Source organism: Poecilia mexicana, unplaced genomic scaffold (assembly GCF_051168715.1).
Source record: "Poecilia mexicana isolate PSO_F unplaced genomic scaffold, ASM5116871v1 scaffold_7, whole genome shotgun sequence".
NCBI classification, from domain to species: domain Eukaryota; kingdom Metazoa; phylum Chordata; class Actinopteri; order Cyprinodontiformes; family Poeciliidae; genus Poecilia; species Poecilia mexicana.
Genome location: NW_028263376.1, coordinates 5922633 through 5980260, shown reverse-complemented (window position 1 = coordinate 5980260; position 57628 = coordinate 5922633). Strand labels below are relative to the sequence as shown.

The 57628-nt window shown below is 38.6% G+C and overlaps 2 protein-coding genes across 3 annotated transcripts; both read left to right on the top strand.

Moving 5' to 3' along the window:
- The first annotated feature begins 16313 nt into the window (after positions 1 to 16313).
- Positions 16314 to 40534, top strand: LOC106919833 (neurotensin receptor 1 (high affinity)). Its single transcript, XM_088007491.1, has 4 exons — positions 16314 to 17059; positions 23043 to 23323; positions 39934 to 40135; positions 40527 to 40534. The coding sequence occupies exons 1-4, from the start codon at positions 16378 to 16380 to the stop codon at positions 40532 to 40534; spliced, it is 1173 nt and encodes a 390-aa protein (XP_087863617.1). The 5' UTR covers positions 16314 to 16377.
- Positions 40535 to 50347: 9813 nt separating this feature from the next.
- Positions 50348 to 56608, top strand: LOC148158263 (neurotensin receptor type 1-like). 2 transcript variants are annotated; one of them, XM_088006923.1, is made up of 2 exons: positions 50348 to 50765; positions 55607 to 56608. In XM_088006923.1, exons 1-2 carry the CDS (start codon positions 50737 to 50739, stop codon positions 55860 to 55862), a joined length of 285 nt encoding a protein of 94 aa, XP_087863049.1. In that variant the 5' UTR covers positions 50348 to 50736; the 3' UTR covers positions 55863 to 56608. The 2 variants fall into 2 exon arrangements, with proteins under 2 accessions (XP_087863049.1, XP_087863050.1); XM_088006924.1 differs by lacking the exon at positions 50348 to 50765 and adding an exon at positions 51566 to 51852.
- The last annotated feature ends 1020 nt before the right edge of the window (positions 56609 to 57628 follow it).

Genomic DNA, 57628 nt, shown 5'->3' with positions numbered 1-57628 from the left:
TCAGAACTTTCATAGTGGAGCACATACAAAAATTAAAACCAAATTACACAGACAGGAACAAATTTAATCTTAACCGAAACCAAAGCTGTATCAGATGACAACAGTGACAGGTCCTCTGAAGGGACAGTTATACTCTCTAAATTATTCATGCTAACCTGTAGCATCTAGGCTTGGTTGAAAGGTGCTGTGCGATGTGATGTTGCAGTGACACTTTCCTACTAGTGCTGATATTATTACAAGACTTTCACTCATCTTTACCAAAGGTACTAATAAGGGTGGAAGATATCAACTTGTTTTGATACAGAATATTCGTGCATCCATAGTTATCTTTCCAAGGTATGGAAGGAAATGTTTCCTATGTCCTGCGAGTGACAGCCTGGGAAATTCTCTTCTCTATTTCAAATCTCAGAACGTAACCAGCTCTCATTTCATTCTTCTATATTTTTAGGGGGTGTTAAGGAAGAAATTCTAAATAAGTTAACTTTGGAAAAAAGTTTGGCTCTCTCTTCCTCTGGATCCCAGGTCCTCTCGGCGAGCCACGTGTAGCCACAAGGAAAACAACAATGTGTGTTGACGTCACAGAATTACAGAGTTTAATCCAATATAAACTTACACCAGAAACTGCAGAACAACGGAGACATACATTCATTTACCTCACAGACTTGGAAAAGAAGGAAAGAAAGAAAAGCAAAACTTCTGTGTAGAACGTCTTATCCTCTTGTATTTAATTTATTCAAATAAGGCGTATCTTTCCTCATCCAACCAGGAGCTATCTCTGACCCTCTATCTGAAGCCAGAAACCCCTGCCATGTTTACAGCCTTTCATAGATGAGTGTGAAAAGCTACAACTTCCACTGTATTGTTTTCCCACACAGACAAAAGGCAGTTCAAACGATCCTAACAAACCATCCGCTGTAACTACAGGTAAAATAAAGGTCAAAAAGTCAGAATACATTACTGATTTTAAAACCACAATTGGGCCATTTGAATCTAGACATGTTAAGTTTCAAAACTAGCTCATTTTAAATTTATTTTCTCAACAGGGGTTAATGCCCCTAAAATACTTTTTGTCTGTGGAATTAATTAGTTTTTGGTGGAAACAAAGCACAAGTCACATGAACAATAATTCTGACCCTTTAAAACTTCAGAGAAAAGTCAGATTCATGACATTTCAGATTTTATGTGCTCCCCTTTCATTCCTTTCCCACTAACTTTAACAGTAGCTATGTCTCCATTGACTGTAAAATTGTCTGCTATGAATTAAGAAAATAAATTTGCTTAAAGCCAATTTAGAAAAAAACTTGTGGTCTGCAGTAGGATGAGGTGGGTTTTTTGGCTGTATCAGCATAATGTATTTCACAAAACTGCAATGGGAACATTTTTTTTTCTATATTACTACTGGTGAAAACCATCGAGAAGATGAGAGGAAGATAACTGTTTTTAAATGACTTACCTCATTTTCTTTCTTATTTAATGGAAATGCCACAATTGCAAAATAGTTTTTTCAACATTAGGGGACTATCATCAAAGTTTTATAATGGAAACTCAGCTAACAACTACAGAAAGACTGAGAATTCAGATAGACAGTGCAAGATGAAGTGAATAAATACCTTTAGGACAAGGAGAAAATTGCTTAATTCGTCCCTACAAAGCAAACTTAGGGACGAAGATTGATCTGTTTTAAAACAGATGGCAACAAAATCAAGATGATATTCAAACAACAGAGATTCAAGATTATTAGATGGTTGGAAGACAGTGCCTTTTTTGTAAACAGAAAAAAGATAGCCTGTTAGGATGTTTTCTCCACAGCACAAAATTTACGCGAAGCCGTTAATAGTGAGGCATTGAAAATCTTTTTCCTCTGTGTTTTATTAGTTGATACAGTGAAAAACTCACCACTAAAACAGTTGACGTGTTTCTTAGGCAGTAAAATTTTTGTGCTGTTTTGTGCATGAAAATTAATTTCAAAGTATTTCAGTGTTTCAGTCACATTAAAATTGTTTTAAAATCAGCAAAATTGTTGCAGTTGCGGTTTAGAGACGCAGTTTGTCGTCACACTTTGTAGTCCGGTAGACTTGGTTCAATTGGCTGCCAAAATTGCAACATTTGCTACACATAAAACAAACCAAACCTTTTGAAAAACCCTTGAAACAATTCGAAAACCTATGAAAAAGACATGAGAGCAACTTCCTCCTTTGCTAAATGTAAACGGAAATAGAGTTTGCTTCAACAGAACCGAGACTGAGGTTTGTAGGCGGACCTGGTTTTGCTTCTTTGGTTTGTATTTGAGTTGGTTGTAATCAACAAATTACAAAAGAAACAAAATATAAATAGCAAGAACAATACATGAAGTGCAACTCAGAGCAGATGTCTGCATTTTGCAGCAAATCCACCCTTGATTTTCCCCTTCTGCCAACCATCTAATTCACTAGATTTGCATTGTAATCTTGCTGTACACTTACCATTCTTTTCAACATAAAAATCTCATTTCAAACCAGACCATCTGGGTGCTTAAGCTCCATCTTGTGTTACAAACGACGTCCTGATAAGTAAATTTAAACAAGCCTGATGTAACAATGGCCTCAACAAGCACTGGGCAAGATATTTTTGGGTGTATTGTAGCAGTGGCTCTCAGTAGGTCCAGGTTTACAGTCCATCAAGCAAATTATCAGGAGTGCAGAAGAAAAAAAAAATCACTATATTCTGAATACCTACTGGACACCACGGCTCGTGACCTTTAAAATATCCTGTCTACATCATCCAGTTCCCACTGGATCACCCATCCTTAGTCACTGCTGCAGCTCAATAAGCTTCTTCCCAAAAACAAGCTTTTATGAGGAGAAAGTCAATCGCTTTAGCTGAATACCCCAGCAGAATCAAGTTTTATCCGCTGATTGGCTTTTGTGTCTTAATAATGGAAAGTTTTCATCCGACAGACATTGTCTTCATATGGCTCGATCCTGTGCAGACACAAATAGGTTTTCAAATAAAAATACAAACGTTAATATTGCTAAATAAAATAATGTAAAAAAAGTCTGATACAAGGCAGTGATGGGAAGTTTGGCTTAGATCCCACATTTTATGACCTTCTTTTGCCTCATATTTTCACTCAACTTGGTGAATATGAATGTTTTGTATGATAATAAAGCTGTTATATATATATATATATATATATATATATATATATATATATATATATATATATATATATATATGAATGTTTAGGTCCTTCAAGGAATGTCAATATTGCCCACGTCAATAGCAACTGCCCACGTCCTGCCCTGATTTTTAATAAGGTGCAGCCTTACTAAAAATTAGGAGGAATGCGACAGATGTAACTTGCTGTCAGTCAAGACAACAAAGGGTTATCTAGGGTTTGATAGCCAGGTCTCTTCTTTGAGCAATTGACCGCAGCCGGGGAAGTTTGCTCTTTTGGATGATTGACCAAATTGTCCCCAAGGACAGGTCTCTCTTGGGTCCGGTCAACCTTGCTGCCACAGGTCATGTGGGCTTCAAAGTAATGATTTTTAGTAAAGCCTTACTAAAAATCAGGAGGAGCGCAACAGATGCAACATGCTGTCAGTCAAGATAACCGACAGCAGGGTGCTGTGGTGGCCCAGGGGCAAAGCACAACCCACATATTGAGGCCTTGGTCCTCATAGCAGTGGTCGCAGGTTTGATTCCCAGCCTGGTGGCATTTGCTGCATGTCTTCCCCCTCCTTCCTGTTGAACTACTTTCAAATAAAGGCCACTAGAGCCAACAAAACCTTGAAAGAAAACAAAAAAAAAAGATAACCAATAGCAAGTGTATTTAGCGGGATGTTTTCGCTGATATTTTTTCTTTTCAGCGCAAGCTCTGCTGGCGATGACTTCTACGAATTCTTTATTGGTAGGTCTTCGAACACCGCAGATATTTTCTTCTCTTGCTCTTTTCTGCAACACACTAGTAAGGGTTTGGTAGTCAGGTCTCTTCTTCTCAGAGCAAACGACCTCAGCCGGGGAAGTTTGCTTTTTTGGACGATTGACTAAGTCGTCCCCAATGACAGATCTCTTTTAGGTCCGGACTTCCCATGCCACTTTTGTCAGCGCAGAAGTTGAGCTTATAGACTCAGCGGTCTGTTTTTCATGAGTTCGACATGTATTTGATCATTGATGTTCATTTCATTTGCATTTGGTGGAGGTAAAAACAGATAGGGCACCCCACGCCTCCATGGCGTTGGATTGAAATCACAATGTTTCTGTAATGAAGGTCTTCATTACTTGGCGGCACAACACTTAAAATGTGTTAAATGATAAAAGAAATGCATGATGAATGAAATGAAACGGATACAAACAGATTGAAATGTTTTATTGATTGTGTGTTTTATTCAGTTGCATCTCAGCTGGAACTGATGGTGTCCTGTTAAAATACAAACAAAAGGATAAAATAAGTATTGTGATTGTTTGAAGGCTTTGTGTGGGTGTGGCTTACCTCTCTCTTCCTCTGCAGGGTGTTCAGGCTAAAAGATTCCCTGGGGGCCTGAGCACCTTTTAAAGGTTCCAGAAGAGACCAAAGCAGATGAAAGAGAGCTAGGCATTTTATAAATTTAATGTTGGATTTATATTTATATTGATAAAAATGTATTTTCGAGATGCTTAAAATTAATAGTATTTGGCAATATATATTATTCTGAGGATTTAGTTAGTTTGTCAAACTTGGTGTGTATGTATTTTGTTTTACCCTGTTTCTTGGTGGGTTTGTGAATTGGAACAGCCAGCGACTATAAAAGGCTGCATGTTGGCCACAGTGTGTGTTGCTGCTCAGACCCTAGGCCACTGTAAGCAGGGTTGTTTGTCTGTTAAAAGTTGGTGAATAAACACCCAGTGGGTTTGCACAGTTTCTCTACCTCAAGTCTCCTACTTCCTCCAGCCGCTAAGGGGCATCCTAACAGTTTCCTTTACAATTCTAATGAAGAATATGTAAAGAAATAAAATGTTAAAAGATGTTAAAATGTTAAAGAAGAAAATATGTGAAAGTTAATAAACCATAAAATGTTAAGATAATATTTAAAAGTTAATAAACCATAGAAAGGATGCATTGTTAACAAATGAAATGAAATGTTAAGAAAATCTTAGAGGTAATGAGTAGCATAATATAAAACGAATACAATGATGTGGATGAAAGAACATTCATGGGACTGAAGTGCAGTGCAGTTCTTGAAGGTCAACTTAAAGAAGACAAATTATGGACCACAGGCCTTTTTTTCTTTCTTTTTTTCTTGAATCTATACATTGGCCTGTCTGAAGTACTGTTGTTTATAGGATATCAATCAATCAAAAGTGCTTTACATCATTAAAAACAAAAACACAGAGTCATGTGACATTGAATGAACAATCAAAATAATAAATAAATACAAAATAAAAATAAATAAATAAATAAATAAATAAATAAATAAAAAACATTAAAACCCGCACCCCTTTTTAGAACTTTAGTTAAAACGCCGTTTAAATGGGACTCTAACCCTCAGGACTTTATAGTAACAATCCTCTAAAGATACTAACAAAAAACTGAGCCCTGACAGTCAGGGAGAGCATTTGGGATTTCAGTGGTTCCAGTTGGCAAGGGCAAGATTTGGTTTAATTATTAGCAGATAAGATTGACGTTTATGTGCATATAAAAAGGCATTGGTGAAACAACTGTCCTCGCTTCTTCATTCAGCAATGTACTGTTCTTTGATTTAAAAAAAGGGGCCACCAGTACCTTTGCAAACAGAGTTCGTCTGCACTGCATGTTACCTGCAGTGAAGGAGAGAAAGAAGATATGGAGGACATTGTTGCTCTTATATGGACAGAATTAGTGCAAGAAAAGGAAAAATGTGCACAATCCACACATTGACACATGCACACACACACACATTCATAATTTGCTGAGGCAACCTTTCAAGTGACGTTTTGGCGAATCAAAAAGAAATTACTGTTTTTATTATTTTTTTATTTTTTATTTCTTGGCTACATCAGGTGACTTGACTTTAAGTAGTATGTCTGGAGGTTTAGCAAGACTTTCAGAGCATCTTTGAAGGTCATGGTGGGGAGTTCTGTAGGGAGTCAGTGTTACCACTTGAGTGTGATAAAATGAAACAAAATAGCATCTGAGACACTCATGGAGCATAACATCAAAGGAACACAATATTGGTTTCTGTCAAAATAATTGAATTGAGAGGAGGAGGTCATTACCATAGTGGGTTGGGTGGAGGACGTGTGGAGATGGAGGAACAGCTCTGAACCTAAGTTAGCAAAGTCTGACAGATGTTCCTCAATAAAATGTATTTTACAAACTCAATCTTGATGTTTTTGCAGTTTTATCATTACATATTTCATACATTTTTGAAGCATATTCAGTCTATATATGGACACAGATTTTAGTCATATAAATTGTGGTGCTTGTAAATCAGACTGTATAGTTGTAAATAAAGCTTTGTAAAATAAAATGGCTGAGGATTTCTGCTTCGTGCATGTGTGGATGGGATGAGTGTAAATGTAAATAAAAAAATGTAAAAATCCATGAAATATAAATATGCTCATAAATCACAATGTGCAGTTGTGAGTTGAGTTTTTTAATATTGTAAAAATGAAATGGCTGACATTTTCATGTTTGTGTATTCATAAATGAGGGTGCATGTGTATAGGAAGATTTGCATGTGTAAAATCTTAATTAAAGAAGTTACAACATATTTTTAAGATTTGTTTCTTGATACAAAGCAAGAAGCTCTGGACACAACTGTGCTTTCAAGCAATGTTAAAAGGCAGCATAAGCATTTAACAAATCTACCACTCTTACAGAGTAAGAATGATTGGCTGTTATCCCTAGTGGGACCAACAGGGGTGCAGGAGCCTTTCTCCAACGATCAACAGGCGAGATACAACCTGGGACAGGGCAACGCAGAGACAGACAGGACAAACAATCATGCACACACAGAGCAGTGCGCCAACTGTGATTTTGGCAAACTGCCAGACAAAAAGAGAAAAATATATATATTTTACATTACCAAGATAAGCTCAGGAGTCTCCAGGTTTCTGAGTTTCCAAGCTCAAAGAGCAGCCCTCCCCTGCAACTCCTCACTCGGCTCCTTCAGACTAACCAGCAGCAATAAGCAAACACCTGGTAGAACTATGCATCTGCTGAGCTCATTAAAGGGACTACTTCTCAGTGCAACGCTGGTAAAAATGTTAGAGAAGAGATGTGATGACTTCCTGAAGGCTGAGTGTCAGAAAGAGCAGAGAAAGACCCAATTTCAAGGCATGACATTACAAAGTCAAATTTCTTTTAAGTAATATTTGATATATATGTCATTTGTGTAGCAGCTGAAGGTCACGTAGTTACTTGGTTGATGTTACAGTGCCACTTTGCTTCCATGTAATCACTGGAAGTGACCGTTCCACTTTGTACATAGTAAAAAAAAAAGAGCATGTGTACCTAATAAAGAGGCTGGTGAGTCCATATGAGTAAATTAAACTGGGAGATAATAAAAGCTAAGACAGAGACCAAAATGAAACACACTGACCTTGGCATCTACCAACAGGTAGATGCCAAGGTCAAGGCTATTGCTTTGGCTATTCTAGCTTTGCAGAGTTTTCTCTGAATTCGCTTAATTCTGCAATACTACATTCATTTTCTGATTTCTTTAAAGCCTAATTTTGGCTTTTTTAATTTTATTTTTTTACTTCTACCCATTAACCACTTGCTGCTAATCTGGAGTTCCAAGTACTTTTACTCAGCAGAGCAAAGGCAGCTGTGTCTGAGAGGTTTATTTCGGTCTTCTGGTCATACTTCATCAGAGCCGAGAGCAGGGGGGGAGCTGGGTGAGGGAGACTTAGGCTCCTGATTTTTCCTAAAGTAAGCGAGTGAGTCTAAAAAAAATTGAAATGAGGAAAAAAACAAAATGAGAGCGACGAGGATGGGGGCTTGGAACAGGCAGAAATGTAAAAATAATAATCTCTTTGAGAGCCCATAGTTTATTGAGTGCAGTGAAGTGTGTCGTTTCAGCTTTAAGTCATTACTGGGAAATGGTAATGAGTGAAAGTAGACAGATCCACAACATGTGGATGAGCTAAATATTAATGTTGAATAATAATAATAATAATAATAATAATAATAATAATAATAATAATAATAATAATAATAATAATAATAATAATAATTATTATTATTATTATTATTAATAATAATAATAATAATAATAGTTATTATTATTCGTCTAATGTTTCAGGTGCCTTAAGTTTTTATATTCTGCCTTTCATCAAGTTACATGAAAAATGTTCTAGGTGTGCAGAGTTTTGAAAATGTATTAGTATTCTGGTTCATACAAGCTCTGCATCTAAACCTTCCTTCAAGTGTTTGCAGAATAAATGTCACAGATTAACATTCCCCGTGTTTAACAGAGATTAAACATTGGCACAAAGGTTTCAGTCGTTTCACAGTGTTAGTATTTGTTTTCTCAGAGTTTCACTTTTTCCCTCATATTGACTTAAAATTGTTCATATATGCGTGCACACATCTGGTGAACACCTTTCATGTTTGTCCAGATCATTAACAGTCTTCATTTATTTTTGCTGAGATTTAAGGAGCTGGCTGTTGGTGAGGACTTTTTATGATGCGACACCAGGAAGTGGAGGAATCCCAGAATCCCTTGCTAGAACCAAGAAACTTTTCTCTGGAGTAGCTAAACATACTAATAATTTGAAACATTGCAGTGTAATAATGTTTTAGCGTCCACATTTGTGTAGTAGTTATAATTTGTTGCCTTGAATTAGTTCCCTAGGTTTATTCATTGTTTGTATTAGTCTTTGCTTACATGAGTGCAGGAAAATACAAACTCCATGCAGAAAGACCCCAGATGGGATTCAAACTCCGGATGTTCTAGCTGCAAAGCAGCAGTCGCTGTATTACCTTTTCCATTAACCATCAATGTACACGTGCGCAGACTGAAATTATTAAATCAAATTTGCTTAATGGAAACAAGCCAGTTTTGAAGAAAACTCAAGTTTTTCAATAAGTGTTTTTAGGACGTTTTTTTTTTTTATTTTTTTGGCCTCATCAAACTAGATGTATTTCGCAAAACTGCAATGGGAACAGTGTTTTCACATCACACAAGTCACAAGATCAACAGGTGGATGTTACTACTGGCAAAAACCACAAAAAAGATGACAGGAAGTGGTATGAGGATGACGGCTTGTTTTTGTTATTTTCAACGTGCAGCTGGCTCCACCAGCGCTCTCAAAGCATCACACAGTTCATTGAAAGTTGTGTGTCATTCGAATCCATAGCTCTTCTGCAAAATCACAACAATTTCTGTAAAACGCAGCTCATGTATACATCACTGCCATGATTTTTAGTGACTCATGGTGTGAACAAGCTTATTCATGTGTGATTTCAATTTAATGTCTTATTTATTGGAAACACCACAATTGTGAAATTGTGTTTTTTTTTTCAGCTTTAGTGGAAAATAGATTTGTGTATATTAGTGATGAAAATGCAACTAGTGCCACCAACTGCACCACTTTGAAACCTATCATAAGCATTGATTGTAAAAATTATTACTCTGCTTCCCCTTTTACTTTTTTGCTGAATAATAAATGAAGACTTCACTTTAAAGTCTATAATATCATGGAATTTATTAATGTGGATGTGCCAATGTTTGCATCCACATGTAAACATGGGTACAAGTTAAATTAGCTCTACCAAGCTAATTTAGCTCCTCTACCAAAATCAGTTTATAAAACCTTTCCAATGATGTTAACAGTTAACCTCTCTGTCTGTCAACTCAAATTAGTTTATGTTGTGTTCCCTTTTCTCCAACCAAGCCGGTTCAATCGAGATCCTAAGCTGGTACTACCCATATATTCATCAGCTGTGCCAGCGGGAACAGCTACACCAGGCAGATTCAAGGTGGCAATAGCTTTGTTTACATACCTTTAAACTCCAAACTCTAGATGAAGGTGTAATTGTGAACATGTAGCAGGTAACACTGGAGGTATCATGAAATATTTTCCCCAAAAAGTATTTAGGTTTCATGTTAAGCTGGACTTTCGCAGCACAACAGACACGACAACACGATTTTGTTGACTAAGTATCTTTCTGAGAACAGAGACATCATGCGCAGGCTTCAGTAAACAACAGGAAGGAGCTCTTCACATGCTCTCAGCAGAGAAGTCTTAATCTAAGAGTGAAAACTTCAAAGAATAGAAAGACTTCAAAGTAAGATATGTGATTTGTTTTCTGCTGCAGATGTCCAGCCAGCAGAGCAATCTTTTAACGTTGACGGAAAAGATGAATCTCCCTGATATGTGGGGGATACTTTACTTCTTGGCATGAGACACACAAGTTATCAGCTGCAGCAATACTGAAATCATTCGCAATAAATGCATTTCATAAACTCCACCACAAACAAGCGACAGAAAGCAGGGATGTTGGTGACAGATGAAAGAGAGAGAAAGCCAACGGTTCCTATGTAGTAGCTTAGGTGTTAAATGGCACAAATGAACCTGGGTGGGCAAAAATAATGCATTTTTTTATATACAACATTGGGATTATATGCTTGTTTAGAAAACTGTCTTATTCTGCTGTTCTGTACTGCTGAATTTCTCCAATTTGATAGAAATGACGAGGGTGAAACAGAGGACAAAACAGGACAGACAAACTCTGGAAATCCAGTTTCTGCATTTCAGCTGTGCAGCGTTATGCTACAACTGCAACACTATTTTGAGTGTCATTGCCAATTTTTGATGTGATATTCCTATAACATTCCTATAACATGCTATCAAGTAGATGGCATGTTGCCATCTACTATCAAGCAGATAACATGTAGTGACAGCAACTGCATCAGAGTTTGAATACGCATTCACATCTCCTCAAACGAACTGGACTTTCTAGACAAATGTCCTAGAGTTCAATTAAAGCAGACTAAACAGGGCCTGATGTGGATGCACACTAAGGCTTGGTTCAGATGAAGTGAACTTTGTTGTGGTTTGAATGCATATGAGGATGCCAAGTGGAACGGAGACCGCTCCAAAATCAGGAAGCAGGCCAAAGGGCCCAGCATGTTCAGTCCACGTCTTTGGACATTTGCCCCTCAAAACTATTGTTCCTGCTCTGACTGAAAAACCAGATTCTGATTCTGAGAATCAATTTCGACAGTTTGGCTTGACTATGCAGAGCTGTTCAAGTGCAGGGCATTCTGGGAAAATACAACCAAAACAAACACGTTTGTCTACCACTAGTTGGAGAAATGACTCGTTCTGAGCCCGTTGTTGAAGAGTGTTTGGCACATTTGCCAAAGACAAAAGAGAAATTCTACAACCACTAAAGTCTGATGTCACTGTGAAGAAGGAAGTTGTGCTCAAAAATGTTCCTGTTGTTTCCTTCAGTGGCTCTTGGTGCAGCGCCACCACAGGAGAGGAGGTAAATAGGTTGCTCAGAGGGTTTGGTTTGTTTGACACATTTCAGTGTAAAAGCGAACTTCAGCAGCTGAAACTGTAGCAAACGTTGCAATTTTGGTCCCAGACCGAACCGAGTCTATCAAACTGAGGTTTGAAAAAGCCCTAACTTAGATTACAATTATAGCAAACATTAGCTGAGAGATTATTTCAGGTACTTACCTCGGTTTACTAGACTAATTTTAGCCCTTCTTATAAAAATCAAAGTGATATTTTGTTCTCTTTGGCTTCATAGCAGCAGCTCTATCTGCAGTACAACTGGTACTCTGAGCTTCCTGATTTCCTCCAAACAGTCTCATCCCTTTGTTAGTCTCAGTCACATGGTTTTGGTGTCTCACGAAGCTTCACAATATTTTCCTCTGTATGTCTGAACCCAGGGGCGTGCAAAGAGAACAGGAGGTGCCCAGTCCTGAGGGGATTCTGTGTTCAGCCTTAGACAACAACTGTGATGGAAACGTGTGTTAGTGAGGAAGATCAACATGTAGTTGCGCAGTGTGGTACAAAAGCAGAAGCCCAGTGAGATCAGCTTGCCAATCAGTATCCTGGGGGAGATAGTATTGAATCCTGAGCTGAAACCTACAAACCATATTTTGATCTCACACTTGTTTTTTTTTTGTTTTTTTTTGTTTGTTTTGTTTTTTTACTTGATCGGCAACAGCAAAGCAGAAAGCAAAGCAACGGTTTCCAGCCTCTACCACCCTTTTCTTCTGTTACTATTCAAATGCAACTCAACTGTCTGGATTAGGACTTCAACACTTCGGCAGATCAGATTGTCATTCACCAATTGCTGGTGTCCATCCTGTTTGAGGGCAATCAAAGTGGAAGTAGTTTTCTCAAATGAAATAGAATTTTTCTTGCCTACAGATGGCTACAAATCATATTAGTGGGCCATGTTTGACAGTAACTGCCAATAAAGCATTTCAATATTTCCCCACAGAAACACACAAGGACTGTTACTTATTTATTCCAGCCAATTTCAGCTTTATGCGTCATGACGGCTTAAGCCGTTTTAGCCTCTCCTATAGCAATTTTGTGGAGATGCGAAGCAAGATAAAAAAAGAAATTTGTAAATCTAAAGTTGCTCAATTTTTACATTACTTACTGGTTTTTCAAACTAAATGTGTCATGAATAATTATATAGTTATGACTAGATGCCCTCAGTCATGACTCACTGAGGGTGTCTCAGTTATGAGCCTGTCTAAATCAGGCTCATGGGCAGAACTACCCATAATGCTCTTTGGTGATTATTGGATTCTGACAGAACATCCAAAAGCAGCAGTGTATCAGTGTTTTATCTTCCTCTCTGAATCATCAAAAATATTAGTTCTTGTGCCAATTTCCCCAACATTTGCATAAGGCAGAGGTCACCAGGCTTTAGACTAGCTCACCGTTGCTTCCTGCTGTTCTGTGCATAATGAATACCAACAGATATCATTTCCTCTGATTCAATTATAAACATTTCCATTTAAAAAGCAACAGAGTCAATGCTGGCAATTAAACCAATTTAGGATCTGATAAGAGTTTGCCTCTTTAAATGCCACAGTTGCATGACTTTTTTTTTTTTTTTCCATCTACTCTTGATTAGAAATACTCCCAGTGGTGCACAACGTTACATTCTGAGATGAAATTTGCCTCATTTTTGTGTAAAACGCTAAGCCTGGTATTTCGGTAAGTTCAATCAAGAGTAGTTCCTATGCATAGATGTTTTGTTTCGGATGTAAGTTGTGGGCAGCATAATTGTTTTTGCACAAAGGTATGCAATTATATATGCATACTTAAAAACCTAAGTCCGTTCCATTGTCTAGCGCATGCTGTGTAATTGACGTCCCCAGAGCTCATACACAACAGGCAGCTTTGGTCCCCACATCTTTTTTAAATGCCACAGTTTGTTGTTTCTAAAGAGAGATGCATACAAAAATTTCCTGTAGCAGTAGTTGAGTGCTTCCTTTTGTTTTTATTCTCAATCAATGCTGAAACACAAAATATTACTAAGTCTCCAGCATAACAGAGGAAAGTTGCTTGATATATATATATATATATATATATATATATATATATATATATATATATATATATATATATATATATATATATATATATATATATATATATATATATATATACACTGCTCAAAATATAAAGGGAACACTCAAATAACACATCCTAGATCTGAATGAATGAAATATTCTCATTGAATACTTTGTTCTGTACAAAGTTGAATGTGCTGACAACAAAATCACACAAAAATCATCAGTGGAAATCAAATTTATTAACCAATGGAGGCCTGGATTTGGAGCCACACACAAAATTAAAGTGAAATGTTCCCTTTATTTTTTGATACATATATATATACATATATATATATATATATATATATATATATATATATATATATATATATATATATATATATATATATATATATATATATATATATATATATCTTAAGTCTTTAGAGGTGTCTTGAAAAATCACAAAATATAACAATAAAGTTTATAAGTGCCTTTTTCCTCCAGCCGCGCTTAGCCCTCCCGCTCATTCCCAAACTCGGCCGTGCCTCTCCACCTCTTGATTCCACCCAGTTTGTTGGAAATTTTCAAAATTTGGGTTTACGCGTTCACAGGGGGATAAGTTTAGACAATACAGAAACTGTCTGCTCTGATGACTATTCCCTCAGTTGAGCAGGTTAAACGCTCGGAGATGCTCCAGCAGCAGCACAGCCTGACCTATACTTTCTGATTATCATTTTCAGCCGACTTCATATTCAACTCATACGTATTTGATCATAAAGGGCATCTGTAGTCTGAGGTTACAACAAAAACTTTCTCTTGTCCTGATGCAGCAGCAGATTGTCCACATTACACCCTTCATCCCAGTAAACACACATTAAAATGGGAGTGTAATACAAGTAAAACAAACACATCACACGCTCGAAAAGACTTTATGCTTCATTAAATGTGATTTATTGTGTGTGTATTACCACCCACACCATCATACACTGCGAGGCAAGGAATAGCCTTGAAGGAATAGCCTTCTCCCCAGCAGCCTCAGAAAAAAATTAGATGTACATAAAATTTAAATTTGATATAAAGTAATAATTTTTCACTTTGCATTTGCAGTGTTTCCTCATAGACAGTTATATAAATAAAAATTAAAACAGAATTCCTCAACTCAATTAAATTAAAAAAAAAAAAAAAAAAAACTTTCATCTCATATCATACCCCAGCAGTCATTCTTTAAAATCCACATTGTTTTTAACCTTGCACTGAAATGGTGCCTTAACACATTGAGCAGAGCAACCTTTTGTAAGCTTTTAAATTTCATTTCCGACCAAACATACTTTATTTTTTTCTTCTGCTGGAATAATTTTCATTTAGGGAGAATGAAAGGACCTTGAACGACTGTGAAGATGTGAGACAAAAATGTCTACTAATCTTCAACCACAAAATGTCCCAGTTTGTTTTACAGCATTATGTGTATTTGTGTTTCCCAGTGACAAACAGAAGCTCTCATAGACAGACTTCTTATGTATCAGTTTGAAAAATATCAGCGGCCGTGAATCCCTCGAAAGACGTTACCTGCAGCACCTAAACAGGTGCCTTACCGTGGCTGAGAACCATTTGTGTGTGGATGCAATAAACGTGATTAAGTGTGTGCTCAGAGGCGAGGGTCCTGCCCAGTAAAAGAAATGTAGTTATCCACGATATGGGAAGAGCTGTAGACACACCGCCGGCTGCTAAAGAGTGGGGAAGAAACAACCTGTTTTCTGTTAGGTTTGTTGGCAGTAAAGAGGCAGAGCTGCTTTGCAACACTGGTTTGAACGGTGCCAGCTTTTGCCAAGTAACCATTAGAAAAACATTTCCTCTTTTCCCGTCCAGCGATAATATCTCTGCACGCTGTGAGTGGATCATTAGCAAAGGAGTTCCAGCCATGAATGAAGTCCTGAGCGCATTGTGATGCATTGAGGTGAGCTCTACGGTTGTCATCTGACATTATTTCTCTGCATTTCTGTGACAGAGGAAAAGAGGAATACCCTGCAAAAACCCTTCTTAATTAAAATGCTTCTGCATTATTAAATTAAATCCTTTTGGATGAGAAGAGAAAGATCTTAAAGGGGAAATTTCTTCAAATGCATGGGTTTGTTCTCTGCTTCTTCATAATCTAATGCTGGGTTGAAAAGAAAACTGAATCGTGTTTTTTTTTTGTTTTTTTTTGTAGTGGTGGGACTATTTAATCAAGTTAATTGCAGGGACTGTAATTAATTAACTGAAATCACATTTTTAATCAAAAGCCATTGATGAATGAATGAGGAGACATTTTCATTTCCAAAATCCCTTTGCTGCTAAATGAGCTCAACTAAGACATGTGTTGTTTTTAATCTGTCATCTAGATTACTCAAATAATGGTGTTCATATTTTGAATCTATGTAATTAATTAATTCAAAGTAGGGCATCAAAGACCCTGAGTGATTTTTTTTTAATCCTGTTGTCCCACATCTTAAAAATTAACAATAAAAAATTGCAGCATCCACTTTAAAGCTCAATATTTATTTCTTTACTTACCAGCATAAAGAATCTGAATATTTTCTTCATTAGTATTTAGCCCCAACCACCCCCCCAAAAAAGTCACCCCCTTTGGCCACCTCTTGCTAAAAAGTCTAGTTCCGCCACTGTGAGCAACTTTCCAAAAGGTATTGATAATCTGCCCATTCACAGATGAAACTCTCACTAACTGTCCACGCGTCATCAAAGCAGCGCCAATAGCGAGCGCGCCTCCCTGCTGTGCCAAATATAAAAGCAGCTGCGCTCCGACTTCCACGCATCGGTTTGGCTTTCCTCAAGCAACGGCAGCTCACGGATCAGCGCACAGATCGTGATCCTTGCATGCTTCATATTTAAAAGCAGAATGGATTTAAACTTCACGCTCTCGGAGCGCAACCTGGCCGGCTTTGGCGCGCTGGCGCAGCGGCTGTTTGGGAACAAGTCGCTGTCTCCCGTTGGGAACGACACGGGCGCTCCCAGACCGGAGGAAGAAGACCTCGAGGTGAACACCGACATCTACTCCAAGGTGATAGTCACCATCATCTACGTGGCTCTGTTCGCCGTCGGCTCTCTGGGGAACTCCATCACCCTGTACACCCTGCTGACCAAAAAGAGCCTGCAGAACCTCCAGAGCACCGTACACTACCACCTGGCCAGCCTGGCCGTGTCGGACCTGCTCATCCTCGTCCTCTCTATGCCCATCGAGCTCTACAATTTCATCTGGTTCCACCACCCGTGGGTGTTCGGGGACGCCGTGTGCAGGGGCTACTACTTCCTGCGGGACAGCTGCTCCTACGCCACCGCGCTCAACATCGCCAGCCTGAGCGTGGAGCGCTACATGGCCATCTGCCACCCGTTCAAAGCGAAGAGCATCATGTCCCGGAGCCGCACTAAGAAGCTTATCAGCGCCATGTGGATCGCGTCCTTCGCGCTCGCCACTCCGATGCTCTTCATCATGGGCCAAATGACCCGCAACGGGGAGAAGATCTGCACCACCATCGTCTCCGCTGTCACCATGAAGACCGTGCTGCAGGTGGGTGGAGATGGTGTGTGTGTGTGCGCGCCTGTGTGTGTGTGCTTCCAGCTGCTGGGTGAGAGGGGCTTTTGCGCTTCCGTCTCAGCTTCTGGTCTTTGCGCAGCGAGAAGTATGGAGCCTGAGATATTCACTGCAAATATTTACACATCAGAACTTATAGAATAACCAGCGGTGAAAGGACGGAGTGTGTGTTGTGAGAGACGGAGGAATGCGATGATGAAATTTGTGGTTAAACTGTGGAGTGAAGGCTTTACGCACGGCTGTGTCCGATTCCAGTTTGCGATCTGATGTGTGCGGACACAAGACTGCACAGGAATTTACAATGTTATGTAATAGGGTCTATTTTGTTAAAATCTGACATTAACTGTACCATAAATCAGCATTGTTTCAAACTTCATCAACATAAAAAAAAACATGAATTTTCTTTTTTCATTTAAAGTGAATAAAAGGATTTAAGGTTAAATCCATCTGTGCTGAGGTGTGATCAAGCTATTTTGTTCGCTTCTAATTAAGGTTGGGCGATAAGGAGTTAAAATTTATTTGTATTTGTTGTAATGATAAAAAGGTATTTAAAACAATGTTCTCTTTGTATACAATATTCTATTGCTTTGCTAAAACAGGCTTCTTCAGGACACCGGTTGCATAAGAAAATCTGAATTTAAGCATCAAGCTTCACATAGTGAACAGAAATTGGCTTTTTGATTAATTATTGGTTTAGAGTTACAGCCTGCGGGTGTTTATTATAATCTTTAAATAGAACGTCACTTAAGAAATCCTTAATTAATGTTAAAAATAACATATTTAGGGTTGGAGATCTGAAAACCATTTCTTTTGTAATTTAATTGTTATTTTGTAATTAGCATTCTTAATGCCATGATGAATGAATATTAATGTACATTGTGTCTCTTCTTGATGTAATGAAGCGATATTTTCAACCAGATGGCAAGAGTGTAAACCTCCCATGAGAGGAGTGAGAATTTCTCTAAGAACACAGAGGACTGCGTGTCCTGTACATGGAATGGTGGGAATTTTCAAATGACTTATACAATATGAAATTTTAAATTTTAAAATTATTGTGTAAAATTAAATTAGGAACGCTGCAAACAACAAATCATACCCAAGTTGTTTTAACCAAACAAACAGGTTTGCTCACATTAGTACACTAAGATCTAAGATATAAGGAGTTTGTAAAGATATCTCAAATTTACTATGTTTTATAAAATCCATTCTGCTTATAAAGAACTCCACTTTAAAAATTCAGGAGGCTTCACTGACCTTTGGGTGGCTTCAGAAGCCACCGAGCTACAGATGTGGCACATAATGAGTTTTTGATTCATGTCTGTCTTCAGATCTCCTTTTCTTGGTCTAACATTTTTGTCTGTTAAATGCTGCAGCTGCTTCTCCTCCTACCCTCTTTCCTCTTCCTACCATCTTTACATTGCACTGATTTAAAGGCAAGAGATAGTAAATCCTCAATCTACTGTGGTGCTAAACCGTTCAGTAGTTTATAAATTAACAACAGTATTTTAAAGTCTATTCTTTGAACTCCAGGAGCCAGTGGAGGGACTTTAAAACTGGTGTTATGTGCTCTAACTTCCTGGTTTTAGTCAGTACATCAGCAGCAGCATTCTGGATCAGCTGCAGCTGGAGGATTGATTTGTTGGACAGACCTGTGAAGACGCTGTTGCAGTAATTAATGTGACTAAAGATAAACGCATGGATGAGTTTCTCTAGATCTCACTGAGACATAATTCACCTGAAGGCCTTCTGTCTTCAGGTGACAGAAGGCCGACTTTGTAACTGTCTTTATATGACTCTGAAGGTTCAGGTCAGAGTCCATCACTATACTCAGATTGCAGGGCTGATCGCTAGTTTTAAGCTGTAATAACCAGCTTTTGGTTGTTCTAACCCAAATGTCTGTCACACTGTAATGGAGTTTTTCCGCTGCTTTTGTATCTCTTTGATGTCTTATTTTGTCATTGATGGTGTAAGATTAGCTGAGAAACACTGAATTTTGCTTCGCTGGATTAAAAATTGCCGAGATGACTAGATAAAGTTCTGCCACAGTTTTTTGGGGGTCTTTTGCTGCTCTGTGCCAACTTGCTGTTTGCCTCATCTCCTCATTCCCTCTATCTTGTCTTTGTTCTTCTCCTTCTACTCACCATGCCATCATAATTATCACCAAATGGAGCTGCAGCGTTGCTGAAAGATTGTATTCTAGGTTGCTTTGATTAAATTCATACATAGAAAAGGCACAAGCATATATTTTCGCTTCACAGATGAAAATCTCTTCCAAAATATTAATTCTACAGAAGAATCAGTGACCAAGACAGCCAATACCTTGCACATAATTTTGTAAGAGCTCATGCGTTTCTGATGTTTGCATGCACTGAGAGGTTGAGCCTGATGGTTTTAGCACCAGAGGCACTACGCATTTAGCCTCTTTCCACAACAATCAGTAACTTTGAGCGGTGAGACAGTACATGTGTGCCTCACTAGGCTTGTAGATGCTTGGAAAGACAAAGTGCAGAGGGGAGGGAGGAAGATGGAGGATGGTCCTTTGTGGATTAATAGGAGCACAGAGTGAACTCTGCTCAGGGTGATAGTCCAGCCTTCTTGAATTCTTTCTCTGCTTAATCTGCACCGTAAATGGCAAAAATAAATAATGCAGCGGATCGAGAATTCCCTCTGAAAACCAGAGGGCTGGCAGACATGGCTGGCAGACATGCAACACTTGGAAGATGACTATTTTAGTTAAAAACAAAATCCTGACGTTTCCAGAGTTGGCATTTATTAATTATGGAAAAGATAAATATCTATTTGGAATGAACTGTTGTGGGCACATTTCTTGCTTTGTTTGTCTTAGTTTTGTGTAAAATCTCACACAAACATTCATGACTGAATACACAAAGAATCATTTTCATACATAAAATATGTTGGTTTAAAGGGACACTATTATGAAATTTCCAGGCACATTTTGCCTTTTTATAAAATTAACAAATAACTATTTTATCTGCAGTTGTTACAAAAATGCTGTATAAATCAAATATGACATAGAATACTGACTTTGTAATTTAACACCTTTAAATTGGGTCTCTGTCTCTTTAAATTCTCCTGCTGTCTCTGAAACTCTTCCTTCAGGAAGACATCTTAACATGGCTCCTCTATTAACCCTTTAACAATATTTTACCAGTTTTGCACTGAGAAGTAGCTCTCATGAATTCGGCAGATGCACGTTTGCACAAGTAATTTGCTGATTGCCGCTGACTAGTCTGAAGGAGCTGAATGGGGGAGGATTGCTCTGGGAAGCTTGGAAACTGGGATCTTGAGGAAGACGGAGCTAGATCCACCTAAGTGTTTTTAAACAGCTGAATGGTTGCCATAGAAATTAAAGGATTTCTCAACATGCACAAAAGAATCAAGCCAAAACTCCAGGTATGTTTTTGATGAAGTAATAATATTATAACATATTGTATAGCTCAATAGGGACATGAAATACGCCTTTAAATTTATGCAATTAAATGTCAATTAAATAACATTTCAATCAAAGATCGTGACAGTGTAACAAAAGGAACGGTAGAAAAACAAAAAAAGAATCAAAAGACTTTTTTAACAGAAAATGTTATGGTGGAGAAATGCTGCCACCATAACAATTGATTAAGTATCGATGCAGAATGATTAAGAAACAAAATCAGCTGTAAAGCAGTGGGAGGACACTAAAAGACAAGTTCTGTAAAATAACAGCATGTGCAGCTTTTCATATGCTTATATAGTCTGATAACAGAGGCTGGTGGAAGTCAATTTAACTCACACTTTAACACTTCCTGTCTTGCCTGCTGTGGCTGCCTCTTCCAGTAGATGGCACTTGAAGTTACCTGCATATAAAAAGTTGCATCATAGTTCCTAATAGTGATACTGATGAGAATGGGAATCTAGGAAAGGATATGAATATGACATTTTTCTCAGCATCTGCATCCACTGCATGCATGTTGCTTCTTTTTTATTCTTCTCTTTCTGACCTGACAGTCCATGTCTGTCTACTCTAATCTGTAAAGTACTGCATGTGATTCTGTGTTTAAAATAACAGACACTGTGTCACTCTCATCCCAAGTTGTTCCTGCACTCCTGTCATCTGTTGTGGATCAGCTAAATTCAACCTAAATAAAACGATACGTCTGACAGTTATTATTATGCTTTGGTTTTATACTAAAGCTAAAAGGGGCAAAATAAGAGATAAATAAGCAATGTGTCTCAGCTGTGGTTAATTACTATAATTTTAAGCTTTGACCAGGCGTCACGGTTGTATGTTAAGTGCCATTTTCACAACAGCACGCTATGAATATTTGACAGAGACAGACACAAGCAACTTGTTATAAAACAAGAATAAAGAGATTAGGCACAGACTCCAAACACACACACAAATGCACACGCACACACACACCTCCTTGTATTTTCATCAAAATGATGACTTTGTGTTGACTTCAGTTTATTTTATTAACTCCATTTATGCCCAACCCAGACAGACTGTTTCCCCTAACCCTGATCATTTGTTCCTAACATTAAAAGGACTGCATTCTGCAAAATTGACTTTTTTGAGCTCTTACATCATGTTATAATATTATTCCCTCATCAAAAATAGTCCTGGAGTGTTGTTTTGATTCTCATCATGCATGTTTAAGAAATCATTTGATCTCCCTTGGCAACCATTCAGCTGTTTAAAATGCCTGGTGGACCTAATGCCACCTTCAAGGCACAGCTCTGTGTCCAAGCTTCTGACCTTCTGCCTCACAGAACAGCTCTCCCCCACTCAGATCCTTCAGACTAGCCAGAAGCAATTAGCAAACATGTGGTGGAACTGTGCTTCTGATGAGCTCATGATAGAGCTACTTCTCAGTGCTGGTGGTTGGGTCTATCAGTCATATCTGTCTCACGGGAGAGCAGAAGAGAACAGTGGGGGATTTTTAAACTTTTGCTGATGTAGATACATTTAGGAATCAGCTTCACGTGTAAGCATCGGCCGCTCACCGATCTCACAAAGGAGGAAATTGGTGCAGATAAATCGGCTGACCGATAAACCACAGAAGGTAACATAGTTCCTTGATTACGCTATAAAATTATTCCATATGCCCCTTTAGCCAAAATATAATTCACATCAGTACACCTAACTAGTAGAGTGCAGCAGGTCTGTGAAAAAAAGCGAGAACCAGGAACAGGTCCTTACATTCCACAAATAACCTCTCCTTGTGGGTAAAAGTGCTCTTTAAGTAGTAAATACAAGTACACACACAAACACACGCACACACACAAACACGCGCACACACACACCCACATGCACACGCACGCACACACACACACACATTTATCATCATTATCATGCAGTCAGTGGAAAGCTGACTGGATGTGATGATTTCTGTCCCTGCCTGGCCAGTTAATACCTGCTGCTAATATATAAATCCTTCCTCAGTCTGTTCCAGATAATTAGATGTGTTATTAATTCATGAAATACCAGTGCAGTTTAATGTGGATTCACCACGTTGCCTCATACTGATCTGCTTGTCCCCTCTCAGTGTCATGATCTGGGTTTCTGTGTGTTTATTTTTGAGTTCTTCTGTGTTCAGTCCTGTTTTCCCTGTGTAGTCCTGTTCCCTGTGAGTCTCTGTCCTCCCTGTTGATTGCTCCCCAGGTGTGTCGTATCCCCCTGATTACCCTGTGTGTATTTAAACCCTCCTGTTGTCCGTGTTCCTCGTCGGGTCCTTGTCGTAGTCAGTGTCTTTTGTCGTTTGTCGCGCCAGTTGTACTGCTAAGTCCTGGTTTGTGTTCGCTCGCACGAAGTCCTGTCGTTCAGTTGCTACCGGTATTTGGCTGTGTGCCTGTCTCTCTGCCGTGCTGCCTGTTTTGGACTGAGTTTTATTTTCATCATTAAATATCATCATCATCACCATAACCTGGGTCTCGGTGTCTCTCCTCACCACTTCAACCCCACCTTATGACAGAAGGACCCGACCAAACCGGTGAGGATCGCCATATTATGGACCCGTTGGGTAATGGAGATGTCGCCACCCTGCAAGCGACATTAAAGGAGTTTGGGGAGGCTATGGCCAAGCCGAACTCTGCCAGTCGTCGGCTCGGTTTGGTAACCCGGTTGGTGTTCGAGCTGGAGTACTGGGTCCCGCGACTGCCGCATCTGGGGCTGGAGAAGCTCCTGTTGGAGGCAGAGTGGGAGCGCCAGACTACTCTGGCCGTCATGGCGGGCGACCCTCTGCCTCCCAAGCCCGTCCGCCCGTCTCCAGCCACCTCCGTCCGCCCGTCTCCAGCCACCTCCGTCCGCCCGTCTCCAGTCGCTACAGTCCCCGTGGTGCTGGGGTTTCAAGGAGCCAGGCTGTCCCCGGGACGTCAGGCGGCACGGCTAGTGGCGTGGCCCGCATCCGAGCTCCCCGAGTCTGCTGCCGGAGCGCAGCCGCCCGAGCTCCCCGAGTCTGCTGCCGGAGCGCAGCCGGAGGAGACCGCCGGACCCGCCTCCACGTCTCTGCTTCCCGCGCCGGCGGAAAAGACCGCCGGACCCGCCTCCTCGCTTCCTGCGCCGGCGGAAAAGACCGCCGGACCCGCCTCCCGTCGCCCCTCTGCCCCCCCTGTTGGGATGATTTTTGTTTTTTGGGACTGTTTTCTGGACTCTAGCCCTCCTGCCATCGCCCCTCCGCCCACCCTGTTGGGTCGTTTTTGGTTTTTTGGACTCTTCTGTTGGGCGTCTGGTAGCCGCCCCTTGAGGAGGGGGTACTGTCATGATCTGGGTTTCTGTGTGTTTATTTTTGAGTTCTTCTGTGTTCAGTCCTGTTTTCCCTGTGTAGTCCTGTTCCCTGTGAGTCTCTGTCCTCCCTGTTGATTGCTCCCCAGGTGTGTCGTATCCCCCTGATTACCCTGTGTGTATTTAAACCCTCCTGTTGTCCGTGTTCCTCGTCGGGTCCTTGTCGTAGTCAGTGTCTTTTGTCGTTTGTCGCGCCAGTTGTACTGCTAAGTCCTGGTTTGTGTTCGCTCGCACGAAGTCCTGTCGTTCAGTTGCTACCGGTATTTGGCTGTGTGCCTGTCTCTCTGCCGTGCTGCCTGTTTTGGACTGAGTTTTATTTTCATCATTAAATATCATCATCATCACCATAACCTGGGTCTCGGTGTCTCTCCTCACCACTTCAACCCCACCTTATGACACTCAGGTTGATGTTGATAAATATGTATGCTTCTTTGCAAAAAGCATTTGCCCGCACTCTGCAGGTCTGACAGCTTCATCTCTTCTGAGAAGCATGTCTGCAAGGTTTAGGAGAACATCGAATGTCATCTACAAATGAAGAGCATTTGTAAGGTCAGACACTGATGAAGGACTGTGTCACGAGCTCTCCATCCAATTGTTTTCTGTCAGTCTGAGGTTAGAACTCTGGCCAATCAAGTTTTTTCCATACTAAGGTTAGTCGTCTCACAACAGGAGGATGAAAATGATCTAATATGTATTATGCTGAAGCACTAAGAATTCATTTCTCTGGAGCTAATGACCTGAGCACATCTCCTGCAGAAGGGCCCTGCACCATCATCCCATTTGGGCCAAATTTTACTCTAGACCCGGTGAAGTCACCAAAGTCCTTTTTCCCACAGTGGGGCTCTGGTGGTTTTTATTCACAGCTCTGCTGGGTGGGGTTGTCTGATAGATGAACAGTCCCAGCATCAGTAGCTAAATGTGATCTGCAAGTAATACAGACACAACACAACCAAACAATGTCAAGGAAGAGAGCCAGAAAAGACTGTGAGCAGTGAGACAGTTTGTCCCACCACAAGTGGTGGGTCAAATTTTTTTATGGCATTTGCTGTTTTGATGCATCCACTGACTCTAGCCCCTAGCCAATCAGTGACCGGCATTTTTCTGATGCTACATCTTTAGTTCCAGCATGCTTGAAAGCAAAGTGACAAAGGTTTCAAATAAAGGGGCCGGGGTACTATAACTGTTACTAATGGAAACCCCTTATAACTGAGTACAGCTTAATCTAGCAGCGTTGAGTAGCCACTAGTGGAAACGAGTCAGGAGTACTGTTGTCCTGGTAACTATCAAACCCAGACTCCACAAATGGACTCTCATCTCTCTATTGGTCTAGACTCCAGAAGCTACATGGTTTTCTCCACTTAGTTATCTCATGTCTTTTTCTCCTGTAGCATTGTCCTGGGTTTCCTATGTGTCCTGTCCTCAGCTTTAAATAGTTTTTTTAACATTTTATTCAGATTGTTTTCTTTTTGAAAAATCTGACCTTTTTTCTTAGATGTTTGCAGCAAAGACTGAAGTACCTAAACTTCTTCAAGCACCATGTGCTCTGCCACTTCTCGTGGACGTTTTCAGTGTTACATCTTGAGTCCAGTCTGGATGACGGGACAGTTTCTAAATGTTTACCCTCAGCGTTTTCCCTTTAAGAAAACAGAGCACCTTAAAAGTGTTGGTGTAGTACCGTAGAGCAAAACATTGGTCTGCTTAAGATTGAGGAAAATGAACTTACTATGTAAACACATTATTTTGTGGTATTTTGTTGTGACAACGTTGAAGGTGGGAATAAAACGTAATACAGAAATCTTCAGACTTTTTGGAAATACATGTTTGTGCTCGGTCAGAGCTCCACAAACAGGAATACTGCTTTAAAAGTAAACCATAATCATCATCAAAAAGGCAACTTCAGTAGACTATCTATGTCAAGTACTTCCATTTCTACATCTTAACAGCAGAGAAGAATTGTCTTTTGAATGCATTAATGTTTTTTTAGGGCAGTTCAGTGGTGCAGGAAGACGGTTCTGGTTTTCTGACCGAGGCTTTTGTGCTTGGAGTTTCCATGTTTGGGCGTGAGTCTTTTCTGGTGTGCCGACTTCTTTTCACTCTTGAAGAAACATATATGACATAGATGTTGTTTTGACAGATGAATAACATCTTCTTGAAAAATGTTAGGTGGAAAATATGGACTCAGATTTAGTAACCAGATCTGTTGTAAATCAGTAGCAAAATACAGTCCAAATAAGAAAACAGTCAAACCCACAAAATTAGAAACTATGGAACTGTCTTTTATGATCTAGAGCTGCACCTTCACATAAATCTGCATAAGTGGAAATTATTGAAAAGAGCACCCCGTTGGAAGAAAGTAAACTTTCTCCAGTTCCCATAGTTTCCGTATATTTTCCTGTTAGATAAATGTTTTTATTCCGTCGCCTCAGTGTGCACTTAGAGAGAAGCCTATGCACTTTTGAGCTTGTTTGCCTTTGCAACATTAAGTGGCTTCATGCTGTGATGCAAGGGGGCAAGTTGTTTGTGCAGCATGGTGAGTTTGAACTGCAAACCTTCCACTTCATCCATGAGGAAAGACTTTTGCATTATTCCTTCTTTGCTTGGTTACGATGCATGTCTTCTTCCCTCCGAGTGGCGTTAGTTTCAACAGTGTTAGCGTTTTTCCAAAAAAAGGGCTTCTTCAGGAGACTTGGGACCGGATTTACATAATCTATAGACTGAAATGTAGTCTATATCCATCTAAAAACCAGCCCAAGCTCAATCAGCATGGACTAAGAACATCTTGCCACATGTCTGTATTAGCTCTATACATATCCAATTTCCTTGCTCCTGCTGAAAGTTTCTCCAGAGCATGATGTCGCCAACCACCATGTTTCATAGTTTTGGGGTCATGTCTAATGTCCTGATATATTGTTTCATGGGTGTGCGTCCTCCTTTGTATGTTTGCTTCATGGCTGTAGCAAACTTTTGAGGGATCTCTTCCTTGCTGTTGCTGTTGCTCTTTCACAGATGGTGGTTGATTTTCTGTGAGATGCTAAAAGCTTGGAATAGCATTTTATAACCCGTAATAATAATACCCTGATGCAGACAAAAAAAAAAAAAAAGAAAGTAAAATTTAGTCTGTCTACAAACCTGTGTGTCGGTTCAGTTGAAGTTATTTCTGGTGCAGTTTGAATTCATGTGAATGGCAAGTGGATCAGAAACCGCTCCAAAAGCAGGAAGTGAACCAAATCACAGGGCATTCTGTGTAAATACAACTAAAACAAGCGTGCAAGTCAAACATTTTCAGGTGAAATGGCTCCTGTTTATTTATTTATTTATTTATAAAAGACAAAAGAGAAATCCTAGAGCTGCTTAAATCTGATATCACTTCATTGTCGTTTACATTTTGTGAACAATGAAGCTGCACTCAGTGTCTTCTTCACAGATTTTTGTGTCATTTCCGTCAGTGAATCCTGGCATATCGGCACTATAAACAAGGTGGAACCAGGTTATTCAGAGAGTTTGGTCGGTTTGACTGTGCAGTGTGAATGTGAACTACAAATGGTGCAATTTTGGTCCCCAATCGAACTAAGTCCACCTGACCACTGGGTGTGAAAACATACCAGATTTCACTGAATACATTGAAGTTTTGTGGTCGTGACAAAATGTGAGAAGTTGTAGTAGAAGCATGAATAATTTTACGAAGCATCATGGGTGAGGGAAGGTGGTTTTACTGCGAGCTGAGGTTTTGATGTGTGTAATGTTATGTTTTCCTCATACACGTCTGGTTTTTCTCTCTGTACTCCTGCATCTACCTGCAGCCAAAAAGCAGTCATCACCGGTTGCTTGGTGACTGTAAAGTGACCTTAGTAGGAGATGCAACTGTGGATGTTTGTCTCTGCACTGAACTGCTGAGCTCTCTGTGGTGTACGCCACCTTTAAACATGATGATTGTATCAATTGGAGGTAATTCCACTGAATTTTAATTCTATGTCCTATTTTCTGTTTTCCATCTTTCCAGCTGATATGCTCTGTGCTTTCAAAACTATAAAAATAGCCAACTTTTAAGCCAGAGTTGGCTATTTTCAAGCCACTTTGGCTTAAAAATAGCCTAAGTTGTCGTTTAACTATTTTTAAGTAAGATTAATTATTACGATGTGTTCTTTTTTAAGTTCTGGTGGACTGAACCCCTGAGCGTCTCCTCGTTGTTAAGCCCGAGCCAAAAATGTCTCCTTACAGCTGCAGTGATTTCAACTCTAAGGGATCTGCTAAATATCAAAGTTATGTCAGTTGTGACAGGATGCAGTAACTTTTGAGGCTTTTCTTTAAAGATTCGCCAGGGCTACAGTCAGTTCACTGTCCTCCTGCATGGCCTCACTGAGACGACCAGGCCAAGGTCTTGTTGGTTCACCTACCATACAGAACGGCTGTGTGTATAAAAAGCAGCTCAAATCTGAGCCCTCAAACAGTCAGCCAGAGAGAAAAAAACAACATATAAACTGAATGGATGAGCTGCATCTAAACCCTGGTCATGTTTTTGAGACATAGGAACAAAGGCTGAGATGATGTACTTGCAATTAAGTTACTTTTTTTTGCAAGAAGTTCATATCTCATTCTGGTCCAATGTAAAGTTGTATTTTGCAATGAAAACAAAAAATCATTCTGGACATTTTGATGTTCCTTTAGAGTAGTTTTACATGTCAAATATCTTAAAAAGAAGAATGTCTAGTATTAGCAGGACGGACGGATGGATAGATAGATAGAGATAGCTTTGTGTAAAGCAACCTAGCTTGTCTGGCATAAAGATAGGGCCAAGTGTGTCATCTCTCGAAATGTCTTTTACTTCTCGACTGCTTTTCTTACAAATGTATAATTTTACGATTTTCTTTTCAAATAGTTTAAACAAAAAATACAGAAATGGAAAACCAAGCCCCCAGTATGAACTAAACAGCAGTCACCACAAAAAGCATAAAGTTCAAGTCCAAAATTCAAAATGACCTATTTAAAAAACATATATACCCATTAAAAAATGCCAAGTAGTGAAATGAATAATGTCTCCCAGTTTTAAAGACATGCAGTAAAAACAGTGTTATGTTGGAAGATAAGGAAAAAATACCTCATTAATTCTTAATGTATTGACAAGTACACCTATAATCAATATAAAATACGTATCAAATCATTTTTCTGAAATGGTGTACGAATGCATGCTAGAATTGTATTTTCTTTTGTTAAAGATAACATTTCAACAGGAGAGATCTGCTTTTCAGACTCTGATTGGGAAAACAGTTGAATTGATTTTTCAGCCTGAGAACAGAGCAGCTTAATTTGTTTTCTTCCACTTTTTCTCCAGTGAGTTTTTGTTGTAAGCTTTATTCATTGCTGTTTACTTCACCTGTTTGGATTTCAATTTGAACAGGTTAACAAAAGGATCACAAAGCTTCCTATGGATATTGTTCAATGCACTGATGTTCATGTTAGACACAACACCAGACAGAAACCAGGTTCATTTACGTCACTGATTGTTTCTGCTGGAAACTATAAAACAGCACAGGACACGCTGCGTTTGGCTGTGGAAAGACTTTGGTTTAAACACTGTCAGAAATGTTTAAATATTTGGATTATTCCCTGCTGAAAGTGTGATGAATACCGTTTATTTACACACAAAGACCCGGGTCAGGCGGATCATCAGGGATGAGACCCTCAGGAGAAAAAAATGCGGTCGAACAAATATTTTAATATTTTAAAAAGACTTCAGTGGTGGAGAAAGTACTCAAATAATGTACTTAACTAAAAGTACAAATACACAGACAAAAATGTACTCAAGTAAAAGTAAAACTACCACATTAACATTTGTACTTAAGTAAAAGTTAAAAAAGTACTGGCATTTAAAAGTACTTGCTGAATGCATTACCTAATCCCTAATACAATATCATTAAGTGTACCGATTGTATTTAATTTGAATACATCAGAAATGTGCCATTTTAATAAACAATGCCACAGATAAAGCATGTTTTATTTGTGTTTGTAACATAGATTAGACTTAGATATGTGATTCTATCCATCATAATTTCAGGGATGGAAACATCTTGTCTCCTGTCCTAACATAGCATGAACTTCACTTTTTTTTGCCACTAGTGGCTTTTATTTTGAAATAAATCCAACAGAAAGGGGATGGAAAGAAGATGGGTGGGGGAGGACATGCAACCGAGTAGCAGAGTTGTAGTCAAGACCAGCACCCCACGCTACGTGACACAAAAAAATTAAGTTTTACCTATCAAAATTACTTCTCAAATTGATCTGAAAAATCCACATTCACATAAAGCACCTAGATATTAAATACTTAGAGCTGAAATAAATTTAATCAGTAAAGATCCGTCCAGAAGAACCGGATCGTTCCTGAATGTCATATCACTATATTGCACTTTGGTCACAGCGTTGTCCCATATATGCAACACCTCAGTCAACACCTCCACACAATAATTCAGCAGGAGTGACAACTTTTTTTCATCGCAGATGCAACATGTGTCTCTGTACAGCTAGCTTTGCTAGCATCACGTCCACAGATCTTACCTTTCTTTAAGCTTTCCTTCCCAGTGACGCTAAAAGTTGGACTAAGTCCCCACCGTCTGTGAAAGCGAAGCGCTGCTGATTTTACATGTCCCCATATCTGATGATTTATGCAGCGCTATTATATTACTGACGATTAGACAGACTTCTTCTCCCGCTCAGAGGAAACCACTGCGCATGTCTGGAGCTCCGTGTGCGAGTAAAGGTGGAGGCGATGGGTGACAACAGACACTAAGTCACGTTATTCCTTGGATTTTACGGCGCCACCTTAAGTCCCTGTACTTCACATTTTAACGGAAAAAAAGAGCAACGCGACTTGAATGTAACGAGTAACGCGACAGTTTTGTAGAAATGTAGTGAAGTAGAAAGTACAGATACTTACTGTAAAATGTAGTGGAGTAAAAGTAGAAAGTACCCATTATTAAATCTACTTAAGTAAAGTACAGATACACAAAAATTGTACTTAAGTACGTCCCACCGTGGAAAGACTTCCACGTGTTTAGGACGACTTTAGCTTTAACGTTTATGCAGTTTCTAATTGTTAGTGTTTCCTCATATTAATGATCTAAAATGTTAGTTTACGACACGTCTCAGGCATGTAAAGATTCAAAAAATAAACAGACATGAAGAAACAGTAAATGAAGCAGCGTCTCATAAAAAACATTTTTATGTCAAAAAAGAACCAGAATACAACATTAAAGCCTGGGTATTTGTTGCTCATCATGATGTTTAGAAAAGTGGAAATATAAATAAACAATAAAAACTGAAGAAAAAACTTTCGCAATTTATGTTACATCAAGAGAATTAGGACTTGATTTGGTAATTATGTGTTATTCACAATACTTAAACTGACTTACAGAGTCTTAAGGCAAACACAAAACAAAACATACAACTAAAATAAATAATGAGTGAGCATATTTGTATACTCTCCTAAATATACTTTATTACACATTTCCACTACTGCTTACATTACCTTCTCTAAGTATTGGGTTGATACATTTGACATAGAAAATAATTGATTTGAAAAATTATTTCTTCTGCTTGAATTTTCTAGTTTGTATTTATGTTATTTATGTATATTTATTCATTTCGTTATTTTTGTCTTTAAAGTGCCAGAGATTGCAGGTTATTTCAGCTTCTCAGGTTCTAAGTAATCTTTTTACGAAAAGCTTACTTATTCTTATTTCTTCAATGGATGCTTTTCACTTTTACTTGAGTAAAAATATCTTGAAGCGTTGCTAACAATATAATATTCCTGAGATGTATTTATGTACTTTCATTCTTGCAGTTTGCCTAGTATCATTCATTATTAATAATAATTACTATTAATTAATGCTAATATTCCCGACGTGACTCCACAGCAGACACTCTGGTGTTTTGCTGATTATCGTCTTTACATCAAAGATGTAATTCAACAATGGGAAATAAATCTTTTGTTGTGGATGGAGCCAGACGTTAGCAGTGAATGAAATGATTAGAACAGACCATGTGTCTATTCTGGCTGTTGTTTTGTCTTTGCAAGAATATATTCATTAGTAACAATAAAGGACTTAATGGGAGATGTTGGATGGCTGAGATAATTGATTTTTCCTTTTTTTTTTGTTTAGCTTACAAGTTTTGTCAAATATGCCTTTGCAGCACACTTAACATGGACTTCCTATGCTAAATATTTTAGTTCCAATTAAAGTTATGTTCTATCCTTTGAAAACACAAACCAGGCTGTCCATCATGGTGTTAATATAGGAGCAGCTCTAGTACCAGTGACCTCACCTTGAGTACCAACACTTCCTGTCTAGTCCTGAGGAGCTTCTATTGCTGTGTGGTGGAGAGTATTCTGAACTACGTCGAATACTGAACTCAAGCTGCACCTAATTCAGTTTCATAGACACACACACTTTTTTAAATATACATAACTATATATCACATAAATTACTTTATTATTTATTTGTGTATTAGATTCTTAAAATCCAATAAACAGTACAAATTTGGTTCGAAATTCGGACTTGAATTTCGTACTCAAATTCGGATGAAATTCGGAATTTGAGTCTGAAATTCGGACTTGAGTCAAACAAGCTGAGGTGGTATGACAATAAAAAATTCTTGAATCCTAGAGAACAGAATGTTTCTCAGATTTGAACGTTTTGTGTTCTTTGTCTCTCAGCTCCTGTTTGACATGAGGATTGTAGGTATTCATGGACTCGTCAGGGCCACTAGATTACAATGTGCACACAGAAAGCAGAGAGGAACGGAAGGCAAAGCTACTATTATACATACATAGCCGTGGCAATCTTGTACAGCACCTTTCATCAAGATTTATGTAAGAGAGTATTTAAAAGGCTTAAGAGAAACACTCTGCACGGCCCAGATGGCTGGAAGTCTGACACTCTGCACTTGCATCCTTTTCTAACCATAATCCTGGCAATAATATAATGGTCTTCGGTATTTTGCATGAACGATTGATTCAAATATGTGATTCATCCACAATTATGTGAAGATTTGAGTTACCTTTCACATCTGACAAACCGTAGATTTATTTGGTAAGCCAAAAGATGTGTGCATTTTGAGTTATTTTGTTGTACCTGATTATGTTTAACATTTTGTTTTGAGCTAAAACACTGACTTTAGATCTTATAAAGAAAGGACCACTTGAGAATAACTCTAGCTGAGAGATGAATATTAATGCTGCAACATTCATACAGGCAGCTCCCAGACATGACAGCCAGGCTGTTAACACCAACAGAGCACATTTACCGTCTCATATGTGCTGTAATGCTGATCCAGGCTGAAACCTGGGGGCTCAACCAAAAAGAAATCTGAGTAAAATTTAGTCATAGGAGGCGAGTGGGACTTTGTTTCTGTGTAAAACAAATGTACACATTTTAGTTCATGTTCTGTTACCCTGAAATTTAGAGTATTTCAGTGTAACAAAAGTTTTTTTTTACACTGGTAGGAACCTCTGGTAGGAATCCTGTGTTCTGCAGTAAGATGCTTCATGACTGTTAACTTATTTTTCATTTCTACCAAGTTGTTGATGTTTTTGGTATTTGGTGCATTTGCTCATTTTAAGTATTAATTTGCTCTGACAAGAATTTCCTTTTTTTTTTTTTTGTAATGACAATAAGTGCTCTGTGATTGTTGAATGCTATCTTGGTAGCAACTCATTAATTCTGTTAATGAGGCTGGACCAATTTAGGAACTTCAACTTTTTTATTAATAGAGGTCCCTGACATCAGGTGTTGGTGGAAAAAAAACAACAAAGTAGTTCATTAAATGTCATCATACCAAAATATTTATACATTTTCCCCTCTTAGACTGAATCTGTTGGCCTAATCATATCCAAAGTCTGCATGTCTGCATTATTCTTAATCTTTACCTCCTCTGTCTGCATTTTGTTTTTACCGTCATAACAGCAGTGTGAGCATAACACTGACGGTAACTCCATCTTCAATAATTGCTTCTTCCACTGGTGTTTTATGGCCTTTGAACTCAACAATCAGCAATATCAACATCATTACCCAAAGTCAAATTCCTGCACTGTCAGCACTAATTAACCACTGACTGAAACAAAGCTAAGAATTCGTCTCCATCCCAACAACACAGAGGAGCCACTACCCGTAAAATCTTAAATAAGATTTAACAACGCTAAAGCAACATCAACTATGAGCTGCTGCACAAATAAAAACAACTGATCACTGACAGGTGAATAAAGTCATTATTTCTCCATATTTTTTTATTAGCTTTGTATAGTTAAAGCCTAATGTTGTATTAAATGAAGATTCTTTTGAAACATGTGAACATGTGTAAACAACTCATTAACTCTGTTAATGTTACACAGACAAAGAAGAAGAGTAGTGTTAAGATGCTGGAGGTGGTGCTAATGGTTCAAAACCTCGATCCATTAAAACACTTCAGTATTCATGCGAAAGTCAATAACCGATCTGTTCCTTTCACTCTGCGTGTTTATAGTTCAGAAAATTGTCGTGGCAGTAAAGGACATCCATTGTCCAGTCTGTTGCCGGGGATACGTTACAATGAGATAAACAGTTCTATGAAAAAGTCTGTACAGCCACACTGAAGGGTTTTCATAATATGACCAGCACATTTATAGTCACAACACAGCATCTCAACCGGATGTAAGTCCGCACTTTGACTTGGCCGCTTTGATACCTTAATTTTGCTGGATTTTTATCTGAAGCATTCAGAAGTGAACTTTCTGGTGTGCTTTGAGTCATTTTCCTGCTGTACAAGCTCACGGCGCTCAGGCTTATAAAGTCACCAACTGATGGACAGATATTTTCCTTTCGGATCTTCTAGTGGACAACAGAATTAGTGGTTCTGTACATGAAAAAATGTTTTTCAGGTACTGAAGGAGCAAAACAGGACCTGCTCACCACACTGCTAATGTCTTTGGGATCCATCCATCCATTGTGTAAACACACACACACATATATATATATATATATATATATATATATATATATATATATATATATATATATATATATATATATATATATATATATATATATATATATATATATATGTGTGTGTTTGCCAGTTCTTTGGGCCTGGTGCCTGTCTCAGTCATTGGGTGAGAGGTGAGGTATATCCTAGACGGGTCTCCAGCCCATCGCATGTCGTCTTCAGGGTCATTAGGATGTAGTTTGAGAAATATGAGTTAGGCCTTTATGATTTTTTCAGTCATAAATGGTTTTCGCATGGATGTGATCATAAAGCCAGCATGCTTTACCTGCCCCCACCAAACTATGTGTCCTTTGTTTTTTTTTTTTGTTTTTTTTCTACACCAGTAACAGTAAAAGCAGATTAAGTGAGGTTTAGAGTTGACACACTGAACTGGACATGAGGAGATGTTCACCAACTGCGTTGTCCCTTTACCTGCCCGTTGCCCTCACATAATATTATTTCCAAATCATGATGCCTTCTCATGTACTTTCAAAGTTTTTGTAGGTTTTAAAACTTTTTAAACACAAGAACATGGTGGGCTGCTAGTGGACTGTCCTAGCAGCCCTACCGTCAGGCTTAGCAGGTTTTCTGGGCGAATCCCCTGAATCTGAGTCATTTAAAGACTCACCAAAGTGCAAAAACTGAGTTGAGGACTTAATTTTGCACCCTGGATCATATTCTATTGGCAGACTTTGTGGAGCTGGCTGGTTTAACTGGACTGAACTACACCTTTGTTTTAAAGGTCAGGAAAGGCTAAAGTTGGTGCTTGAAGAAAGAATTTGTTCTTTCCAGTCCACATTGGAAACCTAGCAGGGCTCTCAAAATCTGGTTCAGCACAGGGGGTTGGGGGGTTCTGCAGTAATATAGAATTCAAGTAAACCTATGAGAGGAAAAATGCAAAGCAGAAATTGCAGATCATTGTACATATTAGCAATGGTGTAGTTTAGCAGCACTCTATGCTGTAAATGATCTGTTACTGTAACCTGAATCTGGGGGATGGTTCATTACAAGAGATTATTTTGTATAGTTTCATTTTTATTTACAGGAAAAAAGAAAACAAATTGAAAAACTTATTGTAACATTATGCTTTATACAGGGCGAAACTTTCTGGCCGCTTATCCAAGCCTGTGTATCAAAAGAACAATAAATAAATACAAAGTATTTTATTAAGTAGAAAACAACTGTTGCCTTCTACTTAAACAATAGTTTGCATTACCAAAGTACACAAAACTTTATTGCTATTCCACTAAAGTCGAAAAAACGCAATTTCACAATTGCATTTTTTCCAGTAAATAAGAAACGCAACTAAAATCACATGTTGATCAAGTGACTCGTGATGTGGAAAATGTTTTTCCAGTGCAGTTTTGCAAAAGACAATCATTTTGATAGGGCCAAAAGAACCACCTCATCCTGGCACAAAAATCTTCTGAGTTTTTTCAAAATTGTCGTGTTTTATTTTCATAATTACACATTTTTACGGTCAGTGAAAATACAGCTATTGTTGGACGCTAACAGAAGAAATGATGACCCATAACCAGTTGGTTATAAATCTGTAGTGACAGAGATAAATCAGACCAGTGGTTCCTGAACCCATAAAGTAATCGGTGTTTATGACTCACAGATGTCTGCTGGCACTCAGTGACAGCGACATTCAAGTCTTAATGGGACCAGTGGTGGTCCATTTCAAGTCTTTTTGACCTTCCATTGACTTTTTCTTTTAATTAATGTAAAATCTAAAGGAGACTAATTTTCACTGCTTGCTCCTTCATCCTCCACCCATTGAATCTGCCTAATATCTCAGTTTCCTTCCACTTCATTCCTAATTATCCACATCTACCAGCTTTCTTGGCTGCTTTTTTGTGATTTTTCTTCCCACTCAGCTGGAATTTGGTACTCACAGAGAAGCCAGAGCTCACCTTGCAGATTTTTACCCCCCACCTCTTCTCCCTTTCAGCTTCAATCAGTCATCAGAGGCCAGGAGGAAAAGAAAACTTCAGAAGTCAGCCACCTTGTTCATTAAGACCATTAACATTTTTCATCCGTGATTATCCCCTTGAAAAACACCATCAGTCCATCTGAGCATGCGCCTGTCTGAGTCACGTATTTAAGGGAATGCTGTCGGGAAGGAATGATGGGAAGGCCATTACAGGTGCATTGATTACGCAGATGCCTAACCTAATTACCACTTGACACATCTGTACGCATTTTAATCAGACAGCCAGCTTCATCGTAGTTGCCGTAACTCCTGTCTGGCTTCACCTCCTCATTTAATCCCCTTTGTGTCCTTTTTCTTCCTTGGCTTTCACTAATCTCCTTTGCACATGCCTTTTGTTAGTTTCCATCAGCAGGAAAACCTTCCAGCTTTTTCACACTTTGACTCACTTCAACCTCAATATTTAATGTATTTTGTGGTTGTTCTCCACGATATACCAATATTTTGAACACATTCAACTAGGACTGGACAATAAATCACTAACAACATATGTTGAGGTGGAGATATGATCAACATCCATAGATAGAATCCTGGACCTCATGGCATTCTGGGGGATGTAGACAGAGGAAAGGCTTTGTCTGCTCAGCCTCTCACAGCGAGCTAAGCTAGGCTGGTGGCATCAACTAACTCACTCGCTCTTTGGTTACCTAGCAACAAACGACTGAGTACCTTGCACAGCAGCAGTTTTATGTTTCATCACCATGCCTCTTAGCTCCTTTAAAATAAACAACAAATTCATGGAGTATTAACTGTGGATAAAAGACAAAATGTGATGCCACCAGACTGGCAGTATATTTTGTATTTTATATTGTGATACATTTTTCAACCACATCATCCAGCCCCTACATTCAGCCTTTCTGTTATCTCTTCTGCTCTCTCTCTCTCCAAGCTCACAGATGAGAACAATATTTCTCAATTTCTGACCACCTGGTCACTTATCAGGGCAAATGAAGTTAGTAATGATCTAATCCTGGACAACAGGTGTTAGTTATGGAGTGAAAAGTATAACATTCCAACTTCTAAGGGAGTTTTAGTTTAGTTTAGGTTTACTTTTTCTTTTTTTCTTTTTTTTTAATAGTTCAGCTCGGACCATGTATGAATCAGTCTCATGGGGTCCTTGCTTCAGAGCTGGATTAATGGCTTAACAATGCAATGTCAGATTTAATGAATACATTTCCCACTTATTGAGCCTTGTTGTCATGGCAGCCCATGCAAAAAACTTAACCTTCTGCAGAGCAGGTTGGTTTTAAGATTAGAGACCAGCTCTTTGTCCATAATTTCTCACATCACATGGCTAAACTACTTTTTTTTAAAGTGTTTTCTTAAAAATAATATTTTCTTAAATGCATGAAAAGGAAGCATCAGTACGTTGTTGGAAATGCACCATCCAACCTTTTTATTCCCAGACATTCCTCTTCACTCTGCCCTGGTCTGATATCTGCAGGTGATTTTATTCTGAGACTGATGTCTGGTACTGAACACTGAGCAAAGTCAATACATTAAACATTGCTCATGTATAAGTTGTATTTGATATCAGTCTTTATTATTTCAGAGCTGTAATCTCTTAGAAACCAACCCACCTGCTCCTACAACTGCTAAAAACTGCAGATCAAACCTGAAGCAGGCTCCCTCTAAAACTGAAATTGCCTTTTTATTTTCTTTACTCTTCTAATCTTTACCAGGCTCATGGAGGGCTGGTCCCTTTCACCAGTGAATGATTACAACTGTCAGAAACAACCCAACCCCACAACACTAAGGCCAAGCTATTAGGGATAGAAAATATAATCAAAATTTGACATTGTATACCATTTTAATGTTTCTTTTTTTTTTTTTTTTTTTTTTTTGCTCTGCCTACCTGGATCACACACTGAGCACCAAGAACCAGGTTGGGTTGGGGGGGGAGGGACAACGAAAAATCAGGCTAATGAAAACTCATCTTAATTATAGTAATGACAGTAACAATATTTAAAATGTTGATATATGTTAATGCTAATAATAATCAACATATGTAAAAAAAAAAGTAACACATTTACTGGCCAAGAAGATTAACCTACTTTGCGCCTCTTCTCCAGTCTCCTACATGCCACCTACTGTCTACTATTGTAGACCAATAATAATAATATAATAACAATAATGCATTTAAAAGCAGTTATTCAACACTAATCTCCTCAAACCAATAAAAAAATGTCTTAATTTTTTAAGAAATTTGTCTTTTCATTCAGCTAAATGCTAAAACAAAGACGCGGTTTTTTTTGTTTGATTTTTTTTCAATTCTATCTTCTGAAGTCAGAACTCGACGTACATTTCTTTCATATTCAATAACATTGCCTTTAAAACTAAATAACTTGGGTTAAACATTTTGAGTATCCTTTCGCAGTTTAAAGTAGTTTGCTGTAATTTTCACTCTTTCCTCCTGAAACAACTGGCATAACGGTCAGTGACTCGATGCAGTCTGCTGTGTTTCCTTGTGTAGGAACGTTTTAAGCTACTTTGATAGCTTACTGCTCTGTTTGGACTGTCTGTATGATTGGACTGAAGCAATGTTTTTTGTAAAGTACCTGGAGAAATTTGCTATGAATTAATGCTATACCATTAAACTGAATTGAATTGAATAAATAAGTCTGATCTGTAGGCCGCCTGGCTTCCAGATTCCTGCTCTCTGCCCAGAAATGTTCTACTGGTCTGAGATCAGAGCTTTGTAATGGCCACTCCAAAACATTAACTTTGTTGTCCTAATTGTAACTGATTTGGCTGTATACATAGGGCCATTGTCTGTTCGGAAGATTAATTTGACCTGAAAAGACCAACTTATTTTCAAAAAATTTCCAGCATTTGATTAAAGACATGGCATTTTTAGTGCATGTAAATGTGTTAGTGTATGTAAAATATTCCTCACCGTTCTCCCTCTTAGGCAGTATAGATTATTTTGATCATGCTTACTGACTTGGAACTGAAAAAGACTTGCCCTATTTAATGTCAAACTTCTGGTTTTAACTGTTATCTGAGTAATGATGATGTCACCTAGTATTTGTCCAGACTAACTCAACCAGTCTGTAACATGTTGCCCTTTCCTAAACAGGTAAATGCGTTCCTGTCCTTTGTGTTGCCGATGGTTGCCATCTCCGTGCTCAACGGGGTCATAGCCAATCAGCTGGTGCGGATGTTCCAGGAAGCTGAGCAAGACAGCCGCATGTCCATCACCAGGGGAAATCCCACCATGCTGAACATCACAGTGGAATCCAACCGCGCTCAGTCGCTTCGCCATGGAGTTCTCGTCCTCCGTAAGTACAAACCGCTAAAACTTAAAAATCCACAAAAAAGAGGTTTGAAGACGTCAAAAGTACGTTTGTCGTCAGGTGACCGATTTTCTTCTACCTTTCAAGTCTCATCTGTTGCAACTGCATCCTTTTGAATTCTTGTGCTCACCTTTAGTTATCAAAAGCCAATCACAACTTTAAGGTCAAACAAGTTTTAGTTGAAAATGTTTCACAATCAAAGTGTGAGAAAATGGTGGGAGCCATTTGAAATGTAAGTAAGGTAAGAATTGGCTCTACAATGAATTTTTGGCATTTTCATTTTTGGCATTCAGCAAAATTTCGCTCAACACATATATTGCAAATGTGCAGCTGAATAACAATAAAGTCTATGTCTGTGTGATTGCTACTCTCACAGGTGGGTGAAAACGAAGCAGTCAGAGATTCCTTGTTACAAGCCCATGAATTCCTTTTATATTTTCTGTGTCATCTGTAGAGAAGCTCTGTTGAAATTCTGGGCACAGGAAAGTGACTGTCCAGCCTGCATTCAGACCCTGATCCTTTATGGGCCGCTGACGTTTGAAGAGACCACAACCACTGATCGCCAAAATCCACAAAGACTTCAGATCTCCTTTAAGATGCTAATCACACATTGAACTAGTTTTTATTTTGTAATAACTACTCTCTGCTCCATGTCTGCACTTGGTTCACAAAGCAGTTAGCTCTGACAACAGACCAGGGCAAAGATACGCTCATGTATATGGCAGCTTTCACAACTTCTTTGGTTTCTGGTTGTAGTTTTGTCTCTTACCAATCCAAATCTAAATCTACAACCTACATATGGTCTACCATGCAAACTAACATAAAAATCTCAGAGAAAGCACCAAAAATGTTTGTCTTCTGGCAAAGGAACAAAGACGTTCTTATAAACTCACTTTTAAATCTCTATTCAAGACCCAACTATTGTTTTTAATCTTTGTAAATCTACTATAGCATCGTTGAATGTCTTTAAAATATAGACATAAAAATAGTTTCCCCACAAAACACAATCAAGATGCTTCATTTAATTGTGGCTAAACAGCATAAAGATGTAACGTTTGCTTGGCAGCAGCGTTTGAGGGACCGATCTTCATTTCTAAAACTTTGATATATGGTATGTGTTGATTTTTAAAAAAACACCTAGGAAGTGGTTTGCATACATTTTGTGCAAAATTCTGGATTGGGTTTGACCATCTATGTCAATGAAAAAGAACAACTTTTTTTTAAGTTTTGTAGCTGTATTATTGAAATTAAATCATTAAATCTGCTCTTCAAAAGTGTTTTTTTAGTCAGAGTGAGAATACTTTAACATGTAACTGCTACACATCTAACAACAAAGACATCCAACAAATAAAAAAAAGATTGTAAAATTACAGAGTGAAATAAGAAATTGATTTCCTGCGGTTGGGAGAATACATACAAGGCCAAGCGCACCATCTGTCTCTCAGTTTTCATTATCAGTCATAAAGGAATAAGTGACATATACAGGATGAATCTGGAGAAAAACCTGGAAGATTCATAAGGAGCCCTTTGACTCTCATTATATTAAGATTGAGATTGTAATGTCAAAGTGACTAAGGGTCCAATTTATCTACGGTGAAAAATGTTGAGGTTCAAATCTCACCTTGGCAGCAATACACTTATCTTCTGCAAAATCCCAGCAATCACTGATGACTCTAAAATTTCCTTTCAATCAATTATCGCAAACAAACTTAAAATAATTTACTTGAGTTTGTTTGACCTCACCGAGCAGCTGTGGACTCGCATCAACACCGACACCAAACTGAGCTGGAAACGACATTTAAATACCTCAGATTTATGCTGTTCTTGTGACTTAATTAAACCAAATTGAAACACATTTTGCATAAGAAGTGGGCACAAAATTAAGGTCCATGTTAAAAGGATTTACCTCAAAGAAACGTGAAGTGGAGTTTGAAACAGAACAAGCTGAAAGGGTCTAATCTTTGAATTTTATTCAGAAGAAGACTTTTTTTTTTTTTTTTTAACCAACACATTAGCCAACCAGCCAGTTGGGAGGTAGTGCGTTTGTTTGGAAATATAAGACCTTTAAAAGCCATTCACTGACTGCACAATTTGTACTGTATAATGTATTCTAATGATTAAATGACCAGCTGAAAATGTGAGAGCTATTTTATACAGAAAAGTGGGCAAAAAATGATCTCTCTGAATGTGACACATCGCTCAAGACCTGCAGCTGCAGCTGCTACTAGATGTGGCTCAACAATGAATTTACCCAGGTAGGCTGAATTCAGAGACCATGTAATATTTTTTTTTCCACTTCACCATTATGTTAGCATGACCATTGCCGTACTGTGCAATTCGGGTCGACAAAAGTTCTGGTTTCAAGCCCAGTCTAGGTTTTCTCCAACTTCAGTTTCGTCCTACTTCCTGTATTTTCCTGATCATGCAATTTTGGCTTAGAAAAATAGCTAAACAAGAACAGGTAGAAAACAAATTCTTCATTTTTGTTTTCTTTTTTGAACCGATTTCATCACCTAATTAGGATGAGATTCTTTCTTGGTACATTCTTGGTATCTGAACACTTAGTCATTTTTTGTTGCTGTTATTTTGGTGCCTTAACCACAAATGCTGACTCTATTCAGAAAATGAATCAGCAGCACATTTACAGGCAGATTAATAACCGTCCCAAATGACGTGTTTAGCTGTTGCCAGATCGAGTAATTATCTTCACCGGTCTCCCCTCTGTTCTGCTTTGATGCATGTGTGTAATCGGTGCTTGAAACTGCTTGCTGTGTGTTCTTCCCACCGGGACGTGCGAAGTGTATTTACAAAGTCTTTGAGTGGAGCTCATGAACACACACACACACATGCACGCACACGTACACTGTGTAAACACAGTGAACGGAAACTGTAGCACTTGCATGAAATGAAATAATACAAGCCTTCCCTGCATCTGTTGGCACATTAGGAATAATGTGTTGATCAATGTTGGAAACAAAGTTGCTGACCTGCATATTGATGGAGCAGTTGGTTTTGTCCCAGCTGTTGCATCTGTTCAAACACACACACACACAAACACACGTTAAACAACATCTTGTGTATATCTTAATGATAGCATTAGTGGTGAAGCTTAGGTGCCTAATACAGAATCTTGTTCCTGCTAATGACTAAATGACAGAGTACTGCAATGTTATTTCTTATATTCGCTCCCTGCAATGTTGTGTTTACAGCGTTTAGAATGTCTCAAACAGCGAGTCATGGTCATCATTACTCGGACTGCTCCTTTAACTGTGCCTGTTTGCATGAGGAGTCACCTTTAGCTGCAAAACTTTCAGGGGAATAAACTCTACGTGTGCGTTCCTGCTGCCAGCAGTCAAGTTTATTTGTTTATCACATTTCAGTAGCAAGGCAGTTCAAAGTGCTTTGCATCATAAAAACACAAAGTCAAAAAAGACACCATGCAGTCAACAACTGAGCAAACCAGTTGTAAACCCTACATTAAGAGGATTGCCATTATCAAAATCCTCAGTAAGCATCACATATGTTGGTGAATGTTTCTTCACATATTATGGTTCAGAAGCAGCTCTAAACAGGTAGGGTTTTTAATCTTGATTTAAAGTAACTCGGTTTTTTGGCTGTTTTGCCGTTTTCTGGACGTTTGTTCCATATTTGTGCAGCATAGAAGCTGAATGCTGCTTCTCCATGTTTGGTTCTGGTTCTGGGGATGCAGAGCTTGATAGCAGTTGTTGCTGTACACTGTGGAACAAACTTGCTTTTTGTACATATTTATATTTATTTTTTTGTTTTTATCTCAAACACTTAAGTGTGACAGACAATTAAAACCAGCAGACACAGAACACGTTGAACTTGGACTAAAAAAAATCACTGTGAAAAACAAAAATGACAGATTTGTGAAATTGGCTGGGCGGAAGTCCATTATTTTGTTTAGCAGAAGATACAGAGACGTAATAGTTAAAAAAACATGAGAGAACCTAAACCGAATGGATTGACCCAAAAGAGAATATACACAAATGTACACAGCATCTAGAGAGACTAAATTAAACTTATTCTGGTTTCCTCGATATTAAAGTACACAACAGAGTGGATTTTGCATATGTCCTCTGGAAATGAGCACCTTTAAGATAACCAAGGACCTTCTTAGCGAAGACCTTTAAGTCTCTGTTGAATATAGATCACTCCAAATTCTTTCTTATGATTTCCAGGAAATCATGCCAAGTTCTTTCTAACCTGTAAGGCAGGTAATTTAATTTGTTAGAAAAAGAAAGTAATAGAATTATTACAGAAGCTCTTTCCTTTCATTTTTCACAAGGACAGACAGAAACCATACTCTCTCCATCTTTGTCTTCTCTGTTTGCCGATCAATCACCTTTCAAACCTTTTGACAAAACAGTCTGAATTATTGAGGTCAATTTTTTTATTTTATTATTTTTTTTGGTTGTCTTCATGGAAGCTACGTACTTTTCTTTTTTAAACTCATTCATTCTCTTCACATGCTTGACTGTGTTTAGTCTTTTAGTGTTGCGACTGTTGGAGAGGCAGAGCAAAACCTCAATCAGCAGCAGTTGATCATAGTCGATGAACTGGCAAATTAATAACCCGGAATGCTGGATGGTTCATTTAGATTCATCAGTTACGCTCTGTAAACACTCAGTGTTTGCATTGCTGATCATTGTTTTCATAACCTGTAATTTACTCCAGTTGTGGTTTACTGGAGTTTAACAAACTGTTGGTGCTGCTTCATATCCCAGGTTTATTCATGCCAGCCCTGTTGGCCAGGAAGCTTCACATTTAGCTGAGTCCAGTTTGCGTGGACGATGTCATCTATTCATCTCAAGACAATTGATTATCTTCAGATTTCTCAAGCAAGAAGGTTTCCCCGCAGATTTTCTTGGACAATCTGAATCCTTCTTCACATCAAGCAAACACCTTAACTTATAGTTCCTGATGATAGAAAACTTTCAGCTGAAGTATTATCCGCAGCAGTTTCCTCCATCTGAGGCAGTTTTGATACAAACCAATTATAGCTCCACAGTCTTGGAGGTAACCATTGGTAACACAAGAACACGTTGATTTTCCCCTCTTTTCCAGCAGTCAGTTTGCTTTCTAGATTGATGGGTGATTTCAGATGGACTCTCACAGCTTCAACCGAGTATTATTATTGTTACTATTATTATTATTGACCAGGACAGAAATACAGTAAAAATGGGCTACAGTCATTAGCTATTAAAGAATGGAAATATTATTTATATAGCACTTTTTTATCTCAGTTCTCACTAACCAAAGTGTGTTCAATAAGATCTAAAAAGATGCATTTATTGAAGTTTGTGGCAGAAAGTTGGTGCTTTTTTCTGATCACTTTCAACTTTAATGTGAAAACAATTATCTGGCACTTTGTGTTGTGCTGTTGCCAAAACTACAGCACAGTCAATGCCAAGATTATGAGTAATGGCTTTATGAACAAGTGTACCTCCTTCATAGCTTCCTAATGATTCACTGAAACCGCTGCATTAGGTGATACACACATGGTCGCACCACGAGTGTGTTACCTAATGGACTGGCTCATTTTTCCGAGAAAAACATACTGAGCTCACTTCAAACCACGGCCAAATCAATGTTGAGCATCACCACAGAGAGAACAAACAATATCTGCACCAATTACCAATTTGTTGCACTTACTTCCTGTTTGTTTCAGGATTGATTTGAAGATGCTTTTATGGATTTCAAAAAGTGTTAATGGTCTTCCTTTGCTTTTATCCTTTAAACTTTGCTGACCCTTCAGGTTTTTCCCAACAAAACAGACACTGAAACAAACTTTTATTATTGGGATTCTAGTCACGGCTGCAGTAATTTTTTATATTTTTGTATCAAAAGCCATTAATTCTTTACATTATTACTTCATTTTTATTTATTTATTTTTTTCAAAAAGAAAGTACTACATTTACTCTTTTTATTTATAACATTAGCTATGTTAGTTTTAGTCTGAATACAAATTAATTAGAATTTAATTTATTTATTCTATTATCTTTTAGCAGTTCCTTTATTACTGTTATTCATTTGTCATCAATCCAGATTGCTGTCCTGTCTCTAGTGTTTCCTTACTTTAACATTTTTAGTTTTCAATTAAGAATGTGGCTACATAAGTATGGTCACCAGTGAGTAAAGTATTGATGGATTCGTTGTCAAACTAAGATTTTAATTGTCTTATTACAAATAAGGAGATAATTGAGTTGGAAAACAAGTGTATTGTTCTGTCCCCAGAGCAGGTCGGGCCTCACTTCCTCTCAGTTTCTCCAATATCCAGGGTGATATTAGAGAAACATGTTTTTGGAAGTGCAACAGTTCCCATTTACTTCATTATCTGAGACAACAATAAACATGTTCAGAAAATGATAAAGATTAAATCCCCGTAAGCTTTAGAAAGACAATCTCAGCTGCGCTTTCTGTGTGTTTGTTCAGTAGTTTGCAAGGAAGTTGCCTCTTCCTGTGTCCTCAAATCCAAACACATGCTCGCTTATGGAGGAAATTCTTGCATGGCCCTAATAAGGATGAGTATTGGATTCTGTCCCTACCACAGTTACCCTTTTACTGGTCCACAGATATTAAGAAGACAATAAAATATCAGGTTTTTGTGATACAACAAAATGAGACCATTGGAAAAAAACATTCTAAGCAATTGTCTCCTTCAGCGTGACATATATTATCTACAATTCAAATAAATGCATACATAGCCATACCCAAGTGATCTTAATAATGAACTTTTTTCTAATTGCTCCTGTATAAAGACAGTTTCTCTAGATTCAATTGGACATTTTTCATTTTTAATTGCCACGCCTACACAACTTGTCTGAATTCTAATGTTGTGGAATTTTTCCTTTAACAAGGAGTGAGGAAAAACTGTTTCAAAGGCCAAGGAACCAGAAAAAGAATGTATTCTTAATCAGTATTTATTCGACAGCTCTACAGTGTTCGAAGTCTCTGCTCACTGATTGCAGTCCACACTATCTAGCACGCCACCTGTCTTTGCCATCACTGCTTCTGGTGTATAAAAAAAAAAAATAAATTAAAATGAGTAAACAATGCTTAGCCTGGTGGGGGGAAAGTAAAGCCCACCGGTTTTTTTAATATACCGAGGGAAACCCTGAAACGCCTGTAATTTAGCAGACCAACAAGTTGTCATAGTGTGTGGTGCAATTCTGCATACAGAATATTCATAAACCAACTCATTCAGCAGACAGGGAGAGATATAAAGTAATAGTTATCTTGTCAGGTTCATCTACCAACAGACTGTTTCATTTCACATTTCTTCAAGGGACAGCTGTTAAGCTCTGAAGCATAAAATTGCTTTAAGTGCCAGTTACAAAAATGGAGCCATCGTACCTCTTAACACTCACTCAACCCAACTTGGAGCCTTTGTGGTACAAAAAAACCCCCACAATGAACAGTAGCAGGAGGGGGGACAAACTGTTCTGGTGCATCGTGAGAGGTTCATAATTTTGACATAGCTGTGTCACTGGAGCATGGGTTGCCATGGTTTCAACATCACTTACTCTGTGTGTGTTGATTGAATACCCAGTTGAGACCAATTGATGGGGAATGATAGTGAAGTACCAAATGCTGAGGTGTGACCTGCCAATCTCAATCTCTTTGGTAGCATCCTGAGAAATAACACTGACTTCTTGCCCCTTTTTTGATGGGCTGCACATGGTAGCACATCCAGTATTCATGCTGCTCAGGTTCCGCTGCTTTTACCTCAGGAGCATTTATTCAAGCACTCCGCTATGTTTATCAGCTCATGTTCTTTGGTATTTGATGGTAGTAGAAAGAGAGGCAATTGGCCTTTTGAGATGTGCTGACATTTTAGCACACGCTACACATTACCTGGGCTGTGACTTTGCAATCTGTAGGGAGTATCAAAAACAGAGAGCCAGGGGAAGCAAGCAGAACCAGTGGAACTGAGAAACGCTGCTCTATTCAGGGGCTATTTTAGGTCATACTAAAAAAAAAAAGCAGACCAAATTTGAGAGGTGATTTAAAGTAAAACAAAAGACAACAAGTTCTTCTAATGGGTTCATCCACCATATGACATGCTTACCTATTTATTACAGTTTCTTCTGTCGTTTAAGATGGCATTTTGAAAGCTACTTCAAAACACTTTGGAAACGTTATATCATATTCAATTATTTCCCTATTTGAATTTATGCGGTTTTGTTGCATTTTTACCAGCAAATCACTTTATATAATCAAAGAAATTTGAAAACTTTTATAAAAGTAACAAAGATTTCAATCAGGCAACAAACAAAAACAGGCGACAACAGGCACAAAATTAGCTCTAGTCAACATGGAGACGAACACATACATTTTGTAAAAGATTACAGAAAAAATATGCGTCTATGGCAGAATGTCGCACCACTGAAAAAGCTGTTTGGTTGCACTACAACATCGCTACAGAACGACGCAAATGACATTTGTTCTGTGTTATTTGTGAGAGGTTTGTGATGTGTAAGAGTGACTTAAATTTCTCATGTTAAACACACTTAATGAATTACATTAGCAAAACTTATGAATTGAGTTCATTCATAACTCAATTATGAAAAACAGTAGCTGTTTTTTTTGACTGTTATAATATATTGAGTTGGTCAGATGTAGGACACGAATGCGGCATTGAACTCAATTGTTTCAAGTAAAAAGTTCCTTTAAGTTAAAGATTTGTAACGTTTAAGACAACTGAACACAGAAAAGTAAGTTGTCATCACTAAACGAAAATAATTAAGTGAGATTAATGTCAATAAGTCCATGAAATGAGCTACAGCCAAAAACACTTTTTACAGTGTATGCCTCCTACACAGCTGCTTTCAAAGCTGAGGCAGGGAAGAAGTTGATTTCTTAGAGACTGTGTCTTTATTAAGTTTTAGCCACTGGAGATGGAGTACTTAATGTTTAAGTGATTACTGGCTCTCAAATCCTAAATGGTCCCAGGGTATTTGCTTTGGAAGGACAGGCTACTCAGAGTAACAGCTATAATAAATCAGATCGGATGCAGATACGGCCAGCAAGACTTGTGCGATTTTATTTCTTTAATTCATATCTAGATAAAGGTCTGGAAGAAATTAAGAGACCACTGCACTGAGCCCCATTGAAAATCTCACGGTTATCCCACCAAATACTGATTTCTGAACTCTTCCTGAGTTAAAACACTGTTTCTAAATGAATATGAACTTGTTTTCGTTGCTTTACTTGAGTTCTGAATGCATTGCATCTTTCTTGTTATTTCGACATGAAAGGCCAGAGAACACACAGAGACTGCTGGCTGCATATCCAGGGGATTTCAACTAACAGGTCTTAGGTGGAGTCTAAAGGTGGGGAAGTTAAGGTGTTTGTGGAGCAAACCCCTCAGCTTGTTATGTCTCTGACGGGTTTTATAAGTCTTTATAAAACCTGATGATGTCACGATGTCAATGCTGAGGTGAAAAGTTTTTGCATACCTAAATGAATGGTGTGCAGTTCAAAGGGTTCCGCTGCATCATACGCAGCAGCTGGGTATTTTACTCTCCCTCTACTTCCTCCATACCTGATTTTATTGGGTTTCATATTAATGTTTTCATTAAAGACGCTGATATTTGTGAGTGAAGGTAGGATGGAGTGAAAGATCATTATATGGATCAGTACCATCTGGTCTGGTGACAAAAGTGAAAGGAAGTGGAAAACAGATCTCTAAGTTTTCCTTGTGAACCTGCAGTTGGTAAGTGGAAAACATAGATGGATATATTAATGGATGATTTGTCTGGAAATTTAAGTACATGTTACATATTTCTTTTTTTATGTTTACGGAGTTTTGTACAAAATATGTTTGTTAAAATCACAGTAGTCGTATTTGTGCTCCCTATTCCTAATGAATGCTGATGTAAAAAGGTTTTTGTCATTGGTGCAGGAGGTTGACACTGGCAGAACATTCTTGCATTAAATAATAAAAACAGGAACAAGAGAAAATGACCCTGTTAGTCAAGACAGTAATGCTCTTTGCGGTTCATCAAATAAATTTGACAGTAATTCTTTCTAGTGCACAATTTATCATGCCATCATAATTTGAAACTTTTTTATGACTCAAATCCATTTTTGCTAGAGAAGTTCAAGTGCACATCGCTGCACTGCGCTTCTGGATAGCATTCAAACTTCAAAAATAGCGGCTGGCTGCAAATGACTTTGTTTGAGCCTTTTGATCTCATCTACAATCAAATACAAATTACAAGTAATTTTCTTTCTGGAAGGGCTGGCTCCGGGGTTTTCAGTGGGCCTGGACATGGGGGTGTGACCTGTTTGTCTTTTTAATCAAAAGCTTGAAGGTCATAATTATCTCTATTATTACTGCCTCAATCACAGCTTTGCTCATCTCTGATTCTTGAACATTGTTACTCCAATCATCCGAACATTGTTCATATTTTAAAAGGGAGACTTTTCACTTTGTCGTTTGAGCTTTATGTACCCATTCTGTTTATTGGCATCTGACTCTCCCCCACTCTGTCCTGTTTTCAGGAGCCGTGGTCATCGCCTTTGTGGTCTGCTGGCTGCCCTATCACGCTCGCCGCCTCATGTTTTGCTACGTCTCCGACTGGTCAGAGTGAGTAGCTGTTTTTTTTTTTTTTTCTTTCTCCTTAGTCTTTTTTGCGTTCCATCTCCAAAAGCTTGTTCGCCAACAGGGCACCGGCATTTTTTAGACCGCCGTATGTTTGCTTATATTCATACTTTCAAAAGAACATACGGACAAATGAACTTAGGTATTGACTAAACAACTCATTGAGTCATCGGTTAAAAGCGTCTGACAAATGGAAGCAGGAGAGCTACATCTTGTTGATTAGATTAAATTCTTGTTCTCTCACTTGCCTTTTCCATCACTTTCTTTCTATTTTTAGTCCATCAAAATATAATTTGTCTGGTTAAATCAAATGGAGCACATTTGAGAATATTAATATTAGTCACTCTCATCTGCTCTTTCGTACACAATGAAAAGCAATAGAGGTAAGAAATAAATGACCATGAAACGGTAAAATACACAAGGATCTTTTTTAGACGCTTTTGTACGTCATGCTAAAAATTCTCAAGGTGTAAATTTATCAATCTTGTTTTCTCCAAATTTCTAAGCTAATTCTTTTGCTGCTGATGGTTCTGACCTGGTATGTTGTCACCAAGTGTAATTTTTCAGTTATATTCAATTTAAAGGGGCAGTATTATGGGTTTTCCAGGAACATAGTGACATTTTGAAGCACAGTCAAGTAACTTTGTTAGCTTCACTTGTTATAAAAATGTTATATTTATCAAAAATGATTTAAAAGAAATTTGACTTCCAAATTTAATGCCTTGAAATTGGGCCTCTGTTTCTTTAAAAATTCCTGCTCGTTCTGAAACTCCGCCTTCAGGAAGTCTTCATAACATCGCTCCTTTGTTTACCCTTTGACAACAATTTTACTAGCGTTTCACTGAGAAGCAGCTCGTATAATGAGATCAGCGAATTAGCAATTTCACCAGGTGTTTGCTAATTGCTGTGGGGTAGCTGAGGGGTGAGGACTGCTCTGGAGGAAGCTTGGAAACTTCGGAGCTGCAGCTCAGACAAGGAGCTGCGTCTCAAAGGTGGAGCTAGGTCCACTCAGGTGTTTTGCACAGCTGAATGGTTGAGATGAAAGGATTTCTAAAACAAGGCATCACTTCAGGTATGTTTTTGATGAGGAAATTACATTTTGTACAAGATGTAAAGCTCAAAAATCTAGATATTTTCCGTAATATTGCCCCTTTAATTAAAGAATTTTAGATATGAACATCTACTTTGGTGAAATGTCCAAATTTGCCAGGGGTGTGGTTATGGTTTCACAGGGGGGTTAGTTCCACTTTAGCTAGACAGTCATCACTTATTTGCACAAGTAATTTGTGCATAAACCTTAAAGGTCTTGGCTAGCTTAGTTCCTTTCAGTTGGTATAACATTGGGATTTTGTCCTCACCGTCCCCTTTACCTGCTCCGGTTTGTACATGGCCTGCTACAACAGTACAGCATTTATTCTAGTGGTACCCAGAACCAGAAATCTGGAACATATTGTTCTGGTATTGCTATAGCTATATAATCTTAATGACATAATTCAGAGCACCAGGACCACAAAGCTTACACGCAAGAGAAGATTCCACACTGTCATGTAAGGCAGCTCTCCTCTTGCCTTTTTATTCATCTTACCCAGGGATGGGCAATCCTGGTCCAACACACTTGAATCCAATAGCTGAATCACCTCCTAAGTGCAGTCAAGTTCTCCAGAGTCCTGCTAACGACCTCATTATTTGACTCAGGTGTGTTGAAGTAGAGATGCATGTAAAAGTTACAGGAGACCGGCCCTCAAGGCCTGGAGTTGCCCACCCTTGGAAGTTTAGAACCCTTGTTCTAACCTTCCATTAGTGCCATCTTTCATTCTCACCATTTCCTCTTACCACTGTTGAGCAGAAGCAGCTGAACTCCCTTTGCACATGGCAGCCCTTATGCATGTAGACTGACCCAACACCAGACCGGTGCCAGACGGACCAACTGTGTCTGTGCTCTGCCAAACCAGATTACTGGGAAATCCCTGACAAAACTGTATTTTTCTCACTGGCTGGTGGAGGGTATTTACCATGGCTGAGACAGTAATTATTTATTTACATGATTCATGCATCCATGACTTGTGATACTGTCTTTCAGTGTTAAACCTTGTCTCACTCCTAGACAAAGCAATTTTCTTGAGCCATCTTTTCTCTCACAGACTTAAAAACCGACTCAGAGTTTTCTGTACGTTTGTGTTTCTCTGTTACTGCTGCCACTGCCTCTCTACTTTTTCAATAGCATAGAAGGTACTCCTAGTTGAGTGCTTGTGTTTTTTGTGTGTATGCTCTGTTTTCTCAAACCCCGGGCATTGGTGGCAGACAGCCGCTCACCTGATTCCGCTGGAGGTCCCTTCCTGTTAGAGGGGAGTTCTCTCTACTCTCATGATTGATTGCTGCACAGTTAATGTCTTGATGCAATCAACTGTCCACTGCAGCTACATGCTCATATAGAAGGGATGATTGCCGCAAGTCTCAATCCAATCTGCTATCTTTCTTTGCAAAACTTTCATTACCAGTTGAAATGATAAACTGTACCTGACTGCATTTATTCAAAAGAGAGATCAAGCTTGAATGTATTTATTTGAATTTGAGCTCAACTGTTTGGATTGAATATGTATTTCTGAATTTAAATGAGATGTTTTTGGTTTGTTTTTGTGACTTGAGGCAACCATCTTTGTGAACTAGTGCTCTGCAACTTATCTGAACTGTATTGAATTGAATTGAAGTGAATTGAATTGCTGGAACACTAAAGCCTTTGAACTGGTTTTGTAGTCCTTTCCAGACTGATAGATGTCATTAACCGTGTTTCCATCAAAGTTTTCTTTAAGCACATTTTTTAAAGTATCGCACTAGTTAATGATCAGGTGGGTGTCGCTAGTGACATTACACTCAGCTTTTGAGTTAACTCATGATTTAACAAATGTATCATTGACGTTTTTGGAAAGCTTTTCTCCCCTCAGTTAAAATCCTAATTTTGTATGTTCTCAGTTTATCTTTATTAAATGTTCAAATTTGTTTGATGATCTGAAATGGTACAAAAATAAAAAAAAAATGTGAAATGTGTATGCTATGACCATATTTTACACCCTCGTGATATCTTCTTCTCTTTACTGATATCTCAGCATTTGTCTGGGCTTATGTAACTTTTCCTCCATTAATGTCCTCCCCTTCTCTAGCTCTGTAGCTTAATCTCCTGCTTCCTTATCGTCAGTCTCTATCAGAGATAGATTCAGTCACTTCAAGGTTTTCCACTCCTTTTAAACCTTGCCGTTTTTGTAGCGTTTATAAGGTACAACATAAATAGATTGCATCAAATGAATTTACTTATTTTACAGCACTTTCACAGTGATCCTCGCAGAGATGATGTGTCTATTTTCATCCCTCTGGAGATTAGATTTGTACCACATGGATTTGGAAAGCTGACGTACATGACTGTGTATCTGTGAGATTCCAGCAGAGAGGGCTGCCGAATCTTCCTGCCATTGGTTTCCTGCTTTCACAGCATTAAGAAAGTTAGTGGCTGGCAGGAATCCCAAGGCTAAATCTTGAAAACCTTTCAATAATGGCTTGTGTTTTTGGAAGTGGACCACAGGCTTAGAAATGTGCATTATTAGTTTACGCAGCGTCATCTCTTTGGTAATAAGAGCGAAAAGATCACTTTAAAGATAATTAGTTTTGGTAATTATATTAATGTGTTTGTGTTTTAGGTCTCTCAGTTATTTTGTTAAAAAGACTAAAATTCCAAAGGCGAGTCGTTAATGATTCTCTGTGCTCATCAGATGTACTCTCATGAGTTTGATCATGTCATCAGTTTGTCATTAATACAGAAGTCTGTTAATGACGATCAGATTTCAGCCAGGGGTCATGTATGGTGTGAGGTTTGGAAAGTTACACAGTCAAATATTAACAACAACTCGGATTATTTAGCCTGTAATGGGAGTTCATTTGCCAAAGTCATATTTTTACCAGGCCTTTCATTCATTTATAAATGTCACAGTTTCAAACTAAATATTTAGATTTAAACTAAATATTTAGCTAATATGCAAATTTGCTTGCCAACAACTGGAAGTGGACTGTCAAAATAAAATCTGGGTCTTACAAACCTTCATATAAACTCCTGCTGGCAGGCTGGGTGTTACTGTTACTGTAGAGATCCAATGATACAAATCTGTACCACCATTAAGACTGTTCATCCTATGTTTTAAGTTGAAATGTTGTAAATGTTGAGAGGAAACGGGACAATCATGAAGAGGTGACACGAGCAACTCTTCACCAGCCAGCGGTGGAGCCAGATAATGTTCATATTAGCGGTCAGGCTGGGACCGTTGCTCACTTAGGCCATCTGATTGGCGCCAGAGCCACTTCATCAGACCATTTAAATTATTTCACTAATGACAGAATTTGCTCATTCCAGAGGTGTGCTCCACTGGTAAGTTACCTCCCTATGGGAACAACCAATCACTTGGCAAAGGATGGCTAGGCCTTCCCCTGGTTCACAAGACCCAGCTTTTTTTTTTTTTGGTAGTCCACTTCCAGTCATCAGCAAGTGAATTTGCAAAACGAGCTGAATATTTTCCTCTGAGCTAAATATTAGCTAACATCCATATTCATTGAATATTTGACTTCAAACAAAATATTCAGTTTAAAGCTCAGTAATGCAGACATGGTCGGACAGCGGGCAGAGAATGTTCAGTCAGACCATTAGTTCCCTAAAAAACTTTTAAAAGTGCACATGGTGTCAAATGTCATTCTGCAAAGGGTGAGGGGGGTAACAACTGGTGCGTCAAAACCAAACATTTCACATTTTTCCTTTCGTTTCCTTTCTACCCTCTTTATTCTCGCAGCAACATGTACGACTTCTACCACTACTTCTACATGCTGACCAACGTGCTGTTCTACGTCAGCTCGGCCATCAACCCCATCCTCTACAACCTGGTGTCTGCTACCTACCGCCAGATCTTCTTCACCACGCTGCGCTACTTCTTCGTGCCCTGCCGCCACACACCCAGGAAGCAGCTGCACCCCCTGACCCGCCACTCCATCAGCATTTCCAGCAACCACACCTTCTCCACCAACATCATCAAAGAAACAACGTACTGACAGTACGGAACTGCTTGCTGCCGTGCTGCGGCGGCAGAAGGAAACCTCCGTTAGACGTTGGGTCATGGTGCTCGTCGTGGAACTGTGGTGATCATCATTTGTCCTGGTAAACCAAGTACCCACCCAGAGACCACTGTCATTTGACTGCAACTGCACAATGTCTCGTGACTTCATCCAGCATTGCATGAAGTTGTGCCAAAAAAACATGATAGCATAAAACTTGAAGAAGGAGCGAGAGTTACTAACTGATTCAATCATTCAGTGAGGTGAACATTTTGTTTCTTATGATGTTAAATATAAACTTCAGAAACTCTATAAACATGGCCTTTGGCAATACTGTCAGTGCAATGGCAGCCATGGTGTAACCATCATCTGTGAGCGTCTGTGGATAAACCTGACTTTGATGTTAGATGAAGCAAAGCAGGGTAAAGGGCGTAAAGTCTGTGGAGGAAAACCCCTTTCATCACAGGCTCTTTACCCGTCCTGCATGTGTTGGCTTTGGTCAAGCGAAACTGCTGCCCAGCTCTCAGCCTGCAGGAGGTCCTTGTTGTACAGCTCACCCCCTGATATCCAGCGGGGTTTTGTAAATACACTCACAGGGAGAATGTTCATTTCTGACACTTTTCGGTTTTCATAGCAAAAACCTGTGAAAGCATAGCCAGAACAAAAGAGGCTGTGACTGATTGTTGTACTTGTGCATAACTATGTCAGAAATTATACACTCTGGAAATAAAGTCGTTCCTAAACTCAAGTGTCCGCATCTGTTGAAAGAAACAATAAATCAAGTGAAGGACTTCTTGCTAACTATTCCAGATGTCCAGAGATCTCTGGATGCTTCTTTTTGAGCAAAGCAAGGATTGGAAACAATCTGGGCTACTTTACAGCAAAGGCACAAAATAACTTGAACAGAGGATAAAGGAAGAGCGAGCGCCGAGAGACCCACAGAGTTTTCAGACTAGTGTGAATTTTTTTTTTTTTTTTTTTTACATTTATTTTCCAAGCAAATCAGAAGCCTGTTTATTACAAAACAATCAGAGCAGAGAGATCTGCTTATGTGAAAAGTGGCAAACATTATCATTTGGCTTGAGGCCACACAAAACATTCTGTAACAGTTTAAAAGTAGAGGATTTTCAAGGATTCATTAACATTTAACACTTTAATTACTTGGCCTGTAACTTTATAAATAATTAAGCAAATATAAGACTATTGACAGAGTCCTTATTTGTCAATGAGGAAGTAAATGTTAAATGGCTTGTACTTGTTTAGAACGTCCTCAAGTCCAGAGGACCCCAAATGTGAATGTGTGTGTGTCAGTCACACACACATTCACATTTGTGAACCTGTATATTGAGGTGCACCACTGGGCCTTCTGACTGTCACCAGCAGGCAAGGCAGGTGAAGTGCCATACCTGAGGATACAACTGAGATGGATGAAATGTGAGTTGAAACCAGCAGCCCACTGATTATGAGTAAGTGAAAGTTTTTCACAAAGTTTTGAAGTCTGGAGTAATAATTGAAGTGATTAATTGCAGGTAACATTGTAAGGTGAAGCCAAACATTGAGTTTTACTATGGTTTTTCATAAGCACAATGAAATATTCTGAACTTGACCATACCCTCGTTTCCACTGAGGTGCGGCACAGTTTGCAGGCTAATGTCTTCAGCAGAGCTTTTCTCCCCATTTGGACTCTCATCAGGCAGACAGAGTTAAACCCCAGGGCCTAACGTTGCGTCATACTAGTCAACAAACATAACATGTCTTTTGCT

Coding starts and splice junctions, on each gene's coding strand:
- LOC106919833 (XM_088007491.1), top strand. CDS start 16,378: ATGGATTTAAACTTCACGCTCTCGGAGCGCAACCTGGCCGGCTTTGGC. Junction 17,060..23,042: donor GCTGCAGGTGGGTGGAGATG/GTGTGTGTGTGT, acceptor ACCTTATGACAG/AAGGACCCGACCAAACCGGT. Junction 23,324..39,933: donor ACCCTCTGCCTCCCAAGCCC/GTCCGCCCGTCT, acceptor TTTCCTAAACAG/GTAAATGCGTTCCTGTCCTT.
- LOC148158263 (XM_088006923.1), top strand. CDS start 50,737: ATGTTTTGCTACGTCTCCGACTGGTCAGA. Junction 50,766..55,606: donor TACGTCTCCGACTGGTCAGA/GTGAGTAGCTGT, acceptor TTATTCTCGCAG/CAACATGTACGACTTCTACC.